Raw genomic sequence first — 72,089 nt, 5'->3', positions numbered from 1 at the left:
GAGAATTGCTACGGTGAGTGAACATAATTGAACATACTCAATTGGAGAAAAAAATGGGGTAAGCTAAATTAAAAAAAAAAACATATACACAGACTTAACAACCAATTTATCCTGTAGAGGGGCCCAAAAGAGTAATACAGTCTCTAAAACCAGAGGAACTGGTCAACTCTTTCATGCAGTAAAACTGATATGAAAACTGCTATTTTTCATTAAGCAGTTTATTTTAAGAGCAAAATATATTATTATTATTATTATTATTATTATTATTATTATTATTATTATTATTATTATTATTATTATTATTATTACTAATTAGTCATTTAGTAGATGCTTCTATCCTTACAGAGACTAGGGGGTGAACTATGCATCACAACTGCTGCTGCAGAGTCACTTACAATAGGACCTGGGCTTTACGTCTCATCTGAAGGACGGGGCACAAAGTTAAATGACTTGCTCAGGGTCACACACAGTGAGACAGTGGCTGAGTATGTATTTAAATTGGGAACCTAATGGTAGCAAGCCCTTTTCTTTAATCATGGGACTGCCTGTGGTTATAATCTAAGTTCTAATCTTCATAACTGATAAATAGTACTGATGTTCAGTAACTGTATTATTCATCCAAGTGAAAAAAAAAAAAAAAAACTATTTAAAGGAATATTTGTGCAGCTTTTAGTTAGCCCTAACTGACAAGGTTAAAATAATGCATCATAATTTTAGCTCATATTTAGCACACGGCTTTGCAAATATACTTTAGCAGAGGATGTGGATGTTCTTTAATTACTTTCACAGTTCAATAAATATACATTACAGCACTATCGAAGAAGAAAGAGGGAGACGATATTTAAAGGGTTTTCTGTGATGATATCAGAAAGCCTGTAGTGATCTGTGTGCCAGGTCGATTTCTTTCCATTGCTATTTCATATCTCATAATAGGCTATCCATAAAAAATGTCATATTTCCTAATACTTTGATTTATAAATGAACATAAAGTATCTATGTATGAATCGGAAAACCCATATTAAATAGTTTCAATACCTGTACAGCAGAGTACAGTACAGAGTGACTAAAACTCTATGCTTTGATTTCATTAACAAAATATCTATTGAATTCTATTGATCAGAGCTATGGACTGTGCATTACTCATTGTTTCAGTCAAAGGGAAATACAACTGGAAATAAAAGGTTATTTCTTACTAAAGTAGTCGCTGGTATGTTCACAAAAAATAATTGCAAAAGTCTTTCAAAATAGTCTTGAAATTATGTGAAAATTAATTAGCATTGTGTAGTCCTTGACAGAGGTTTACTGTGGAACTGGTTTCAGGAAAGAATATGCAGCAGTGCAATTATATAATAGGGACACATTTACTGTAAAAATCAGATTACAGAATTTGCAGAACAATGTTATGTTACACTGCTCAGTTTTACAGAAGTTCACGGTTGTCTTTAATACTTTCACATTTGATAAACTTGTTTTATTTACTAAAAAAAAACAAAAACTCCATGTATTTTTTTCACTTGAAACGGACTGCTTGCTTTTTCAAAAAACTGAAAACCTCAGACATAACAGAGGAAAATCATAGTAATAATGTATAGCATTGTGGCTCCATGATCAAACGTGGCAATGACAAAGCATGGCAAAAGCCAGATGCACAGTTTTAACATAGTTTAACAAACACATTTGTAAGAGTACATCAGGTAGTGTCCACAAGATACTCACTCAGTAAGCAATTAACTGAAGATTTGAGCCCCCAAGAGAGGGTGATTTTTTTTGACAATTTTACATGTGTGGCTTTAGGATTAAAATCATGTGACCAAATCTCTTGAACTAGTTTAATGGCAAGGGAATGGGTGTGTACCATGGGCAAAGGTAGGGCAACTACGGTAGTATCAGCCATTGATAGAATGGTACCACAACACTGCTATATATAGGCATACCAATGGTATTAGAATGGTATGAACCAATGCACACTGATAAGGCATTATCAAGACTGTGCAATGTTTGTTAAAAATCCTGCTAATGCTTGTTATGCAACAGCCAGTTAAGGGTTTGACCGGGACAGATTTGTAAATGAGATGGCATCTTCTCAAAAGGACTAGCCTACTAAAACAATTTACACTATAGATCTACTAAAAGCCATTGTGCAGGTTTTTTGGTTGTTTTAGGGAAATGTTTTGGAAAAATATTTCTCAAACATAATAAATAATCCACAAAGGGCACAGTAAACGTTTACCTGTGAAAAAGAGTATTTTAGGAAAATATAAATTCATTACATAAAACCATCTATTCTTTCTGTTTAACAGTTTATTTTCAGTGTCCAGTTATTTTCTCTTGTTTTCTAATTATGTTCCCTCCCCAAAGTTACTTCCCATCTCAGGGGAATTGAAGGTCTGTGGGCCAGTCACACCTTCACACCCAGGTGCTCAACAGCCGACATCAGATCACGGAGCATCTGGCCCGTAGGGACTACCGTAGAGCAGCAAGGCAAATTTACAGAACTGTGTTTCTCATTGTTCTCCAACAAATAGGACAGACTTATAATTGGTTCCTGTGTGTTCTACCTATACGTGGGATTTCCTCAAGAATGAATAAAATCCACAAGTATGGAAAGGATGTTGTCCTGTCAGAAATTGTCTCAGAGAATTTGCTCAGCTACATCTAGGTAAGTAAAGGAGTTCACCATTTGTTGTTCTGGTTTCATTAACATGCATTTAAAACTATTAATAGAGTTTAGTAACCACTGAATCAAAATTCACACCACTTAAAGTAGCGCTAACCAAGATTTAAAAATACATTTTTCTACCTCCACCAGAAATATCAGACCCCTCTTTATTTCTGTTGAAGATCTTTTGGTTACGCTTCAGAATGTAGATATCTGAAAAACAATGCAGTCATTCAGTATGCTTAAACATCAAAGCTTTTCTCTGAAAACTAACGTTTTCCGAAAACTGAATAAAAAAACTGATTTTCTTAAAACGTCACTTTTCTGTGTTTTCTTGATTAATGATAGAAAATCTAATTAGAATTCAACTGTATACATGGATTGAAGTTTTCAGAAAATGCAGGATATTTTTGCATGCAAAATACTGTAGTAGCCTAAGTACGATTTAAAGACTGGACATTTCAATACAATGCTTCATCGAAGTGTCAGGTCTTAAATTCAAAGATTACTATCCTATACCTCTATTCAGACTCCTCATGTTCTATATTACCAGTTTCTTTTGCAGACATTATTTTAAATTATCACGTCATTGCTGGAAAACATTTGCTGCTATACATTTTGTTAGTTTTTTCGGAATTTAATCAGAAATTTCTAGGCGCTGTTTTCCGAAAACTCACTTTAGGAATATTCCGATACATTTTCTGAAAACTGTGTTTACATGACTTTTGATATCGGAATTAGTTTTCCGAAAAATACCAGAATTGTTATGCTCATGTAAACGCACTGATTTAAATGTTGTTTCTGCTTTCTCGATCCCACTCACTTCATGTTGGTGTCACTGTAAACACTTCGGGCAGAGTGGCTTGCTCACGATGAGTGTCTGGGTTACTGTACACATTGAGTGAGTCCTTAAATATCACCCTCGGCAGCCGTTATCATCCCCTATCTGACTTCTGTTTTTATTCCTACCACACGTGATTCTCAAACTGGTGTCTTCAAGACTGGGGTCCCCAAGACTTCTATTTTGTAATATATCTCCTCTCGCTATACTGTGGATTTGATATATATCGCCGTCCTGGAGTTGACTCCCCATTTTTACAGTCTAACTGTGCATGCCTTAGCTGCAATATACATAAGACACTTAGAATTACTGTTTGTTTTATTTCGTACTGCACAACACAAACATGCATGGCTTCCATCATATACAGGGGTTACAGTTGTGTTCAATGGCTTTCAGCACCCCCACTTTAAAAATTGTTCCAATGCCACTGTTTATACTGGGGAGTGATTGCACAGTATTTCTTATTAGCCTATTTGTTTTACTATGGGTCTATCACTATTCACTATATCGCAGCCCTCGATATATAACAGATTTACATTGGACCCTGACACCCATGATATATCAAGTGGGTGATATATATAAAACACTGCTGCAGTACAGTTTCTCAGTTTCTTTCTAATTTGTGGCTTGCCTTTTCCTCAGTTTTCAGTTTGATTTCCTTATTCGATTTTAGTTTTTTAAAGAACAAAATAACAACTCAAGTGTACTTAAGACAGCATAATTATTACTACTTTGTTGTTCGTCTATTGTAAAAGAAATTGGTGTTTTCTCCTTTGGAAGTAAATGCTTTGAGAAAATATACCTTGGATACTGGCCGGGCAGCCCCTTGTCATATCTATAAACTGTAATAAACCATTGGTTTTCTCCATTTTACGGTCAGCTGCTTTGCATAATGTGTCTACTTTTTTCTCCATAAAGGCTTGTGAATGCCATCAATTCATTCCCTTACTTTTATATTGCTCTCTATAAACTGCTTTTTATGTTTTTTTATTTATAGAAGCATAGTATATTGTTGAGGAATTTTTAAAACAGACCATTCTATGTGCATTGTCTGATAACCCTTAGTACGTTATGTCATTATATGTATATTGATGTACAACCAGTATATCTAATGGACAGATGTCAGTGTTACTATGACACTTTTTTCCATTTAAATGCAGGGTTTTATCACAGGTTAAGAGCTTGAATATTAAAAGTGCTGTGCCTTCTTGATGTACACAAACATTAACAACAATAAATCTGTCCCACTCATAAACCTACCTGTTTGGACAGATGCCATGTCTAGCTTCTCTATAAATGTTAAACATGCTGACATTTTGCAGGCATTTCTGACAAGCTGAAAGAAGACATAGTCCCTAACCTGACAAGAGTGTTCCATGACTTCACTGCCGTGATTCCTGTGGTTATGCAAGCTAACCAGATAAGCCAAGAACTTGGAAAGGTAAAATGAAAGATGAACAACACAGAAAACATAGCATAACAAATGGATAAACAATGTTGGGAAAAATTGCAAACCTGAGTAAAGATCAGTACCAGAAGTTTAAAGAACATAGTTGGCCAGGAATGATCTTTTAATATAAATAGTAAACATTAGCTCCTGTGAAAATATATCATTTGCTTTGTAAAACTGAGGGTTATTTGACATCTCTAAACTTTATTTTCTTCTTGCATGCACAAATGTTATGGGCAATAGTGCTGTACTAGGCAGTGGTAACACAATTTGTAGAATGGTAACATAATCTTAAAATATTTTGACATACTGATGATGTCAAAATGATATGGGCCAACAACATATTGTACTGGTAATCTATTGCAGTACCATCAGTACCAGTGTGTTGCTATAGGGGGCATCACATTAGTAACTCCCATGGAAAGTAAATTTACGACAAAGGATTGGCGTGACAGTTTTGTTCTGATTACCCAGTATTACAGTCCTCAGTGAAACATAACTCAGTGATTGTTGTGTTACAAGATGTTATACAGGCAACACAGAACATATTGCCCTTTGCTAAAAGAGCAACTTTAATGGTTCTTTCTATCTTAAAATGTCTGCCTTTTTCAGATTATTTCCTTTGAGCTGGGAATAAAGCACTTGGCTTTTATGGATGCCAGTGGAGGAGAGCTGGATAAGGAAGTGATTATGAGGGTGAGAAACACCAGTAATCAGGTAATCCTATTAAAAGCAAATCAAACATTGATGAACTACTCTAAATGGTTCCTGAATGATCAACACCCCGTGGATGGATAGCATTGCAGTCAAGGCTGGTTACCAGCAGCAATAGCAAACGCAAGAGTCAGCAGAGGCAGTTATGTGTTGTGGAGCACACTTATTTTACAAAGCAAAAATATGAAACAAAGAAATCACCCGAGAACAAGCTGTCACAGTGATTGGTGCAACCTGCTGCTCTTGCATGCTGAAATGCTGTTTCAAGCTCCGTCTCAATATGCGCTCAAGCTAAATTGGCAGTTAAATGTGAGAGTCTGACCACATTCCCACATGTCTCTTAAGTTCTCCTCCAATTAGGTCAGACTAAAGAGTCCAGCCACCTTTCCACATGGTTAACTTGTCAGTCTGTTGGAGGATTAACTGGACACTGCAGGGAAATCTTTGTCTAAACCCCTGTGGTATTGTTCAAACTATGTAGGGTGATAAATAAAGGGACAATAAATGTCACAGTCTTAATCATGATGAAAATGGTACCCCAGATCCATGAAATGTAATCTGCATATTAAGATATTTGTCATATTGTAACTAGTATACTATTACATCCCTAAAAAGGATTTAAACATGCTGTGAGCTGAGGCATACTGTATGTCATTAGAGATGACAGGAACAACAGCAGTAAGGCTGACTTTGATAGATGTTTTACGCAATACCTACTCCAAGGAAAACACTGTACAATAATTGTTTCAACAATAAGAAAATCACAGTTATCAAACTACAATAATCTATTGTCAACCCTCTTTGTCAGCTGATTAGTGGAGGAGTCAGGAATATATTGATTGTATGAGCCATCAACGTGGGGGAAAATTAAGGTAACTCTCAAAAACGCTCAAAAAATGTGTGATTATTTCATGGGACCAAGGCAACAATGTTGTTAAAATATATATATATATATATATATATATATATATATATATATATATATATATATATATATATATATATATATATATATAAAAAAACACCTGAGAATTCAGCAAGGCATGATTTTCAGCTTTGTTTTTTAGTGCACAGGTGTGGCTTGAGTCCTTGGCCTACTGTATGAGGTATGAAGAGCAAGTCGATGCCAGCGATTCTCAGGGTGATGAAGAGGCGATTGTCAAACTACTGCCTTGTAATGCTGATGCTGGAGTGTAAGCTTGTTTTTTTTTTTTCTTTTTAAACTTCTCAGTGTTTCTTTAGTCAATCATGTTTAAAAAAAACAAACAACAATTACATATTACTATATATATATATATATATATATATATATATATATATATATATATATATATATATATATATATATTTATTGGTTTATATTACTATAAGAATGTGTTTATATATATATATATATATATATAATAAAGAAAACATTCATAGTAGTACTGTAGTATCCTTATTAATCTGTCTGTTTTCTATAAAATACCTTGTAAAAGAGCCTATAAAAGAGATGTTTTTCCACAAGTTCTTTTTAAGAAAAAAGCTACGCTTTTGAGTGAGATTCAAAATAGATGCTGAATTGGAAAAAATTGGTTTGCAAGTTGTTCTCTCAAGTGCTTTCCCCTCAAACTTGGAGGAGGAGTCATGAATATTCTCACAAGCTCACCACCATGAACTAAATTTAAAAGTTAATTTGCTCGCAAATCACTGTGTTGCATGGAAATCACGTAAGACTATTTACACTCTTAATTATTTTGCAGGAAGTATTTCAGGACAGTTTCTGTTTCTAGTTAAAGAGTGAACATGGCTTTCAGACAGCTATGTTTGCAAATGTTAGCAGAGCAACAGAAAAAGAGGAAATATCGTGCAGGCAGAATATACAGACAACGTATAACATTCCTTGACTTGTCTACTGAAGAAGTCCTTAGTCGATTTATACTTTGATTAACCATAATAACATTTTGGTTTATTTCCAACTCAGACATTTAATTTATTTGTGATTTATTTTAAACAATACTAATTAGTAGTGCTTAATTTGTAAAGAAAGAGGTGCCTGAGTGCAAGCAGTGACAATAATACAGTTCCTAAGAAGCGCACATTCCAAATCATAAGAAGTTTATTTGAAAGAATATTGTACTTACTAGTGATATATTTTATAATCACATATTCTACATCATATATACAAAGCGGTAATATGTGCAGAAAAATAAATTAAAGGCAAATTTAGGATATGTGATAAATTTTTTTTTCAATGCTCAGTATGTATGTATGTGTGTGTGCTGTTGTGTAGCGATTGCTTAGGTAAATCACGTTTGTATGGCTATGGATGTCATCATGATGTAGACAGGTGCATCTAGTATTGGGGGTCCACTGAATACCAGAGTAAGAGATTATTGTATATACAATATACATTAAACTGCAGTTCATGATTTGTGTTAGTCTTGCTTCATTTAGAAACTGGGTCTGTGCCACAGCTTTCATCCTTTAGTCTGACATACTGTATATGGTACAGCTATTACATTTAATGACGAAACATCCAGTCAAATATTTTAAAATCCATTATATAAACAAAAAGGTCATCAGGTTTCGACTTTGTTTATTGTGTGTTGTTTTCTAAGGTTAGGCCATTTGGTTGTAGGACATGTCAAAAATGTTTAGTTTAAATCAAATGTAAAAGGCCATGTGTTTGTATAACAAGTCATATACAGAAACAGCGGCACAAAGATATTTTGAGTATTAGGATTTCTAAAATTCTCCATCATCTATACTTTAATTAAACACAGTTTATAATTTATTTAGATTGCTTATAACTTGATACATCTTATTAAAACACATAGCAGTATGGAATGATGGGCCAAAAAAAAAAGTACTGTAAATCCTTTAGTATGCACTGTATGCATGTGGTCACATGACGTGTCAAGTTCCACTAGACTTACAGAAGCTGTGTGAGAGTTGTGCAAAGCTAATCTGCAACAATCCCGGGAAAGCAGAATGATCTCTGTCACTACACACATGATAGTGCAACCAACTCGTCCCTTAATGTAATGGCTGCATTACTGACCAACGTACCTATCAAGACAGTCCCCCTTGTGTTCCAGGAATGTCTGTTGAAAGCTAAAAAAGGCCAGCATTGGAACAGTATTTTTTCTAATAAACAATAAGTTCTCTTCAGCCATTCCCGGGAATGCCAATGCTTGGCTTTACGGCCCGCGGATCCTTCTGCATGTCTGTTTCATGTCTCCTCAGCCTCCTGTGGGAGGAAGCCGCTGTTTTTGATCTAGAGGATCTCCTGGGGAGACAGATGGACTTTCAGATCCAGATCAGTCAGTGTTTGGGAGTGAAATGGATTAAAGAACAAAGCAGGGGTATTCAGATCAGGTGAGGATTTACTTTTATCTGTACACCAATGAGGATATTATAGCTTGGGGTATCTGAGGCAATGGGCCAATTAGTTTAAATATGAAGAACATATTGTTTTGATGTTTGTCATCAGGCATTAACTAACATATGACATAGAGGACTTAAAATCCCTTTAAATCCAGGTTGCTTGAGCAATGTAAAAAAACTAGGACTTAAAAACCTTATCGTATTAAGTGGCAAGCATTAAAGATTAGATTTTTAAGGATTTACTTTTCTTTTTGTTTCAAGTATAAAATAGCAACATCAAACATGAAAGCCAGAGCTTTCTGCACATCAGGGTCAGAAGTCAGATAAATGTCATGATAAAATGTCTTGAAACCCCAGTCTCACTCATTGTATTTTGGGTGGTTTATTCATCATGACTTTCTCCCTGCCAAAGAAATGTTGATATCAGAATTTTTTTAGTCCTATATCTATGGATATATAGTTGCAATAAAACTCTCTGCTGGGCACTGATTCATGACAAAACTGTCTTGCTCTGGCAGCATGAAGAAAATCACTCCTGATAGGTTCTTTATTACTCTGCTACAATCTATAAATTACTGGAAAAGTAAAGACCATGGCAAAAAAGCTGTGATACTCCACCCAGAACTGAGAAATTCAAAGAGATTTAAAAATTAAACAAAATGGTGGTTCAGGCAGGGAACTCACTTTTAATTGTAGAACAAATCATGCCATAGTTTTTCTCCTGCTCCCCAGCCTCCCCTTGCTGTTTGACTTTGTCTAACGGAGAAGGCAGCTGTCCTGCCCACTTGCCCATGGTTTCCCTAAAGTCAGCCTCTGTACTTATGTGTGAGCTCATTTATGGAATGTAGAGTACAGATATCACAGCAGTGTTGTCTAGTCTAAGCTTTAATAAATAATCTTTCGCATGAGACTTCTGAATGAACTGGGCTAAAAAGTGAAATTAAAAAATTGTGTTACATGGAGGTAACAAATGCAAATATCATAAAGAGGGGAACAAAGCTAAAACAGGTCCACCATGAGAAATGTTGTAGCATTGTAAAAGACTAGTCATAACACTATGTAACACAATTTTTGTTCCTGGGTAGTAAGTGTTATTTCCTAATTGCTTATGCCTCAAAAGTATAGACAATGGCTATTATTCCCCACAAACTTTGCTTTTGTGACCAGGCCAGTGATATTTCAAAATATCACTATTTCCAATGGGAAAATGGGCAAATGTGTGTCTTTTCGTTCACATAAAGTCAGAAAAAAACAACATATGAATCCAACTTAACATGTATTTATACTAAAGTAATACAAAGATGACTACAAAAGATTTAGAAGTGAGTAGTTTTTCGAGATTTACAATTATACTGTAAAAAATCTCGAAAAACTACTCACTTTTAAATCTTTTGTAGTCATCTTTGTATTACTTTAGTATAAATACATGTTAATTTTGATTCATATGTTGTTTTTTTCTGACTTTATGTGAATGAAAAGACACACATTTGCCCATTTTCCCATTGGAAATAGTAATATTTTGAAATATCACTGTCCTGGTCACAAAAGCAAAGTTTGTGGGGAATAATAGCCATGTTCTATACTTTTGAGGCATAAGCAATTAGGAAATAACACTCACTACCCAGGAACAAAAAAAAAAAAAAAAAAATTTGTTACACAGTGCAATCAACAACCAGACAATGTGGGGAGGCAATGATAAAGGCAAACAGAATGCTGAGTTATGTGTTGAAAAATTCCAGGGTTAAAAGGTATGAGTTATGAAGACAGGTTGGGAGAACTGACTTAATTTAGAACCAAAAAATGTTTAAGGAAGACTGTCAAGGAGTTAAGGTTAACCTTCGTAAATATTTTAACAGAAGCGCAGCTGGAAATTGAGCAGAGGCAGAATTAGAACAGAGCATTGGAGACAGTTTGTTGCACAGAGAGTGAAGAGTGTATGGAATGTGTTGCCAAGCCACGTTACTGCTGCCGAATCATTCTGATTCTATTAGAACTGACCAGACAAAGTTCTGGGATCAATCAACTGCAAGGAACCAGATGGACTACATGTCCTTTTCTCATCCGTAACTTTTATTATATTATGTAAAAGTAGAAAGTTCATTAATGTACTGTATGTTTCCACTGTTAAAATTGGACACCAGAAATGTCAATTTGTTGGCATAATTCCTAAACATCATAGGTTCCTAGTTTGAGCAACCAGCTCACATTAACTTTTTGTTATTTGTAATCTGCAGATTTCAGATATATGAGCTCCCTGTTGTGTTTTCCACAAATAGCAGTTGGGGAAACATTAATCCGACTTTAGCCTACTCTACTCTATGCATGTCACCATCCAACATGTCACCATGGATTTTCTAAACTACTTGAAAACTCATCCCATTATACTGGAGCTCTTTGGACTCCAAGGTCAGTGTGCTTTTTTAAATATAGTTCTGAGGAGCTTTATAAGCATTGTGTTTTACACTATACACTATTTATACTGCTCAGTGTATTTTTAATGTATACATCATTGCGCTGAAATAACACTAATGTGTTTTGTATAGGCTACACTTTACATTATTAACAACATTATAAATCTGTACAGTATGCCTATACAGTATACAGTACTGTAGTAAAATCAAATGAACACATAGTGCATTTTCTTTTTACTTTAGCCTATAGGCTACTGGTATGGTAACACAAACAAAATCATGATGCTGGTGTACAATGCAAATAAAATATTATTTTAAATTGAAACTAAAAGATTTTAGCATTATTATTATTATTATTATTATTTATTATTATTATATTATTATTAACTTGGCAGCCTAGAAAATTAACACAAAATGGATCATGACGCCACATTGAAAAGTTCTGATACTTACAGGAGGACAGTCAATTCTTGTTAATATTAATTTCAAGGGAACAACAACACATTTTGCATTATACCACTAATTCGTATTAGTAGCCTATAAGCCAAATGTATACTGTCCATTTTTATTTAAGTTAGTCAGCTGTGCAGTGCTAAATTGTGCACCTGCACATTAATAGAATAGGTGTGTTTTCTATTCCTATACAGATGCTCAGAATGAGCTGGAGGGGTTAGCGGCACAGGTGTGCAGTCTATTGCTCCAAACATGTTGGGGGAAACCAGAAATGTCATAGAAATTAATTTTCAAGGCTTGTAAGTACACCCTGATTTTAGGGAAAAATAGGTATTTGGCTGTTCGCCTTAAAAATGCATTGAGCACAACTGAAACGAGAAAAAAGCAGACTGGAAATTGCCAGCAACAATTGTGACTGTTTAAAACATGCTTTCAAAAGTTCTCAACAAACTGATGCTATAGTCGCAATTGCCTGCAGCCTTCATACGTCTCATTATACTATTTGAGACCCCTCATTTGCACTATCGTCACCCCTTTTTGTGAATTTATGCAGGAACACCCATAATTACATAATCATCTAAGGCTGAATCACAGAGAAAAACTGCTGCCACAAAGCATTCCCTAAAAAGTCACAAATAACATTGCTCTTGTCTAGCAAATTTCAACCAAGACTGCAGATTCATTTGCAATGATTTTGCGACAGGTGCCACACTTTAATAAACCTACCCCTATGTGTCTTAACTTTCTTCTATTCTTTTAAGGTAATTTTGATTTCACTTAATTCCTTAGAAATGTGTCACCTCTGCTGTGAATTGTAGGATTGCAGTCATGGGCAAGATCTGATCTTTCATTAAACCTGACAAAGAAAATACATTTCCCAGTTTGAACAGTGATAGTTTTAAAACCAATGATATCAGATACTATAATAAGGTAAATAATGTTCAAATTTCACCTCAGCAGTGTCTTCAGGACAAATGCACTGCTAAAAAGCATGAGATATTGGAAACAACTGACATAACCTGAAGAGCAGGGTTTATATATGGCATCGTACACCCATCCTGATACCAAAGCACATCTAAAACTTCAAGAACAAGAAAGACATGAAAGAATAGTGATTGAAAAAAACACAGCAAACAAGTAAACTGGCACAATTCTAGAGCTGCCAAAATGTCACTGTTGTTTAATATTCCTTTTTACACTGCACTTTTTCAATTTTCTGTTGTTTATGCTGTTTATGTTGACACAGAGGGCTGTCCTGAAATGGAGACATCATATGCTGACATCCCGATTTCTAATAAGGGGACTTTTTTTCTGGACATGTGCTAGCAGGACTCTCAGCAATCATGCACATCGACGGTATATAGTTGTTCTTTGCTTTTTGTTATTAGGTGTTTCAGCACAGTGAAGTATTGCAAAAAGAAGTGAAGGTATCGTCAGTGAAGGGGAAGGAGATGCATTGTTGTCTCCAGTAAAAACCGAATTGTGAAAGACAATTGTTTGGGCTTATCCCTTTTCTGTTAAACACAGATTTGCCATACAGATCATCATTTATTTGATATGGATGAGTCTATACATACCTACTGGAACCAACCGGTTGGCTGAGACTCTGTCACATATATATATATATATATATATATATATATATATATATATATATATATATATATATATATAATATATACCTATATATATATATATATATATACCATGTCTGGATTGTGTCCTTTCTCTTCGTTGTCCTATTATATGAGTAAATAGGACTTTGGATTGGGGCCACCCATTTAATTTCTTAGGATGGGGCATCTCTGTGGCAAGGTGGTGGGGTCTTTGGTGTATGAAAATGTCAGGAAAAAAGTTTTTGTTGTTCCTTCATGTCTTTTGATTTTCAGAACTTTGTGAAAGACTCTTACACTTGGAGTTAGAATGCGACAAGCTGAGAGAAGAAAACCGGGTCTTGAAGACTGAAAATGTTGAATTGAGAGGGGATATGGAAGAGGAAGCTAGACAGGGTGCAATTCCAGGTAGGTTTAGGGTTCAAAACAAGGAATCAGTCAAGAGCAATCCTAGAAGTTGTATGCCTTGAAGTACATTCGTTTATCAACATTTAATGTATTATTTTACAAAGTGTACTGATTAAAATGTTTTCCCATGTATTTGAGTGAAGTTTGCTGTGAAGACTTGTCACTTGTCTTTAAAGCTTACAGTCATGTGTATATTTCTCATAAGGTTGAGGGCATGAACATTTTTCATCTTGATATTTAATAAGCTTCTTAGTCCAAAATGCAGAATAAAATGATGTTAAAATACAGATATAAGAAATGCACAAAAGCAGAGATTGAGTGAGGACTGTATTGGATAGCGATGCACAAAATTATTATTTGATTATTCAGATTGAACTCTCCACTGAAACCAGGTTCTGACCACCAGGTGAGGTTCATTGTTGTTGATTTACCATTCAACATGAAACAGGTGAAGAAACAGCTGCTTGGATTTGTGATGGAAAGTAGCATCACAAATCCAAGCAGCTGTTTTTTCACTTGTTTCATTTTCTGTGAAGGATAGTAATCATCACAACTCCAGTTGGCTTTCTCTTCAGTTGTTTTACTTGGAATGGTAAATTAGCCAAATTAACATTAATTACTTTCACCTGTGGGCATCTTATACAATTAATCAGTTTGTGAATCTCAAGTATTGGATTTACTTCCTCTACCAATACCTCAGTATTGTAAAATTACAGAATATGTTAGCTTCCAGGGCACAGCTTTGAGGACCATATACTTTTTTTTTTTTGCAGTACTTTAGTAAAAAGGAATAACTTTATTGATCTTCACACAAGTAACTCCATATGTTTCTTTGACACAGATAATACCTCTATCTCACAGATATTCTCCAATGACAGACTGAGTGGACGATCAGCCTTTTCAAGTTTTGATGCCGAGTTTGCCAAAGCACTAAAGAGGTTTTATTTTGGAATGAATGGAGTAAAAGGAAAATTAAATCATCTGAAAGACCTTTGGTAATTTCAAAGATTTTCTATTACCTTAGTCCTGATCTTATGTAGTAACGCAGAAGAAAAAAAATGCAATAACAATCTTGTGATGTATTTTTTAAACACACATATCCTGGGAGCCAGAAAAACCTTGACATGCAGTTGTCTACAGAAAATATGTTGACATGCAACATCTGGAGTACAACATGCAGCTGTCTCAGCAGATATCCCCATAAGGCAGAGGAGTAATGTTAAGCATTATATCATATAGGATATACACTACCCTTCTTCTTGTTGGTAGGGACAGATGCATAAATGGTTTTGGTGGAGAATTTGTTTTACTAATACTTCCTTAATAAATATCTTGATATCCCTAATCGGAAAATAGTATACAAGACTTTAATGAGCATGTTGTCTCACAAGTAATCAATTCAAATTTAAAAAGACTGGGAGAGATATTGTTTTGGTCTCCCATTGTTTTCTATGGAGGTAACTTGCATTACAACCTTCTTTAGGGAAAATGTTAAAGTAATTTTACTATTTTAATTGGTTTATTTTACTTTCTGTCCTGAGGATGAATATAACATTCGTTCCTTGCAGTATTTTGTTGATGAAAGAATCAAGCTGATTAAGGAGTTTGGGGGAGACCTTGAGGGCTGTGTTGGGAAAATGAAAAGTGATGTGGAGAAGATAATCCAGAAAAAGAAAAAGATCCACCTCGCCCTTTCAGCAAAATAGATTTTACATGCTAGATCGATCCAGCAAATATTGTAGACCAGGGATCTCCTGGAGAGCTACAGGGTCTGATTTTTGTTTTAACCAAGCTCCCAATTACTAAATTAAACCAATTATCGGTTTACTTAGTTAAGATTAACATGTGTTCCAGATCTTTAGCCATTGATGATGTAAAGACACATGTAACACCTGCAGGACTGGAGCTCTCCAGGACCAGGGTTGGAGACCCCTGCTGAGGATCTTCATTAATAATATGTGTGTATATCAGGGGTGTCCAATCATGGTCATCAAAGGCCATTCCACTCCTCGTTTAACAGGTAAAATGATACAATTAAGTTCTTCAGGGCTGGATGGAGGTTTAATTGGTTCAATTAAACAATTTAGAACAGGGTTGAAACAAACACCAGGACTGGCGGGACCAACTTTGGCCACTCCTGCTCTATATTATCAAATGGCTTGGAAAAATGAAGTGGTGTGATTGGCTTAACAAGATCACGCTGCTATGTTTGTGTAATTATTAAAAAAAAAAAAATAATCTAGCCATTTTATAAGAGAAATAACCCACGATAGGGTGTGCAGTAAGACAATTCTTACCACACTTCCTAGGTGATCGAAGGTACTTGGCCTGCAACCTCGTGCCTCACAACGCAAGGAAGAATTGTCTTACCGCACACCCTGTCATGGGTTATTTCTTACTTGAATAGTGCATGAATTCTGTAAAAACTACTTATAACATTGTTGGATGTAATAAGTATATTGATCTGTAGCAGAATTTGTATAGATTTAACATAACATACTTTTTTAATGCAAAATGATATTAACTGTAATATGCATATATTGAACTGCTGGTGTGATATTAATATATTAGATTTGATTAATATATCAGTTAGCAGAGTGCACATTATTGTATGAAGAAGATATTAGTCAAAATATGTGTCAACTGAACTTTTCTAGTTTTTTAATTGAGAAGCAATTCCTTTACAAGCTCTAAAATTGATGCTGGACTACAGCCATGTATTTCTATGTATTTTTGTCTTTGTTCTGCTTTACACACAATGGAATATAACCACACGTGTCCAAATCTCATTCTTAAATAGATTGTATTGCTTTTGTGATATTGGGACACTGTAGCTTACTGAACAGTTGAGAATGCTTAGGTTATCTAGTTTTCTCAGCCAGTCATATATAGAAATACATAAAGCAAGTACAGCCAACAGAGTTAAAAAACACTTGACTATGAATATATTTAAAATGACACACTGTGTTATGGATTATGCTACATTAGTTTGAAGGAATCACTATATACAATACATTACCTTTTCTTACTTGTTAGCGACTCACATTTCGTAATAAGCTTTTCAGGGCTGACTGAATTCATTGGGTTGACAAGGTAAGTAAACCTGACAGAGCCAGTCGTGTTTTTGTATCCAGCATATTCGTCTGAGCCATTTTTCATAATAATATTAGAAATAATTCCATGCATCATTTTTCATTAAAATGATCCCCCCCCATATTATACACTATTATGCAGTAGTTACAATCAGAGTATTCATTTATAAACCTGATAAAATAAGTGTATCCCCTAAGGTTACAATATTCAGTATCCTGCCCTCAAATACCTGCACTTAGAAGTACATTTAACAGCTTAGTTATTTCTAAATGGAAAGGGGATTCTATTCAACAAATGAAGCACACTAATAAGTGGTGGAGTTAAAGTGTTACTGGTGCTAATAAATGTTACATAGTAAAAAGGAGTTTAGACTTTTATTAACATACATTTTCCTACATTTTTTAAACATGTTTAAAATGTGTCTTGGTTATGTCTTTGTGTGTTTAGAAAAATGTATTTATTAGTTTGATGACACCAATTATTAAACATGTTTTGAGAACAATAACTGTTCCACACTAAATTGGCACCAGTCTTATTGGACTGGATAATTAAATAGTATTGACTTGAAGTTTCAAAGTCCGATCTATTCCATTTGTAAACCTATTTTCTATAAATAGGCTACACATCTTATCAACATTTGTAGCTAAGTTTCAATACCACCACATCCTGCAAAATCCATTTCTAGTTTTGTTTTAATTAATATATTTCTTTTTATTTGTATACATTTTTGTATACTTTGTCTGCAGATTACAGTTAAGTTGCAAAGAACTACACTTAAAATATAATGCAGAGGTTGTGATGTGATACTATATTTTAAACTTTCCTGAGTTTTCTGATTTAAGTTGTTTCGATTTATATGGTTGATAAAGTATTTAGAAACGCAAAACATGCAATAAGGTAATTGGTCATTTTTGTACATGAAAGTCGGATAACAAAGCAGTTACTGTTGAGTAGGAAAATGAAAACATACCAAATTAATCTGCATTAATCTACAAATAGAAAAAGTGCGGCTTTGTCAAAGGTGCTGAAATGGCACCACTGCTTGAAGTTTGTAACCAACATACCGCTGCAACATAAATAATAATTCAAGTTTGAACGATTCTCTCTGGTATGGTTGTGGCATATGTCAGGACTTGATTGCATATATATATATATATATATATATATATATATATATATATATATATATATATACACACACGCACACATTATGTATTTAATAGTTGTTGTAAACGTCTTTGTAGAAGAATGCATACGTTTCTGGAAAGGTTAACTGAGTATATCTGATAATGTAATGTGCAAATTCAGTATATTTACTTATGCTATGTTTATAAACAGTATTCAAATTTGTAATGACACGTACAAAATAGGGCCTGTACTATTAGCACGAAACAAAATAGTAATATATAAAAAAAACAGATAATTTAATGCACTTCACAGAATAAATCATATTGATTGAAATGCGCCTGTCATACAATTGCACTTGTCACTACTGCTAGTCCTCATCTAGCTCAGTTACTTTCTGTATGGTTTACTTTATGCGGCAGTGTGTCTGTGCACACTGCGCAACTGCCTGAAAAGAAAACAAAAATGGCTCTCGATAATGATCTCTTTGCCCAGTGTATACTTTATTTTTTGGCTTTTCTCTTTGGGTTTATCGCCGTAGTTCCGTTATCTGAAAACGGTGATGATTTCCAAAGGAAATGTCTGCTATTCACTCGGGGGATGTGGCAGAACGAGAACATCACAGTGGAGAAACAGAGGTTCATTGTAGAGGAATGGGGGCCAGAATCTGCTTGTTGTTTCAGCACTTTCGTTGGGATAGTGTCCCTCATTGTATCTGCAGTGCAGGCGTGGAGAATACTATTCTACCTCTGCAAGGGTCCCGATGAGTGAGTTTTTACTGGGTTTATGTCACACTTTTCTTTTGTTTTTTCTATCAATGGTGTGTAATTAATATAATTGGCAACACTTGTGTGTCGTTGCATGCACTGTAAAAATCACTATAAAAACGCATTCCCAAGTGTACATATATATATATATATATATACACTATTCCTGCTATTCAATGTCTAGATGTATTTGTTAGATTTCCAAGCTCGTATGTGAAATAATAAGTGTATATTTAATACATTTATAAATAAATAAATACAAAAGTATTTTATTTCCATACTAGATATTTTAAGGAGGACATATAGGAGCACATTTGATTAATTTTACGTGTCTGAGGGGCAAAAAACAACATAATCAAAGTTTATGCAACTCTACTCCACCCAGAATCAACGCCCTGAGTGGGTTGATCAATATCAAATCAGCAAATTGGTAGACATGAACTATACATGCATACGTTTCAGAAATGATTAATGCCTGTAATTTATAAGGACTTGATGAACGGGGAGACATTTTAACTTTGGCTTTCGAAAGAAAGATGTCATCACAATTAGTCACACGTGTTGTACTGTAGAGAAATCAAAACACAACGAGGGCCTTGACAAATTTCAATATGAGTAGTCATTCATAATATTATAACAAAATGTGATGTTTGGTATAAATAAAAATAAGCAATTGTCTTTGAATGATTCAGGGTTTGCTATTCTCTGAATGGGTGCCCAAATAGAAAATTAATGAGTAAGGGATGTGGCGGGCTGTTATCTTTCATTAGCATCGTCATTACTGTAGCTGCATGGGATCAGGTCTGTGGGAAAGGGTGTGGCACTTCTGTTGTGCCCTTGCATTATCTATATCCCTTTTAATACCAAACTGTATATTTAGGGATGTTTAATATACATTCTGTACCAGAGTACATCTTGAATAGATTGAAATTGAATAAGGATCTTATCTTATCAACAAAGTTTATTTAGTTTTGATAAGATTTTAGTCTTGAGTATTCAAGTTATGAATGCTATTTAATTAACCTCAAAAAGTAGGAGCATGTAGACTTTCCTCACAGTGTTAAATTTGCAAGCAGGTTTCAGTGGGGAAGGAGTCAAACTATTTTTGACAAATATAAACAAACTGGTCCAACAAATTACATGTGATATTTTATTATTTTTTATTTTTTTACATGAAATGAAAATGAATATTTTTCCTTACAGCACATTAGTCAAATTATCCTTGGGCAAACCAATTAAACTGCTTCTGTAATTGTAGTAAAGGGCATAAAAGTCTAATTCACTTTTAGGTTCAACCTAAAAATATTTTTTTAATCAGTACACCAAACACCTCCCAAATGCATTTATGGAGGGTTCACATAATCACAATATTAAATATAGACTGAATAAAGGCATGCACGGTAGGATCCACAATGTTTAAAATGATTGCGCTCCACATGCAATCCAAAGGGTCTGTTTTTGGCTAGGGGTTGATAAGATTCACCATGTACAGGCATAAAAATTGTTCACACTGAACGAGAAATATAAAAACCTGAATCTTAGTGGTTATAAAATTACATTCCTCCCACACAACTTTGAAACACATGCAATTTCTAACCTAAAGCCAAAGGAGATGTTCTGGTTCTCTGATTTGCAAAATAGGCATGTTGGTGATCATTGCTCTGACAGATCTACTTGACAGTGCAGTTAATTATGCTGGTCCCTTACTCTTCTGTACAGTGTCGAGTCTTTTACATCTGCCCAGAGAAGAATAATTAGGGCTACTGCTGTTTCTGTACTTTTCAATGAGTCTAACCTCTAATCTTTCTATAATTACAGCTCTTTCTTTTATGCCTTCGTAAATCTGCTGGCGAGTTCCTTTGTGGTTTTTATCGTCTTTGTTGCCAGCACAATTGTCAGCGTGGGATTTAACATGTGGTGTGATGCCATCACTGAAAACGGAAGCATGCCAAACAGGTATGTAGTTTTTCTTTCCTTTTGCTGGTGTCAATCTCATTAAAGATTCAATGCAGTAACTATACTTTGAGATCCCATTACATGTAATTTGTTGGACCCAATACATAGCTGACATGCCCTACCTGCTGCTGTAGGGACATCTACAAAGAACTAGTTAACAAAGCTTACCATCCACAACTTCAAACAGAATGAACACTAAACATGTGGTTGAATGCCATCTTAGAACAGGAAAATCACTCAGATGCTGTATTTTTCATTGTGTTTGAAGGTGTGATGGAGTGAAGAGGCTCCATCAACATGTAGTCCTGCCTCCCGATTTTAGAGGGCTCACCTTGCCGATGGTAGAAGAGCATGTTCTGCATAGTAGGGATGGCAGCGGCAATTTTAGTGATGGGCAAACCAGCACTTCCTGAACTCTTTCAGAGTGGCAGATTTTTACTGAATTAGTTTAGACTGAGGGCTGCCCTGATTTGATACAGCTAAATTGGAGGCAGGTTTATAGGAAAATCACTGGCCTTTATTCTCCATTTTTTTTTTTAAATATATTTGTTTAGACGAAACCTGGACTGTGCTAGAAGTGGGCTAACACCTGGGGTTTGTACCTTGGACATCTGTCTCTGAATACTTTGCCCCCACTCCAGGTTGTCCCTAGGTCACTCTTCCACAGAAGGGTCTATGGATGATAGTTGATAACTCGTTTATAATATTTCCCTCTTTTTTACAGCTGTGAGGAGCTACAGGATACTGATTTGGAACTACATTTGGACAACTCCTCCTTTTATGACCAGTTTGCCATTGCACAGGTTGGTTGGCTGTACTAAACAATTGTATATGCTATCAGATAACAGGGTAGCCTGAAAACTCTTGCTTTTTTATATTCAATGCATAAATCTTGTGTTACTGCTGAAATGCATTCCACTCCAGTTCCACTACCAGCTAGAAAATTAATTACTGGTTTAGTGCAAACATTTACAAAATGGTACTCCTAGTCCCAGTCTCCTTATAATAAAAAAATGGGTTGAAAAACAATATCTTAACAAATTAGTCAAATCTGATTATCTAACTTTTCCTAGAATTTGAACTACTTACTAGCTAAGTCTAAAGAGCTTTCTGATATATTTTCCCATAATGACAACTCACTGCTAAACCTACTAAGCACAATATCTCATGCCTCGTGTCTCATCTGTGTTCAGAGTACTGATCAGCCATTTCATAACCATATTGTATTAGAACTATTTTTGCATTTTTCATACTGTATTTGGAGATCAATAGCCTCAATTTGCTATTAGTAGGCCTACATACACAAGTCCAGTATTACTTTTCAATTATAGTACCCTATTAGTTTGTAATTTAAGTTACCTTTTTTGTGTTTTTATATTCAGTGTGGAAAATTGTCACGACTGTACCTGTAGTGTTCTTTGTTCAAGGTATCCTCAAACACTTTTGAACGTATATCAGACAGCAAATCGTGAGATTTTCATCAGCTGTGATCCAATAATTATTCAGTAGTTCAGGACAAACCTCACAACACAGACATTTGAGTTTAAGGAAAAATGTTATTGATGATTATGTGGTGTATGAAAGAAACACGTTGGCATCAAACCTGCTTGGTTTGAGGGACCACCACCTGGCTGTCTGAGTGAAGCAGTTGACCCCCTTAATAGATTGTACCTAGAGAAGCTATTGGGGTGGAGATGGGGAGGGAGAGTGGGGACTTACAAGGGTATTTATATTTTTTTGATAGGTTACATTGAGGTGACGAAATGTGTAGGGGCCGCCCCTCCTCCCGAACTTTAGTTAACTTCATATTGTTAAGTTTATTGTGTACTGTTAGTTTATGTGCCTGTACAGTATGTCTGTAACACATTAGTTCCTGATTCTGAAATCATACATTCAAAAGCTTAGCAACTTTCTTTTTTTCTAAGTTCCAAGTGCACTCACTGTATCACTTATGTTTTTTTTTTTTCAGTTTGGACTGTGGGCTGCCTGGCTGACATGGCTGGGAATCACTATACTGTCTTTCCTAAAAGTCTACCACAATTACCAACAGGAAGACCTGCTGGACAGCCTGATCCATGAGAAGGAGCTTCTGCTGGGGAGGTCTTCCAGACGAGGATCAGATCTGGATGACAAGAGTGGCATGATCTAATGTCAACCTCTTTGGAGTTCCATGTTATTTACATACTTCCCTTGAATTGCCTGTGGTTCTCCCTGCCATAGTTACTTAAATATTTTAGCACAATTAGGTCTATTCCAGGCTGGTTTTGGGTGTAATCTGAACCTTGTAGGGTATAGCTATAACATTATAATGCCATTGAACCTCAGGAGAACCATTAGCCAACCACATAATTGCCAACAGTGGTAAGAGATTGGGAGAACATTGGTAATGATAAGGTACCATGGTGCCACATTGTTTACCAGTGTGTACTTGTTCATAACATTTGGATGTTTGTCAGTATGGATACTATGTTAACATTACCCCTTAGTACAAAACCATTGTATTGCCATTATTGATCATTTTGTAAGGAAGCGTATTTTTACAGACAGAAAATACTGTCTTATTTGAGCATGAATCTGCAGTGAGAGCAGCTTTCTGTAAAATAGGACTGCTCCATCACACCTTTGTTGCTCCGAGACAAATGTTGCTGAAAGTACCATGTAAAGAACTCAGTTGGATGGAAGTCATTCATCACTAAACAAATTATTTAAAAAACATGTTTTAATGCCTACGCATGGTTTCACAGACGCTGAACAACACTAATCTTGGACTACCCAATTTAACCTTGACTCACTTATCCCTTGACTGACTCCCTTGACATTTTTTGAGGCACAATTGTCATTTCCTTCCACTTCAGGTGGTCTTTAGATACTTGGAGAAGCTCATACTGCGACTTCCCCATATGGGTGCTCTGGTCACATGGCCAAACCACTTCAGCTTCTGTCTCTTTACTGCTGCTAGTAAATGTCATGGGATCTAATCATTGCAGTTACTTCTTTAATAGAGGTGTTTGTTATGTGTGGAATTTGCTATCAGTAAGATTCTTCGGATAGATTTGAAGTCAAAGCCTTCAAATCTTAATTCTCTTGTTGCTGTTAGAGTCCAGGTTTCTCATCCCTACAGGGCTGTTGATAACACAATCATTCTAAGAAGTTTTATCTTAGATGTACTTCAGATGTTCTTGCCTTTCCAGATTTGATCAAGTGTTGCGAGTGCTGCTATTGTGAGGTCAAATCTACTTTAGAGTTCTGTTTCAGATTTACCATCTTTTGTGGTGGTGGCTGCAAGGTATTTCAATGAGTCCACATGTATACTTTGTGTTCAGCATCAGAATTTTCCATTCGATAGGCAGTTGCAGCCTTGTTGATAGGTCTGCTAACTGTGGTCCTATTACTCCAGTCGATATTGTCTGCAAAGCTACAGATCTTTCTACCTTTCTACCTCCAACTGATACTGTCCCTTCAGAGTTTGAGGGCTTCTGACATAATATAATCATGGAAAAGGATGAACAGGCATGGCAACAGGAGACATCCATGTCTTATCTCCTGTTTTGCAGAACCAGATACTCAGCGTGTCACCAGCAAGATCTGCACTCTGCATTGTTGTAGATGGCTCCAGTGGTTGTTGTTATTCTTTTGCTAATGTTAAGCTTCTTCATCACCATCGATAGTGCTTCTTGCCATATTATCACATGCTTTATTGAAGTCTATAAAGTTGTGATGTAGTTCCTGTTGGTGTGCTATGTGTCTTTCAGTCAGTATTCTCAAGTTGAAGATTGCGTCTTCCAGTCCTGAAACCTGCTTGTTCTTCTGCAAGTAATGAGGCTTAGTAGTACTTTCCTTGGGTGACTGATTAGGCCAATAGTGCAGAGGTTTTTGCACTGGTTCCCTTTCTTGGGCATTGGGATCGTGCCTATAGGGACTTCCAGGCAGTGTTGCATATTTTGTGAAGTATGTCAATGGTGACATCTCCCCCATTTTTCAGCAGTTCTGCAGGTATGCTGTCTATTTCTGCTGACTCACCAATTTTCGTACTGCATCTTCAACATTTATGGACAAATCCTTAGGTAAGTTCATAATCATTGCTAATCGGGGTCTGTGAAACCAGAAATAATATAAAAAAGTGGTAGTTTAAATGGGTGCACATAAATGATAGCCAGGGTACGGGAGTGCATTACATTCTCTGTATATCAAAACAATTTGAAACAGATTGCCATTGAACTTAATGCCAGTGAAGGCAATGGAAATGGAAATTTGTAAACAACAAAACTCAATAAAAAGGCATCGTAGTTGGCTAGACCTTACATGCAACACACGCCACCCTTTCTGTGTTGCATGCTTTGCTTGCTAAACATTTTGCATGCTGTGTGCTTTAATGGAAGCAATGTTATATGTACAAATTTGAGAGTGGAGTGTGTTCATGCCTACTTCCATTAGCATTGCAAGCATGCATTGTTAATTAGTTTTGTCTCATGTATTGCATACATTTGAGCAGATTAGTAACCTAATGCTTTGATAGATTATTGCTGTGGATTTCGGCCTGCTTTGCTAATGCTATCACCGTACACCTGTATTTCCAACTAGGTGATGTACTGTAACATTCTTAAAGAAATGTAGATAAGGAGGAGATATATTTAGAGTCTGGGTAGCTGGGTTTATTGGCAATGTCTTATATCTTGGTTGCATTGTCTGTTGTGCAGCAGTCCCCACAAACTTGTATTCGATTATGGCCCAGTTCCTCAATTTCTAAAACTCAATGAATATGAATAAGGAAATGTTTAAAACTATACCAAACACTCCCAGAACGCAAAGCGACAGAGCAAATCAAGTGTGAATCAAAAATTACCTTAAAAAAAAAAAAAAAAAAAAAAAAAAAAAAAAAGCAATTAAAAGGGATTTTGCCAATTATTTTACAAAGAAAAAAATGCATTTGCAATGTTTTTGCATTAATTTCCATCAAAATCACAACCTTTCCAATGATGCACTATGTTGGCTAGGGTGTATCCAGAGACAGAATTGGCCATCGTCACTTCAGACTGGTTGTGTACAATTGTCATCAGCTACTTTTAACGTTTTAAAAGACCTATCCAGCCCATTTAAACTCCATTTCAGCCTGTGGTGGCTCGTGATTTTGATTGGTAACAACATGCTCCAATGACACTGCTGTACTGCAACTTTTCCACCGGTGCCTCACAGACCATAGTTACCATGGCAATCTTGCCTTTCTTTTGCCTACCTATCAACTGACATTTTTCAATTTCAACTCTTCCTCCCTTTGAGGACCTGGTCATGAAGCAACAAACGAGGACCTGGTGGAGAATCTACCATCACATTAACTTCCAGCTTCCCTGCATCAGGCATCCATTCCTGCGACTTCTTCCTGTTCCCAGATTCGTGTTTCCTCATATAGCTCCGCTCCTCCAAATCAACCAACTTCATCAAGGCACTTTATTCAACTTTCAAAGTTATCATTTCATCAACGTGAGCCGCCAGTCTGATACGGAACCATGTCCTACGATTATCAACGTTTCAATCAGTGCCCTCCTACCCCCCCAATTGACAATATACTCAAAATCAATAGGTTTTGCAGAAGCCTCAGAGCAACTCATTCTTCATCCTCTCAGGTTCTGCAGCAGCCTCAGATCTCTGCATTCTTTATCTCTGCCCAATGGCAGCCCCATCTCTGGCTCCACCTAAAACTGCCTTAATCCTCAAAGTTGATATCCAACACCAATATCCACCGCATTCAGCAGATTCCCTACTCGCTGCAGCAGACCACTGCACTCTACTGATGGCAGACCACTGTTCACTATTACAGATCACTGCTTCAGCAGATCTCTGTTGTCTACAGCAGGCCACTGCACACTACTGACAGCATTCCATCATTTACTTCCTCAGACCGCAGCACTGTTCAGCAGATCCCACCCTCTACTGTTATTCGCACCTCACTACAGCAGATCTCCAATCCCTCTTCATATCTGCTCACTACTGCAGCAAAGTTGCTTTAGTTTACTGTTTAAATCTGCAACTGCCCTTCCCCAGAACTTCCAACACTCCAGCTTTCCTCCAATATGCAGATCATGGCAGCGTTTTTGCAATCAAGGCTAACGCTAATCCCTATCTAATCAAAACACGGGGCTGTGGCAAAGTGGTTGGTAAGGGGAACAGGTGTAGCGGTGATGCGGTGCAGGAGTGATGAACAGACAACAGTGATTCAGTGAACAAGTGTTTATTTGTGCTGTTTCCAGGTCTGGTGACCGTCAAATAATAAATCCCCGGCAGTACACAACAATGTGTAAAGCGCGGGGATGGTGAAGAACACAGTACAGTCTCACACACAAACAAAGGCACGGTCACTAGTCCTGGGTGATATTCAAACATGCAGGTGCTCTGTGCAGTGGTGCTCCGGATAGTGCTTTACGTGGTGACAGCTCCGGAGGTGTGCGTTAACTGTCTAGTGGTGCGAAAAAGACAGACAATTATAAACAAACAAAGACAACACACAACACGTAATACGCTCTGAGAGCTCCTCTCTCAGTCCTTCCCTCCTCACGTTACCCAAACGAAGGAAAAGATCAGCGTTACCCTGGCCCCTATATGTAATCCCGCATGATATCTAGGTAAACGGTTGCAGCTGCCTTATTACTTGCAGCTGCCTCTCGTTTACCTTTCAAATCAATACGGTCTTACAACAGAGTTTCGCTTCTTTCCAGGCTGACCCACTTCCCTGACCCGGAAACGAACTGTCAGGCCAGCCCTTCCAGATACTTCTCCTCTCGTTCTTTAGCGCCCTCACAGGTCAGGAGGAAGATTCATCACCAGAACTCATGTTTCCGTCACAGGGGCACTTGACTTCCTCAACAATCTATTAATGTCCGCTCATCCTCTCAAATATTACAACATTAATACATGGAGAGAGACGTGGTATGAGACTGGAAATCTGTCTTGTTTATGAATTAAGGAGTTCCACTATTAGGAGAATAAAGGGAGTTGTGAAACCCAAATCTCTGAATGCCAGTTCACCTTTTCCATTTCAAGCAGATATGATAGTAGCAAACCGCTGATCGATCCCATATTAACTAACACATAAAATGGTGCATCACATCTCTCTGCCCTCATTTCCAGAATATGGGGCACAAAAGGCGCTGAGCTTCCCCAACAGCTGATTCATACGTTCGTCCCGCTCCAGCTGCCAGCTCAGCCCTCAGTTCCAACTCTCCTTCTGCCTCTACTTTTGGTATCCAAATTCCGTCAGCTGGTCCCATCTACTTCCCCAACCCCCATCTAGAATCCCCAGCTTCTCCAGCTGCTATTCGACTGAATCCTACCCTCAGTAACCTCCTTCAATGTGCTCAGCATTACATGCCTGCAGCCCTCACTGTTCTTCAAGAGCTTCCTATTCTACAGTCTGGTCAATGTTTTCAACCTTCTGCGCTCAGAATAGGATAATCATACTCCTTCAATCAAAACCAGATTCTGGCTTTCATTGTCCACGCTAGGGATTCTATCCCTCTCCACCCATTCTCTCCATACCAGCAGTTCCCTGACCCTCCATGGGATTCTTAAGAGCTTTCCCTCTACCTCGCCTTCCCGCCTGTCTATATCAATGGACATTCTCCATTTCTTCTGTTTGGAAAGGCTGCCTCTCCCCCTACAAGGATCTACCTTCGGAGATCATCTGCCTCTCAGCCGCCTTTGATGCTTACTTCATCATTTGGCTACGTACCTCCAAGACGGATCAATTTCAGCTTGGTCAGTTCATTCAGTCATCAAGTATCAAGTCCCCTATCTGCCCTTTCTTTTCAACTTCAAGGCATCTCCCCAGCAGGAAACCCTGAACCCCCCCCCCCCCCCCGCCCAAGACCCCCTGGTCACTGATTCCTCTCACTCCTCGAGACTTAGTTGCCACTGGTTCTCAACCCACCTCTCCACCCTCTGCCTCGAGGGCCAACATCAATCACAGACTGATCAAGAATATGGGGAGCTGGTCCTCTTCTGTGGTGGATTCTTACATTCATTCATCCTCCTCTGATATAGTTGCTGCTCATTTTAAAATTGCTAGTATGCCCAGAGTGGGGGCTTCCTGTCTGCCAGAACCACCAGAGGTTTTCCTCTAATCAGCCTCAAGGGTTTTTTTCCTCTCCACTGAGCAGCAGGTATACACATAGTCACATCCTAATAAATTACTAACCATCCCTCTGTTTGTCCTGTTTGTATTCTGATCTTGTGTCTATGTTATGCGTCGGCATGTGCTGTGTTTGTCTCACGGTGTAGGTGATTTCACTAGGAGCCAGGGGTCCATCCTTTCGGAGGCAAGTGAGTCTCACTTCCCCAACCTCAGGGCTAGGCATCCGCCTTCCTTATCTTCAGGGGGGTTCTTGCCATGTGAGTTAGAGCTCCTGAGCTTATCTTGCCTCACGTCAAGACTCTTCTTTATCCTCAAGATGTTCTTTATCCTGTCTTTCTTTCAGGACGTGGCCGCTCCCAGTGTTCAAGTCCCATACTAAACTCCATGCTTTGTCTTTATTTCAGGTCCCAGGCAGTGTGAAGTCTCTACCAGTCAAGGGTTAACGAGCACCCCTTTACAGGAGTCAGACGCTGGGTACCCCCCTCTCTCTCTCTCTCTCTCTCTCTCTCTCTCTCTCTCTCTCTCTCTCTCTCTCCTTTCATGTCGTGGTCTGCCAGGACTGACTTCCTCCTGAGGGGCGGCTCCCTGAGTCATAACCCTCCTATGTGTTTTCGATCACTGGGTCCTTTGCTCCTGGGTTGTGTCGGCATCGTCTCCCTAAGTCAGCGACCACTTTTGTATCCTGTCTTCTGCTGTTGGGTCCTCTGCCCCAGGTTGTGTCGACATCGTCACCCTCAGTGAGCGATCACTTTCTATCCTAGTTTCCATGACTGGCTCCGCTGGTCTGGTACTAGAGTCAGGGCCTCGCCCCCTCCTCTATCCTGTCCTGTCCTTTCTAGCCAGCACCCTGTCCTACTAACTGCTGCTTTCTATTTCCTCTGCCCTATCCTTACACCCTCCAGGTCACGCCCCGTGAAGTTCTCTAAAAACATGGGGCCAAATATTCAAATACCTTGCATGTGTCGCAAGGGGAGTTGTAGAGATATTTTTCCGCAAGTCTTTTTTAAGAAAAAAGTTGCACTTTTGAGTGAGATTCAAAATAGATGCTGCATTGGAAAAATGGGTTTGCAAGTTGTTCTCTTGCAAGTGCTTTTCCCTCAAATTTGGGGGAGGTGTCATGAATAATTTCACAAGCTCACCACCATGAGCTAAATTCAAAAGTTAATTTGCTCGCAAATCACTATGTTGCATAGAAATCACTTAAGACTGGTTACACTCCTCTTAATTATTTTGCAGGAAGTATTTCAGGACAGTTTCTGTTTCTAGTTAAAGAGTGAACATGGCTTTCAGACAGCTATATTTGCAAATGTTAGCAGAGCAACAGAAAAAGAGGAAATATCGTGCAGGCAGAATGTACAGACAACGTATAACATTCCTCCTACTGATGAAGTCCTTAGTCGATTTATACTTTGATTAACCATAATAACATTTTGGTTTATTTCCAGTTCAGACATTAATTTATTTGTGGTTTATTTTAAACAATACTAATTAGAAGTGCTTAATTTGTAAAGAAAGAGGTACCTAGGTGCAAGCAATGATAATAATACAGTTCCTAAGAAGCGCACATTCCAAATCATAAGAAGTTTATTTGAAAGAATATTGTACTTACTAGTGTTAGATTTTATAATCATGTATTCTACATCATATATGCAAAGCAGTAGTATGTGCAGAAAAAATGAAAAAAAAAAAAAAAAAAAAAAAAAATAAAAATATATAATATATATATATATATATATATATATATATATATACACACACACACACACATATACATATACATACTGAGCATCGAAAAAATGTATCACTTATATTTGGATAAAATTCATTAGATGTGATTGAAAAATGACAGAGTACAGCAGGTGCAGTGACTTTTTATTGTGCTGATTAACAATTGACACCACAATGATTCAATTTAATTTGTCGATCTTGGGCAGGTGTTGTGACTCTTGGCCTCCCAGTTCGTGGCCTGTCATTGACAGAGTGTGTCTGGTTATACCATCTCACCAGGTTTGAAATTGCTGTCTGTGAGCACCCAAGATGGTGAGCCACAGCATGCTGCCCTAGTCTAGCCTCCAACATGCCAATTGCACACAGGTGCTGCTCTCTTGGCATATTGTTGTTGTTTTTTTCTGTGATTTTCTTATTGTTTTTATTCAAGCTTGAAATTCAACAGCTGAAATTACTCCATATCCAGTGTCCAATCAACTATCTCACTTATTAGGTGATTAAGTGCATATGTTTCAGTCATAGTCACTCAAGTGTGTCATGGTCAAGGATGAATGATCGAACAATTAAAAAAAAAAAAAAATCATTTTGTCAATGTCCATTTATATACCATTTGATGCCTGATGTATGCGTATATATATATAGGCCTTGCGGAAAAACATCTCTACAACTCCCCTTGCGACAAAGGCATTTAGTGCAGAGTTGCGTACTGGCCAGTAGGGTTCTTCCTCAGTGCTGTACTAATTTAGTACCAATTACAATGAAAAAAGATGTATCACTAATTCAACATTTAAAATCCATCTAAATTATTTTCAGATGAACATTTATAAGCAAAATACATAACCTGGATATAAAAAAGTGGTGTAAAAATAGATAAATTAATATCAATTAAAGCTATATATATATATATATATATATATATATATATATATATATATATATATACACACACACACACACACACAATTTAAAATTAAAATACAAATAGTAAGAATGAATTTCAACAGAATCTGAAACTCAGAAGCAGACTAGATCTTATATTCTGACATTTTTTCTTCTAAATCATAATTTTATGCAGTTGCAAATCCAGTATTTGTTTATAGCATACAAAGACAAACAAAGCAATTACATTTGGCTGTTTAATAGTATAAAAGCCTCTCAAGCTTATGCAGTTTGGTGGTAGTAGCTTACAAAAGTAATTCCATATATCTCGCCATCCACTATAGGTGCAGTTTTGAAAGAAACGTGTTATAGTAAATACGTTTTTTTTTAATAACAGGTACATGATTTTAAATAACAGATTATTATGTTCGTATAGTTTTTCTTAAGTTATGTCTCAATCCTAACATTCTAGGTGATGCAAAACTTGTGGCCATAGCTGTACACTAGGTTACAGAAATTTATCAGTTTGCTTGCCTGAAAGTGTTTCAGCTTCACCTATGTTATATCACCTTAACTCAGGGTCAAAGCATGTCAGAAGAAACTGGTTGGTTAATGACTGGAAGGAAAGTATTGAAGGAGTAGAGACAATTTCACTCTCCAGGTCTAATGACCAAGGTATGCACACAACACAAGTAACAGATATATTTCATTAACCTAGTGTAGCACTAGATGTAAAATAAAAATGTTTATTTAAAAATCACACCTCTTGAGACGGACTGATAATAGATATTTAGTGCGTGGATGTCTGTAACAGGTAAGATTTATGGAGTTTAATAGAATCAGCACTCAGGTGCTCATTCATGACCTCAGTACACAAGGGTTGGTATCTTTGACACCAGGTTCACAACTTCATCAAATTGGTTGGTGAGCAAATACAGCAGATCAGCCTTCTACCTAAAGTCTTCTCTACTGCAGTCTGCACCCACTGACCTTGAAGTCCTTCTGCTCAGTTGATGAAGACAATCAGTAACTGAATGCTAGAAAACAAGTGAGGATGCCTTTCTCACCGGAAAAAACTAACATAAAACGATAAAAAAAGGAAAACGAAAGAAACCAAAATAATTCAACAAAAATATTTACATTGCCATGATTACCACATTATGCTTCTAGTACCATTTGCACATTGTATTATACAAATGAAAATTAAGAAATGCTGTTTTTTTTTTTGGACCAGATTTCTGAAACAGCAGAAGAATTTCAAAATGTCCTGAAAAATAAATTAAGTTGTTTTAAGCAAACCTTTTGCTTCCCGAAGCCTGGCTTTATGAGAAAAGCCAGAGACAAGTGGCACGGAAAGTCTTACGTTTAATTTGTCACGATCTTGCTGTCATTGCCTTGTGAGCCATAGCCAACAACCCCAGAGGATTTGCTTCATCTGAAGAAAATAGACAATTAACATCGACTCCAATTCTTTGCACACTTTCAAATGTCTCCTCTTGTCAGTGCAGTACAGCATGACTCCCAGCACAGACAGTAAAACGAAGATGCAAGCCAGCAGGGCAAAGTGTGTTCTATTGGTCGATTGGTCATAACCTGAAAGGAAACGAATGCCCATAAATAAGCAAGAATAATACTGTTAACATCAGACTCTTAAACAGTGTTCCCTCTGTACTCCATGTCCAGGAAACAGTTGTGGTTAATGGAAGTAATCGCTATCATTATTATTGATATTTTTAATTATAGTTTGGGAGGAGGGTCAGACACCAATCTCTGCATCACAAATTGAATCATTCAATTTACACATTAGCTAATTAAGATTGTTAGCACTATAAATACCCTCTTCACTTTTTCGATTTCATTGTAAACCACCACCTCCCCATCTGCACCTTTCTTAAAAACAATTTCTATATTTTATCAATGGGGGTCTCCGCCTGGACCATTTGACCAGGCAGCGAGCCCCCAAACCACGTGAGGTTTGATGCCAAATGAAACCGTATTTACAACATAATTCTCTGTAAAACTGCATACTCCGCATTCTCCTAAATAAATAGTTGTACTAAAGCATTTTGTGATTGGTGTTTGTCCCAAACTATTGAATATAGTCTAAATAGCACATCAATTACATTATATATGCATCTGTTAGAAAACACCAAATTGGCCCACTCTGCTTCCATGACATAAAGGGTTGTGTTGGAACAAACAGTTGGGGAGTGATGGCTCATCCTTGTGAGAGCTATATATAAACAGCAACAACATTGTGATTAGTCTGCTAATGGTGGGTGATCAGAAAAGAAAACTCCTAAAAATACATATAGATATAAAACAGTACAATGAAGATGACACTAGCTGAAATGTTTGTCTACTTAACTCATTCTGATTGAGTTTTGTGAAGTTATGAATGAAGAACAACACCGGCATGTACAGCACTGCAGAGTTAACTCTGTGAGGCTGATCACTGTGGACTACACATGCACACAAGACATTATGTAGCCGAAGCAAAACAAACAAACAAAAAAAAGGAACTGAAAAAGATATTTGTAATGGGGTACAAATAACCAACAGACAAAAAGAGTTAAAATGCAGAAATATAAGGTGCTTTCCTTCCAGGAGAATGAGCAACGAATGAAAATCTAAAACACACCAATTGTCAAGGGAGTGCTGGAATTCAAAACACAAAACATAAACTTATTTTTTATGAGATTCACATTGCACATTGTCAGGGTGGGTTTAGTAAAGCGTGTCATATTTTTATTAGATATCTGAAGTGTTGGTTATTACTACTTTCAATTTAACAGATTTACGTTAGTTAGTTTAAGTGTCTGTATAATGCGCTAATCAAAGGGGTAAATAATAGTCTTAAAGAATGGAATCTTTGTGTAGTCCCACAGTGTGGAAATGCATACATGTGACATATCACATTTAAGGCCTTAACAAACTAGTACAGCAGGAAATTGTTATTTCTAGGAATGAGTTTTAAATTTTAGAAATATAATTAATAATGTATGAAAAAAGACATAGATGACACACTGAAACAACACAGTAGACAAATCAATTAACTGTCAATGGTCTCAAATGCCATTTGAAGTGATTTCTAATGATTTTTGCAATTGTTCTGAGTGGGTTTATGTTCTGTTAATGCAATATTTATGTATATATGTTTTTACCTGTCTTTGATCTTGCATAAAGTATCCTAAATGCCATACACTGAATACAACATGCCAAGGTTATGCTAGGATAATGCAAGGATTGCATGTATTACACAAGGAATTTGCAAAATTTTAATTTTGAACACATTGCAATAATCGCTCCTTATCCTTGTATCAGCCTTGCATAGTTCTTCCTTTAAACTTGAATTTGTGGTCTTACTTGCTTTATCCTGGCATGACCCTTGAATTTATATTGGTATGGGAAGGTCACATTATCACAGGATTTGAATGGAATAAGGAAGCCTGTTCAATACATCATTCTGAGTGTATCACTTGATCCTATCATAATCCTTGCAGGTTTTTGTTTTTGGTATGGATTTTAACTCTGCTGGCCCCATTAACTAAATATTAAAGCAGCCAATGTACCCAGAATGAATGCAAACATCATATACATATAAATGCAAAAACATCTATCAAAATAGCATTTGGAGGAAAAAAAAAACAGTTGGGAAATTCATCACTATATTTCACATGTGCCTTTTCTGTAGTATGTTTCTAAGTAGTCAAGCGTTTGAGCTTATGCCTTTCTTAGAGTTTATAAATGAGTGTAATTTTTGTTTTTTTACATTTTGACCACTTTTTTAAAACTTTTAAATTGCATTCCCTGCCTCAAGATGGCTTCCCATGCACCCACATGGACCTCTGAAAACTACATTTCCCATCATCCTCCTGCTCATATATGTAACTGAGATGGATTTACTAATGAGCTGGAGGATGATGGTAAATGTAGCCCTGAGAGGTCCATGCGGGTACATGGGAAGCCATCTTGAGACAGGGAATGCAATTTAACAGTTTAAAAAAGTGGTCAAAATGTAAAAAAAAACCTAAATTAAAACAATACACCCGCCTTACGTAAACAGTTGTAGCAACACATGGGAACATGTAAAACAACAGAATAAAAAGGTCCTTATGTACCCTTTAAGTTGTGGAACTGAACAGTGTCTTCTCAACTCCATGTTATTAAACCACCCACTGTGCTGATGCACAGATTAAAAATGCAGTGCTTTTCTGTGATTCTAAGAGCTACAAACCTGATTCTACAACTAACCCACTCTTGCTCCTTTTAATTCTAAACTGGACGAACTCACCTGCACTTGTCGTTGGTTTCAAGCAACCTCCACCATCAGTAATTTAACGTTCTTGAAGGAAATGCTAAACTTGTATAATTCATCTACCTCAGAGTGTAAACTAAATAGCTGAACCCAAATTTGTTATTTGACTATCTTTTTAATGTATGTGGATCCAAAACTTGTGTGTTCAGTTTTATTCAGAAAGCCTAGTCACTATTCAGAAAGTCCCACTTCAAGTCTTCTTGCCACTATATCAACGTGTGGGCCATACAGGGATGCAACAGATTATCTTACAGAAGTGAATAGTTGAAGCAACCTCTTCAGGCTCTGCTGTAGCAAGGTTTAGGCGAGATTAGGAAACTTGTGTGACCGAGTGATTGTTTCACAAGCTTCCAGCTGAAGCAAAAAGGTGGCCACAAAACCCTGTCTTGAGCTTGCAGGACATTCCTATAACCCTTTTGTTAGCCTCACAAAGCAAAATAGAATGTTCTCTTTGACATAGAGATTATTTGTAATATATTAAAAATACATTTGTATTCTTAACAATGCCACTTGTTAACTTTTGATGCGCATCTTGAGAAGCAGACTGTTTTAGGGCATTTACCTAACTTAAGATGAAATGGTTTGCTTTCTAATGCATGCTAGCATACTTGTACTATACAAGTGAATGTGTACATATAATATTGTATAGTATACTGAAAATGACATAACAGTTAGTGGTGAGATAAATTAGTACTGTAATGCTACTCTACATTCTTAGACTATCAATTCCACTTACCTAGTAAACAATCATAGTAAGGAATGTCTGAAATTAAGATAGATAAAGGAATTTTAACACTTGTAGAAATCCATAGAATGCATTTCATGTGTCTTCAAAATATTAACGCATGCTTAATATTTGAAGACAAACAGACTTATTTTCATGACTGTGCAAAGCTGGTTGTTAGTACATTCTGACAGTGAAATGATAAGTGCATATTCAAGAACTGAAAATACTTTGTAATAAATGACTTCCAGTTATCATGATTAAAAAAAGGTACTGCTATTATTCTGTAGAAGAAAGACCAAATTCTCCCACTCAGAAAACATAAAAAATTACCTGGCAGTTTAGTAAAAGCTAAGTTTTAAAATCTTCCCACAATGTTCTTAGGCAAGTGAGAAAAATCTACTGTATATTGTTGAATGTTGAACATACACACTACAGTATGGTACAGTACTAAGCATAATATACTACAGTGCTCTCTCCTTCAGTACTCTAGCTGGGAGCCATACGGTAGATAAAATAATGTTCTATTTGCATTCCATCTGATAACGAGAATGCAAGTGCAAGCTAAGTGGCATTATGGAGACAATTCCACTTCACGATTAGTTTGGTACTATAAAGGGTACCCTGTTGCGTGGAGCTACTGTATTTTAATTGGAACACAATATTAAAACAAAAGAAAACAAATTAAGTGCAAGGCTAATTTAGTTGATTAATAAGCATCCTCTTAAGAACACCAATTCTACACAACACACACTTTTAACGCTGACAGGCACTGTACAAGCTGTGCTCTGCTTTGTAGGTTAAAATAATGAAACCAAAGGTATTTTCAACATTGAATAAGCTAATTAATTAAGAAATGTGACTGAAGACTACAAGCAACTCTTGTCTAAGACCTCTGGTGAACACACGCATACATACCATGTACAATGATCTCAGGCTCCCTGAACCGGACTCTTCGGTCTGACTTCTTTCTGTGCATGAACTCGTTCTCAGAGCAGCTGAAGCTTGACCTCTTCCTCAGTATAGAAGTAAGACACTTACATGTTGTGACCTGCTAAAGGACAGACAATCAGTTCCTAATTGTATACTGTAAATGTCCAGTTAATAGCTAACATCTAATTATGTATCAGATAAGAAAGAGAACAGCCACTATCTGTCCTATGCAATCTTATACAAACAAAAGTCTCAAACCACATATGCTGTCATCTAACAAATTTTTAGTTTATAATGACATTACTACCCTCCAAAGCAGGCTTTACGTTGTCTATGGTAAGCTGCCCTTGCTTTCACAAGGAACACTTAACTGGGGTCAATGTAAATGATCTAGTGGATATAATAATGTAAGCAGTGTCAGATATGCATTCTTAATATTGAGCTGTACACATAGCTTACCTCAGCAAGAGGACTAATACAATAGTTTCAGTGTCTTTTACTGGGAAATAATTTAATTGGGAATATAGTAATTATTAGTATATTAGATTAGTTTACTGGTCTGCTTTTATAAGTGGTGTTATCTTTGTGTACTAGGCCATTCTGCAGTTCTGAGTTCAGTGATCTTCCCTGTAACTGTCTACAGGTCTGTAGTGTTTGCAATAACATCGTTTAAAAGTTGCCTAAAAGCATCAGAAACAAACCTTCTTATTCAGACTACTACATAACATACACATATACTGTACATACACAGTAGTTTGCATCTTTATTTTTTAAATTTTATTTAGAATGTTCCCTAACCGTGACAATTCCCCACACAACTCAGGAAAACTGTAGGTTCAGTGGGCGTCTTCCGAGCCAATGAGAAAACTGGTGACCTTGCACAGCCAAGACACAAACCTGTGCCCCCCTGACTGTCTGACTTACCCTGCACACCAGTTGAGAGTCTCTGGTACCCCCCAGTAGCTTAAATCTTAGTGTAAGATACCTTCTCTTTACTGTTTGTTGGGGAAAGCAGCAGATCCTTTTTATGCAGTCTCTTCCCATCTGGGCGGACCTCTGTCTTTGCTAAAGGCACACCATTTAAAACTTCACTGAATGAATCGGCAGGTGAGAAAGTCTTCGACAGAGCAGAGGTGTACTGTCCTATTGTATCTGCGGAAGCAAAGGATATCATCAATCTACAGTAAACTTTTATTTTGAAAACTGTAATGAAGATAAAAACCTGTACCCATGACTGTAAGTTATATATATATATATATATATATATATATATATATATATATATATATATATATATATATATATATATATATATATATATATATACAATATGTCTATATATATATGTTATAGTTATGTCTACAGATCAGAAAGATTAGGGTTTACCAGTTACACAGAGGATACTCAATGAAGGCTCATGAGGGTATTGTAGTTATTCCAAGAATGAGGATGGCTGCATTAGCATATTGCATTAGCAATGGGTCATATTTTGAACTTTCAGAGTAAACAGAAAAGAGCAAATGAAGCAAAATGGACTAGGAGCAGACTGAAAAGGGAGTTTGTTTTCAATGGCAACATGCTATCGTGATAATAGCAAAAGTAGGAATGATACCAGAAAACATACTAGGTGATCTCTGACCCTTGTGTTACTGTTTGGACCATAGACTTCAAATGGGACCGTTGGCAGCCTGTTTAATATTGGAACAAGAAATGATTAGACTAGCTTCATGGTCCAAACGTGGCTACAGAAGCATGACTTTTATATCTATCTCCATTCCTGCAACATCTTTTTAAACATTGGAACTGCTAAAGTAGTTAGTCAGCAACAGCTGTATCAGTAATATATACACCTGTTGACCTGTAATAATGTTGAGACCCAACAGAAAGCGATACATTTAGAATCATAAAGACAACAATCAAACCTCTTGACCAGACCAGGTGCCTCTGTTTACCTCTATAAGGACATACAATCCACCTATTTGTCCCCTGATCTTGTTTTTTTTCTTCTTCTCACAAGCCTAAAGATAGAATTTCTTTTACGCTGAGCAGTCCAGAACAGAGGTGGACAGGCTAGTGTTCCATTCTGAACGTGCTTGGTGTCTGGACAGTAGGGTTTGCTGTTGTGGGATGAGAAAAGAGAGTCCCTGACGGTTTCCCGTCCCCCACTGAGGGAGCGTCAGAGCCAATGTGATGCCCCCTTTGGAGTCACCAGCAAAGTTCAGACTCTTTGTACAGCCCAGAAATGAACCGGCGCCGTCCAAGCTGTGTGACTAATGCTGCACTCCCAGCGGCAATGATTTAACTGGAGGAGCCACTCGAGGACCCTGTCCCCTGATCTTACATTTTCTTATTCAATTCTTCGAATAATTCAGCCTTCCCTTGCTAACAGCTGCCTCTGCAGCCAACAGAACATGTACAGTCTTGCTATTATTAACACAAGGTATGAACACCACAGGAAAACATGTAGCTTTTTGCTCTATTTCCGCTAGCAGTTGCTATTCTTAGAATGAGCTGAGAGATCTGGATAGACATTAGACACCTTTGCCGACAGGGTTCCAAGTCAAACATAGCAGCTCACCCCTCTGATAAGCTTCCTGTGCCAGGTCTAATGAGCATAAACAGTGCCTTAACCAGATAGACAACTTAAACTAACTTAACCAAGTGGTTAATACGAGATTCATTATATGTGTGATTCTGTTTCAAAGGTTGTGAGGATCTGGTTCAAACCTGGTTTTAGGTTTGATTTTTAAAGAAACTTCATTGTCAGTGTCTTCAATTAAATCTTAACAATGCAAATATATTTCTTACCTGAATATTCTGTCTTTCCAATTTCTGCATAGACAGAGGCCAGGAGCTCCAGACTCCTTGCAGTAATTGGATGGTCATTGCCAAAAGCCTTCTGTCGAATTTTAGTTGCCTAAGTCATAAAAAAAACAAATGATGATGTTCAGTTAATGACAACTTACCATGTTTTATTCATTCATCAATGTGTGACTGACAACAACAAAAAAACACAATATGTATATATCTACCTGTTCTCTCTGTATACCTATAAGAAGGGCATTGACAGTAGTATAGAACACCTTCACCCTTTCAAAGCTAATAAAGGTAATCAATGTTTTAACTTTGCAGTTTTCCCATGGTTAAACTATGCATTTACCATGCTTTACCAGATCTCTGGACTTTATAATGCTTAACTTTGCTTTACCATTCTTTCACTGTGCTTTATATTATAAAAAAATGTTTACAAGGTAAGGAGGGACAATTATGTTATGAAGAAATTAAGATGAACAGATACCCACCTTTCCATTGTATTCTAAAGCAAGATGAGGTCTGGAAACAGAAATAAAAGATAGTCTTAGTTTCTTCTGGCACAGATCTGAGAAACATTATCCTCATACATGATCCACTTTCTCCTCATTCAAGTGACATTGCACCTTCAATACGTGATTATGTTTACCTCGTCAAAAGATCAGAAAGGGAAAGTTTGCTTTTGTGAACAACAGCAAGATTTCTCCTTCTAATTTCTTCTTTGACTGTAAACTAGTTCATGAGAATTAATCACGAGGTTTGATGCTTTATACAGTCATCCATAGTATTTTGGGTGTGTGTAACAAAGTGCCCGCCCCTGTGTATATTATCTGTTATGTGTTGCGTGTGGTGTGCTTAAATGTTGGTGTATAGACATTGGTACACGGGATATAAACGGGTCTGTGTAACACGAGTGTTTAAAAATGTATATGTGTATTTAGGCACGAGGATTGCACAGCACTTCACGTGCAAGTAAAATGTAGTAATATGTGAGCACGGGGAATTGCACTTTATTAATTCACGTGCTGGGATTCAAGTGAATAATTAATTGGTAATTGAATCCCAGCACAATAGTATATATAGATGCACGTTGTCACATACTGGGGTTGGGTGTTCGGTGAGCGGAGAACGGGATTGGAGACGGAAGAAATAAGTAGTAGTAGTAGTAGTAGTAGTAGTAGTAATAATAATAATAAGAGGAGAAAGTATCCGCTCACCGTGTTTGTCAGTGTCTGTCCGTGCACCGTTTTGTTAAGTTTAGTCTGTTTTCGTTTGTCTATTTATTTTGGCGTAGAGTGCCGTGTCCTGTGTTTTTCGTGTTTGTGTAAACCTTTTATTTTGTATTAAACTGGCGCCAACAGGCGTCTTCATCACTTCATTTCATCCGTCCTGTGTTTTGTGTATTGCATTACCTTTCCTGGTTCTGACACCGCCCACTTCGGCCGTCTGTGTGACAGGGTGATATATCAAACCTCTGTTAAATACCTTCTCTAATAAGCTGTTAACCAGTTACATAAATTGCCTAAATTAATGATTTTTTAAATAGTCAGAATCCTCACTTTTTACAAGAAATGATACGGCCCTTCAGTAAAGGCCACTATTAAAGAGTAAGTAACAGGGTTTCTAAAAAAAAATATAGTGTTACATGTCCCCATGTGTTACTACAACTGTTTAAATAATGTACCTGTAATTTTTCTTTTCATTGTTAACATCCTGACAACTTTTTAAACATAACTTTAAAGTCTGTTTCAAAGCTTGCTTAATCTACTGCACTGGGGTTTGAGATCTGTCCTTTAAATCACTGCAGGATTTTAAAAAAACCAAAAAAAAACCCAAAAAAACACATAACTGCTCTGGCTTATCTGTTCTTTACCACATCATGGATCCAATAACCTTTACAGAACTAAAACACACAGTTCTCCTTGGCAATCACTGGGCACACGTATATTTCGTGATATTCGTGCAAGGTCAGAGCTTAGAACAGGCACGTTTGTTTCCAACACATGCTCTGAACGCATGTGAGCGATGGCTGGAGGCCCATTAACATCCTCAAAGCAGATGGGCACGTAGTGCAGTGTCTAGCTCCTCTCTCATGCAAGTATGACTAATAGTCAAAATAGTGTTTCTACAAAGATTTTACTTAATTCAAAAGGTTCCCAAGTTATATGTTAATTAATGTTAACAATATACACTGTCTTGCCAAATTTACCAAGTACTCCAGCTGGTTTATGATGCTTAGGTGGTGTGACATTTGTTGTCCAGACCACCTGCTTAATATATATCATAATACCCCTCAACAGACTAGCATAACCTCTTCAAAAATAGGCACACTATTTTAATAAGCTTACATACACTGCCAGGCCACTTCTACCTATTATTGGGTAGGGCAACTTTCCATTATCACAACCATGACACAGAGCATCACAGACTGCACAAGGTGCTGGAAGGTGTCTCGGAGCATGATAATCCATTCAATCATTGATATTTCACATAGACAGAGAATAATGAAGATGAATATGCAGTTAAAGTTCATCCCAAACATCCTCAGTTGGACTGAGATCTTGGGATTGTGGTGACCATGTAGGAAGCCATAAGTTTTGCTTTTCAAACCACTGTTGCACAATTCTGTCACGGTGGATGGGGGAATTATCATCTTGATAATTAATCAATGATGACTGCCAAGACAAAGTCCATGATACAGATCATTCAAGACAACATGTGTAGTTACATATGTACATTACAACAATGAAAACAACATAATTGAACAAAGAGTTTTATTAAAACAAGACTTGATGGTAGTGCTTGATTCATGCAAGATTCATTGAGATAAGATTAATAGCATTGCCAGCACTGTGTAACAGGAACCTATGGAACTGATGCTTCCTAAGAGACTTAGTGTGATGAAGAGCCTGAAGCAGACAATATCTGACAGCACAATAAATTACAACTTAGTAGGGTTATTTATTTATATACAGTAGTATTATACTTTAATATAGGCAAAACCAGACTCTCCTGACAATTATACTTAACTTACTTTAAGAACTTTTTGAAACATTTTTATAAAAACAAACAAACAAACAAACAAATAAATAAAGAAATAAAGAAATAAATAAATAGGAATATGTTTACATGTTTCCATAATAATTTGAGAACACCGTCCTCTGTAAATACTTAGATTAGAATGAAATATACACAAGCTGTGCTTAAAAGTCAGAGCAAATTAAGTGACCTACATAACTGGTGTATGTTCCAATGTTTTGACAGCTGTATGTAACAAATCTGACTCAGATACATAGTGGTACCTTTGCTCTCTGTGGAGAGAGGTGTCAGAACACAAAATAAAAGGAATGGAAAAACTGGGGTGCCGTGACCTGGCAGACACTGAGTTTTACTAATGAGCCAACGAGGGGTGTCAGGTGATGCTGCAGTCCTGCTCTGCACTTCACCAAAGCTGCATTGTGCAGTGTTTGTGTGCACATCAAAATAATTGCTTGCATAGCAAGGTCATCCCTCATACCAATGTGTACTTAAAAATATAGAGCAAGCTGTGTTTAGTGCTACAGATGTAACCACTACTGTTCCTGAGCATATCCTTATTAATAAATAACAATCAGAGAATCGAATGTCCTGTTCAGGGTATACCCAGGTATCTGATCTAGTCACATGCTAATGTGTCGACGTGTCGATGAATGATTTAAGTCAGAAAACCTGTTGTATAACCAGGCTAGAAAAGACACAGCTGGTGTCATTTGTATAAATCAGGTTTCACAATTATTATTTAGAAATTGCTTTAGAGAGTCAGTCAATCATGCTCTCCTACTAAATGGTGAATTAAAAGTGCATAACAATTATTGAGGTTAGGCCTTTATATTACAATATGGTAAAAGTTTAATTGATATAATGGGGTTAAATGTATAAGAAACTCAAGTCAAATAGAGAAATGCTGCTGCTAATGCCTTCATCACTGTTCTTTGTTTCCTAAAAGTTTTACCTCAAAATATTGAGTGTTTGAAACAAATAATGCATATAGTGACATGAACATAGGTCGTAAAGCAATAAGCAACCAGACCACTGAAGTAAACAGTCTACATTAGCAAGTCAGATAATTAATTAAATAACTTATTTTGCACGCAGCCAATAACCAAATTATAGAGACTTGCTTTGTTGTAATCAATAAGAGTTGATTAAAGGAACCTTTTCTCAAGCAGCTAAATTGAAAGTTTACATTAACCCACTTTCTATTTAATGCAAGTAGTGCCCTCATTTTAAATGTTGCTAAGGCTAAAAGTCACATTGAATACTCTTACAGTAAATTAATGCTTTGTTTAAAATCTATATCCCACTGTCTGACTGTAGATAATTCTTTAATAACACTCAATAATATAATATGAATAAACCATAAATAAAGTTTTTTAAGTGCAGTAGACCGATACTTATGTGGTCTACCTTCATCAGAAAAGCAGGCTACACTGAGATGTTTTTCAACTACACATATCTGTTTTATAACTGAAGATAAGCAGAATAAATGAAACCGTTAGGCTGACACACTGTCCTTCACTGAAAACCCTAATGAAAGTTAAGGGATACAACTTAACAAATCATAGACAGGCATTTTGTCTAGGGGTTGCTTAAATAAATACAGGCAGCATTTGCAAAAACAAGTTAAAAAAGAAAAAGAAAAACATGCTGGTCTCCAATCAAATTCTGGTTCCTGATACATTAATTAATGTGTTTTAAAACCACAGTTAAAAGATGCATGTGTGTGTCACAGTAGTCCATAGTCTTCAACAGATGAAATAACATATATACAATTTTTTTCACACATAGAAAACAGTTATTTATGTGAAAATAAACATATATGATCAGTGATTATCTTATCCTTTCCTGAGTACTTAAAAACTCAAACAGTCTTACATGTTCCAATATTTTCAGTCATCACACATGCACCAGCTGATAGCACTGCACGTAGTATTAAACATATTTGGCTAATCAGTCTTCCGAGTAATTTCCTTCTTGCAGCTTGCTGACAGTTTTTAATCATTTCACATCAGCAACTGCACAGGCTTAAAAAAGAGTGATAAAACTTAAGCCAGTTGCCATCTGATCTCACTTACAGACCACAAAAAGAGAGTGTGGCACAACATCAGTTTAACCACTGACTTACACGGCAACAAATAACAGCTAAAAAAATATTAAATTACGGCCAAACCCTGCTTTCTCTTTGGGCTGAGGTTTTATTTATGAATACATTTTCAGGAGCGTTTACTTGCTATAAAGAAACAGACTTGACACATGAAGAACTGACCACTACTCAATTTAAAAAAAAAATAACAGGGCCTACCTTTTACTCATGATGCAAACTTGAGCTAGCTTCTCATAGTCCCCGGCTTGACAGGCCTGCTCTGACACATCCTCTTCTGAGAGCCATCCTCCTGTGCCCTGCTGCATTACTTCAGGAGGAGTTGTCAGGGATACTGTAATCAGAATCAGTCATCAAGAAGCAATCCTTTCCGAGGGCCAGGAAACTAGATCCTAAACATGGGCATCTGGCCACCTTAACACAAACGCAGAATACAGGGGGGGGGGGAAAGTTTCCACTAAGAATAGAGACTTCTCAGTTTTACATCCAATGTAGAGCTGAATCCACTGTAGTGTATGTGATCCCTTTCATAACACACTGAATGAGTTATAACCTTGGGGAAAGAACATGCACTGTTGTTTATCAGGTAGAAGTGCTGATTCAGAGGGCCCTGGTTTCTATAGCGCTTTGCGCTTCTCAGTTAGATAATGCAGTCCAAGGATTTTTCCAAAAGGCCCTTAAAAGTCGATTCTGTGAAGACACAATTAGATTTGTCAGCAGCTTTTGTGGACGACAAACAGCAAAGACTGTGGTTATTTGCCAAACTTTTAAACGTGGTGGTGTACAAAAATAACTTTCAACTCCTGAAAAGGGGATTCTATTTATCTACAAAGAAAACCTTCACACTTTGGGTGGTAGTGGAAAAGTGGAAAATAACAATTGCAATAAAGTAGTTATTATAGCAATAAACTAAACAGAAGACTATCTGACACAAAGGAATTACAGTATGTTGTGAAATTGGACTGTGGAAGTCTACACTTTATAATAATAATAATAATAATAATAATAATAATAATAATAATAATAATAATAATAATAATACATTAACAGACCCAGAGTTTGTAATTTGTGCTTTAAATTTATATTTCCAGTATCCGTCTATTAGGGCAAAACCTCAAAAACATAAGAATTAAGAGACACAAATGTTCTATATTTGGGGGAAAAATGACTGACTTGCATGTAACCAATATAGTATCTGAGATCCTGCAGAGTTTTTAAAATATGACTCATCTTTCAGTATTTGAGCGCTGTGAGTCAAAGGCCTTTTGGTAACTAGTCCCAAATCTAAAATAGAAATGATTAGCAAACCCAGAGTCTATTCTGACCATGAATCATTTTCTAAAAGGAGAATCACATCACAACACAAACACTGCTGGACCAGTTTATCCAGGATTTCCTACAGCTTGCAAGCATACATATACACATATTCATGGTATACAGTGATCTCTCGGAATAACGCGGGTCTCGGGGGACACACAATACGAGCGTTAACCGAAGAGGGTTATAAACGGGGGAGGGGTGGGGGGGGCTGTGGGACACATAAAAATACACATCTGACTAAAATACAAAATAAAATAACCCTCTCTATAATGCATATATAGCGAAGCAAAAATGTAACTTTCCGTGAATTAACCATGTATAAAGCAAAATGTAATCAACGTCACATGTTTTACAAAAAAAACATCATTTTTATTATCAATTTTTAAACTATAACTAGCCTGCCTAAACGGCAGTTGGAAGTTCAGTTTGAAGCGACAGACAAGCAAACCAAGCGCGAGGAGAGCTGGTCGGGAAAGGGGAAGAGGCAATGGGCTCTCCCCAGGTTAGGCTGCTGGAGCATCTCGTCTCCCAGAGAAAGCCGCAGCCCCTCTCGCAGCAAAAAAAGTAAATAACAACGTAATAGGCCTAATACTTAGTAATAAAACGAATGCTGAAAAAGATGTGTGTGTTATAAACTACTAGCGTGGCTTTTCTTCAGTTCAGATACTGTATCAAAAGGGAGAGACAGAAGTTAGACTGATAAGTTGTTTACAGTTTGAACAACACTGGTATTGCATTTACTGTGAAATATTACCATGAATCACTAGTATAGGGAATAGGGGGACTTGCTGTTGGTGTTATATCCGAGACATGGTATAACTGAGAGCCTTGTAGAGAGTGAGCAATATATCAATTAGACTAACCAAATATATCTAACTATGCCATTTTTTATTGTATAATAACATTTTGCTTTATTTCCAACTCAGACATTTAATTTATTTGTGGTTTATTTTAAGCAATACTAATTAGTAGTGCTTAATTTGTAAAGAAAGAGGTTTCAGGGTGCAAGCAATGACAATAATACAGTTCCTAAGAAGCACACATTCCAAATCATAAGAAGTTTATTTGAAAGAATATTGTACTTACTAGTTTTAGATTTTATAATCACATATTCTACATCATATATGCAAAGCAGTAGTATGTGCAGAAAGATAAATTAAAGGCAAATGTAGGATTATTTTTATATTTAGATGTATTCTCCTTGTTAACTATTATATCTTCGAATTTCTGTTCAGCTTTCTTTGTAGCTGTATAGGCCTTATTTTGAAGCAAAGGCAAATGGAAGAAATAAAATAAATGTATAAAACTAGAAATATTAAAATTAGTCGCAGGAATAGGCAGCATTTCTTGATAGGTTTATACAGTCTGAAAACGTGCTTTTGCACTTGTTTTAAAACAGTCCCCTGTCTGTCTGTATATATCATTCACCATAGAAATAACAAGCTGCTAAACAATTACAGGAATTCCTTTAATATCTCCAAACAGTAAAATCACTTGTGTAATGGAAGGCATATATTTGCAAATCCCTCTTAGAGTTCACATAAATTATGATAATCCACATTTTAAATGTAGTTCCACATGTGCGATTCAAGTGTTAAGATTTATAACAATAATAGAAAAACACAGACATTATACATACACTTCTCTGATGTACAGTATATGCAATTACAGTTAGCACAATGGACTTGCCTGAGCTCCCCTGACAAGCAGTGAGCTCTGTTAACGCTACTTCATAGAACATCTTCTCCGCTTGAATGAACCGAAGGGCTTTCACATCTGTTTATATTGGTTAAGGATCACCATGGTGTCCATTATACTGAATGGAAAAAAAAATCAAAAAAACAAAGCCAACAAAGCCAACAGTTGTGTTTACAAATAGGCAATCTAAAAATGCACAGCTACATATGTCAAAATAATTTTAACAATCTTAAGGAACTAATGTGCACTACACAATTATGCTTCTTTACTAATCCTCATGAGTATTGTTTGAATATCGTGGTTAGTACGGTGTACATATACAGTACATATACTGTGTGTGTCAGAGTTAATTCTGATCTAAGCCATCGTGTACTGAAAATAGAACAGAATGCCCTTTAAAAAGTAACCCTAAAACTGGACTCAGTCCAGGCCTGATTGCTGGGCTAAAAACAGAAAGGATAATGTGAATAACATAAACATGGATTGTTGAAGTCAAGGCTACACAAAAAGCATTCAAGTATTCATGCTCTGTATGAGGTGATATTGATTTTTTTTAAAGAAATTCAAGAACTAAAAAGACACACATATGCAAAGCAATTGAGTTTCTATGTAGATTAGAGAGGCTGATTTTAATGATGCTAAGGAACTTGGTGGATAGGAGTGTAAAGTCAAGATGAACATGTAATGTTCTGTGCAATCTACGTGTAGGAATGAGTCTGCAAGGTACACTGGTCGACTGGAGAAAAGGGATTTGAGAGTTTCCTATTGTAAAGGGCTCGAAGGAGACCCTTGCTGAATGGAAGAAGGAAATGCTCACATTATTTTCCAGGGTCTCAAAGGTTCCTTTGCTGAGTGGAGTAAAGGGAATACATATTGTAAATGTCTCTTCTACGGAAAGTACTGTTTCTTGCATAAGTTGAAACAGATGTGCATATATTCTTTAGGTGATCTTTAGAGCCAAATGAATAGTTCTATATAAGAGTAAGTAAGAAAATAATCTGATGAGTTGCTCGGGTTTGGAATCAAAGGAATTCCTTCATAACCTGTCTAAGAGCGGCCCCAGTTAAGAGGTAATATGACATCATTGCTATTCAGACTGTAAGATAGGAGGCTACCATTATTTTGTCTAGAGAAAATGTGTTGCGATGATTGTGATGTTTCTATATTTTTAATAACCTGTGAATGTAAACAAATGTAATCATGTATTGGACACCTGTTAAGAATAATCTTATATAAATCAATAAACCATGTAATCGAACAGTCTAGTAGAATCTTCGGATTGATTATAACAAATATTCAAAGATCGAAACTTAGCATTGTAAGATGTAAAGTGCAGTGTGGGATGATTGATTGTTTGGCCCAGGTCTCGCCATCTGGACTGATAGGAGCCACCCTCGTTTGAGGTGCGACCTCCGACTTCGGTCAGAGGTCACCAAGGCTGGGTGATGGAGGACCACCGACCCCCAGAAGGGAGATACAGTTGCAAAGGAGAAATTTAATTTATTTTAATATTACTTTTACATGAACCAGCTCAGTATAGTGGTGAAAGTAGCACACTTATAGCCCTTAGATTACTATAACATAGCTATAATCGCAAGCAATCTCACTGGACTTTAATCAGCACCATCAGTCCTTTATGCTACCAAGACAATACAAGAAAGAAACACAAGGGAACAACAATCAATAGCACAACTGGACCACATTCACAGCATGTGAATCAAAAGCCATTTGAACATTAAATACATTGAAAAATACTAGTTTGCCTCAAAAGTTATGAAGTTTCTTTTTTTTTATTTCCAAAATTAGCCCAAGTGAGTGTTTAATAGTAATGGGTGAAGCAGCCAAATAAACAGAAACAATTCTACTGTAGCAAATAAAGTTAATTTGACATTGTTTTGAACAGAATACTATTATACTGTAGTTTCACTGGCTACTCTTATTGGAAAAACATAATTTACTGATGCACTAAATCAATGCCCTTTTGGTGATAAATGTACAAGAACTATTGAGGTGACACTTTGGGTCTGAATGGGTAGAACAACGATTAGGCCAAACTAACCATACCTGACAGAAATTGTAATGAGTGATGAATCGGAATATTTAGCATACATATACACACCAGCCTTAGCTGCAGGTAAAACGTGGTTAATACATTTACCAAAAGACCTATCTTGATTAAATGCATACACACAGAACACACACAAGAAGTGGTGAATCTTTTTATAACCTAGACTGTTACAAATAATAACACCGTCATGCAGTATGTCATGTCAAACCTGATAGTTGTGAAGTCTAGATTTAAGAAGAGGTCTGGTTATTTTTACCCGTCTGACTATAAAAGCTCTGTGAAATGGTTATAAACAGTGTGCCCTAATTTACTGTTTATAAATGGTGTCCACAGTACTGCTTATAGAAGGGCCTTTCTTGGTAGCTGAAGGACATCCTTGCAGCAGTGAAATATACCATTCCAACCTGGTCTTGTCTGGACATACTCCATAAATCTGATTTTCAATATATTTAAACCATTTAGTACTCTGATTAGAACTAGGAGCTGATAGGCTGATACCTTATTTTCCTCCAATTTGAAATTTCCAATCATGTTTTTTCTCCTCACAGCAGCGAGTCCCCACACAGCACAGCTGTTCAGAGGGGGTGTGAGCGTCCTCCGACCTAACAAGCCTAAAGCTAGAATTGCTTTTACGGAGAGTAATCCAGAGCTCAGCCGTGTTTTTTAACCACTCTGAATGTGCTCGGTGTCTGGCCAGTAGGGTCGCTGTTGCACGGTGAGGAGAAGCAATCCCTGCCAGTTTTCCATCCCCCATATTATAGTAGCACAGTGTGATTCTGCAGAAATGTGTAGAATTGGGTTTTTGCAAGTCTATGAATTTTGGGACCACCTGGAGTTTACTCACAGACCACAAGTGGTCTGCGAAGCAAAGGTTGGGAACCACTGCATTAGGGGCATCCATACAAAAATCACACTTACAGAGGAAGTTGGGGAGAAAATTACAGCTCATCAGAGAGGAACAATTAAATGGTTGTTTTACTAGTTTTAATTAAAAAAAAAAAAAAAAAAAAAACTGTTTTATTGCTTTGTACTAGTAGTAGGGCCCTAAAGCAGCCATTCAAAGATATTTTCCCCATAGCTTGGGAAAAATGACAGGTCATACCATTCACTGCACACTGTACCAGCCTCACAATCCATTAGCCTTGCTACTACTACTGTTCCACATGGTGCAGTGCATGTTCTCTTAATCTCATGTGACTGGATGGCTCACACAACATAGAAATACTTTGGTTTTACGTTGAGTGGAGCTGGCTACTTCTTAAAAATCACTACCTCTATTAGCATTAGAATTTTAGTACACCCAGTTTTAAAGCATCATTCCATTTAAGGTCACACCACATGGATGGCAACTCTGTCATGGACCCTTTTCACTTATTTGTATGTAGTTTTTTTTTTTTTTTTTTTTTAACAAAGTATTAAAATCATGCACTTCCAGCTTTCGATGTTATAAGTAACCAGTATTAATTACATATATTGTGCTCACTGGTTTGCAACTACACTGTAAAAAATGTCTGGAAATGTGATGAATAAATAACAATACAAATGAAGTTAAATGTATATTTTTAACTTTAATGTTACATCACTGTAAATATGATGGTATACGATATATATATATATATATATATATATATATATATATATATATATATATATATATATATATATATATATATATATTTGAATTATAATATCTATTAATGTCTAAAAGAATAAAAATACAATACAGAAAAGAAGCAACAATAAATACCGAAGATAAAAAAAACTAAACAACAACGTAATTTTAAACTACAGCTTCTTGCGAAATTATGGAAGTTAAATTACATTTAACCTAAAGACAGATATTTACAGTTGTTTTATCTGACCAATTTCCTTTAAAAAAAACATGTTCTTACATTTTAAAAGAAGTGTAAAATTCATTATACAAAGTTTGCAGTTAAATACCATTAAAATTGGAATCCCAGAATCCATCGTGTGTCGGATTGTAAATAGTTGTACTTTAGCGGTGTTATTTGTGTTATAATGTGTTAAATGTGCTGTGTGGTTGCACGACTATTTGTAAATTTGAATGTCCTTTGTGTCCCCTCACTCTTTATGTGTTTTCCTCATGCTGTGTGCGGTCACCCCTGTTCTGGGAGTCAGGACCCAGATTGGGCTACCCCCTTTCCCTTCTGTCTGTGTCCCCTTCCTCTGCCGAATTCCGCCGCTGCTGCCGCTGCTGCAGTATGAGTATGAGTATGAGTATGAGTATGAGTATGAATATGAATATGAGTATGAGTATGAATATGAATATGAGTATGCGTATGAGTATGAATATGAGTATGAGTATGAATATGAATATGAGTATGAGTATGAATATGAATATGAGTATGAGTATGAGTATGAGTATGAGTGGGAGTATGAGTATGAATATGAGTATGAGTATGAGTGGGAGTACTGCTGTTGCAGTTCAGTGAAGAGCATTTAAATTGCTAACTTGTGCAGCGCATCTTTTAATTATAAATGATAAAATATTTATTTTTATGGTATTAAATTGTAACATGTATAGTAAACAGATTAAAATCATTTGATGTACTGTCAGACTATAAACTTGTTTCAGTAATTCAAAATACTGTCACACCAGTCATTTCTATGCTATGACCGTATATTGCTTCACAGTCATTTACCGTAATTCAAAATATACAGTGTGACCATATGTATTGCTTTACGGTTACTTGCTGTAAATAAATTTATAAAGTGTGACCATATATTGCATTTAAGTCATTTTCTATAACTCAGTTCATACGGTCACACCAGTTATTTTGAAGGAAATTGACTGGCAACTCTGCTGCCAGTCATTTGAAGAACAGCACCTTTTTTAACACTTCAGGCAAGGGTATGACATTTTGGACAAAAGTGAACACATACAAAATAAATGCTCTATATTCAAATTTTAAAAAGTTCAATTTCAATACTAACAGAGCAACACTGATGTGTTCTTTTTTCATTTTGCGGCACCTTTGATAACCCAGTAGCTTCCTACAGGAAAGATTAACCTAGTAAAATTGGCTTTCCACGGAATTTAATTTGAGTAAATTCTGTGAAATTAAATTATTTGCACAATGGTTAACTTAACACTACATAAATAACTCCAGCCTACATGCAAGACTGTTAGTGCATCCACTCAACACAGCAGACCCATTCACCAGAATTTAGTTATTTAACTATTCAGATAGTAGGGTTGACATTTTGCCAAGTGCTAAAAGAATGAATGTAATTTGAGGCCACAAAGCTGATACTGCATTTTTTAACTCAATATTCATATTTACAAAATGCATTCTATTCTAAGTACTGTATACATAAATTGCAATGTTCTGAAGTTTAAAAACATCAAATATCAGACTGCTGTCTGTAAGACTGGAAATTCATACAATCAATATTTAGCAATCAAACTGAAATATTTCAACAGTGTTGTATGCTGAAACAGATTACAAGTAACCCTGCACTGTCACAGAATGGATCATTTTAATGATAACATATGATTCTGATTCTTTGGTGTCTCTCCTACATTCTTAACTGTCTTATTATTCTTTTGCTCTTCGCACATTTCTGTTGGCTACACGAGAAGGTCACATGAGCAACTTCGTAATGAGCACTGGCCACTGAGACGTAACATGCATTTGAAACTATTGTACTTCCACCTGTAAAATGTGCTCTACTGCTTAAATTACCATCAGCTCACAATCGGAATCTGCATTATTCTCTCTTCTCAAAGGCTGACTTATTTACATTCACCCCAGCCAACCATTCTCCAAAAAGAATTTTGGCATACTTGTATTTTGTAGCTGACTTGACCTTAAAGTATAGTAGATGTTCAGTAGCTAACAAAATAAGTCTAGAAATCTTATGTGAGATATACAGGTGTAAGATAACTGGACAATTACAAAGTCAAAGTTTTAAAAAAGAACAACAAAGAAATCTACAGGAGTCTACTCAGCAATAAGCGGAATTGATTCTGCTTTACATTCTTTCTCTCTCTCTCTCTCTCTCTCTCTCTCTCTCTCTCTCTCTCTCTCTCTCTCTCTCTCTCTCTCTCTTCCCTGCTTTGGCAATCTTTTTAGTATTAAAAACTATGATTGGTTACTTAACAACTGATCTTTAGCTGGGTTTTTGGGTACCCTTGCATACCTATCCCCTTTGGGGATATTAAATGTAACATTTAGACATTTTAAAAAATATTCATAGGAGGTCCGATAAGTTCCCTGTTAAGACTTTGAAAAAACATATATGCATAAAAGTATAGATAGTAAACATGGTACAATTATGTGACCAATATAATAAAACAAAGGTATGTCTTTTTTAAGTACGGCAATAAATGGTGGGATTTTCACAGGCAATGTGTTAAGAGGGGAGAGGGGAAAAAAAAGACAGTCAGGCAGTCAGGCAGAGACTAAAAGCTGTGTACATGTGTCAGGCCTTGCAGACAATTCAGGAAGCATTTGAGTGCAGCAAATGGCTCCCCCTGCTGCTGGAACTGCCTCCCCTGCACATAGAGAGCCTCCCTGTCATCACCCAGCATCCCTGCTCTGCTCATGAAGCCTGCTCTTGAAGCTGGCCTCCATATCTCATCTGCAAACAAGGACCACATAGAAGCAGGCACAGTACTTTTTCTAAAGCAATATTTCATCCATTATATAAAACAATCACTGCCATAATTGTTGATAAATATGTTAGGCGACACAACAATGTGCAATGTAATGAAACAGGATAAGAAAGAGACACATTTCCACTCTGTGTGGTTTGTGATGAAACAGGAAAAAAAAAGAGACACATTTCCATTTGGTGTGCAGTGTGATGAGACAAAGAAAAGAATGCACATGTACACTGGCTTTATTAAATTGGGGAGTAGTTTGTTTCGTAAATCAACAGATTTATTTTCCTTTCCCCAAGACATGGTGTAAAATGCATTGTCAAGTAAATACCTTGATTAATCCATTCCATTGTGTGTTATGGCTTCCATTAATTCCACACAGCCAGATAATGGCTATTTAATATTATACAACAAGAATGGCATCTCCATGACAGACCATGGGAGCAGGCTGACCGTCTGAAGGGGGCAGAGTACCTGGAAACAGCAGTTTAAAATATATACATCTATAGTCTGAACTTGAAAATTAAAAAGCACGAAATACAAGGCCCAAGCACAAGGAGACAAACTATATTGTTGTCTATAAATTTTAAAGTTTTCAGCGAACTAAGATATTTTGTAATAATGTTGCATTTTTCAAACCTCATGACATGAATATTTATTTATTTATTTATTTATTTGTCCCAGAACAATATCAATTTTCCATACATTTATAAGCAGGGTGGAAAAGAAAGAATTTGGGTTTTGCTGAGTGTCATCAAGGTGAGTAAATATAGACCACTTAGAGAGCTAATTAAATATGCATGCAGCTTCCAAAGGGCACCCACTGCTGACACTTCCCATAATGCTTTAAACAAGCTGCTTAAAATTATCTTTTTAATACACAACATAGAGGGGGAAAAACCCAGTCCCAGTCAAATTCTCTTAAATGCCTACCGCATAATTGCATATTTTAGTTGTGAGCAACCTTCACTTCTATAGTACTTCCACATTAAATTTGCATGGATTGATCCGTTAAGGGAGTCTCTGAGTTAATTTTCGCAGCTCTCAGATTTACACATGTTCCAGTTAATTGCATCAAAAAAGCATACAAAAAAGTGTATTATATAAATAAGAGGAAAGCAGAGTCTTTACTAATGGAAAATGAGACTGAATTGATATGGTGATCCAGATCTGTTTGGGATATTATATGTTTATGAATAATGAGAACTATATATTTGATTCAATGACTAACTGGGGGCCCCTTTTCTATAGCTCATCAATTAGTTTAACATGTATTTTATTTGGTATAAATGTTTCTGGTATACAATAACTAGAATAACGTTTATTAAAATATTGTACTCAATTGGCAAAGTATAATATTATTGTATATTAGAAGGAATTGCGGTAGTAGTAATAATAGTAAACATAATAGTTTTAGTAGGAATAATCCTATTTGAATATTCATATGAGAAACCACACCAGCTGTCAACCTCCAACAGAGTTGAAACTCACTGTGAAAAGAAAGCTCTGGTGCAAAGTTGAACTTAAAGAAGTGGTGCACATCACCTCATTTAGAGTCCACTGGTTAATAACGATCTGAGTAGTATTAGTATCACCAATCTGACCCAATCAATGGACCATACAAATCAATACATGAACATCCTCACAAGATAGCGGCATGGAGCTTTGTGGCTCCCTCTAGTGGACTCAAGAGAACTTGCGTTTGATAAAAAGTGTACAAGTGCCTGGTCCTTCCTTTCTCGTATGCTAACTGTTATTATTTTCTCAATCAGTAAGAATCAGAGATTGTACACAAACAAGTTACCTAAAGCAAAAATAATCAACAGTGAAAATGATAGAACTTATTTTTGTTGCAAAATATGACCAACATCTATGATCATGTGATCATAGTTGCAGAAATACTACAGGGATTGAAGGCTACATTTATCAAAATATATATATATATATATATATATATATATATATATATATATATATATATATATATATATATATATATATATATATATATAAGCACTTCACTAGAAAACACTTACACACACCTACAAATCACTGTCAATGCACCATAATATTATCATCTCATTTTTCTTACTTTATGCAGTCCTAGTGAGAGGCATCTACAACATCTGTGGTTATTTATGACTGAAACAAATTTGTAAAATAATTTACTAATTATATGTTACAGAATAACTCTACATTACAAAATGATACCAGCAATGATCGGTTCCACCAAATTACTTGAAATCTCCTTATCAGGGTGTGATTTATCACCTGGTAAACCTGTATTAGTCAACTAATGTTATTGATATTATTGGGTTTATTATAATACATCGGGTATTCTGCTTAGATACATATGAAAAGACCACAAGCATATTAGCTATTATTTTTAACACCAAAATGCAATGTAGTTGTAGTGGAGAAAACACTACAGACCTACAGTAGCCCGGTGGATTTTCATTCTTATAAAAACAAACCCGAATCTAATTCTAAGCAAATCAAAACTGCAAAACCAGCTAAACAAATTATTAATAGAATATGGTGGCAGAAGCCAAACGGACAGATCTCTGTGGAACATTTCCCCTTAAAGTGTGTTAACAGTTATGACTTATTTAGATAATGAGCTGTGATAATTAATAAATTTAAGTGTTTAATTCGACCCTTAATGCTTTCTGAATTCTAGCCTATGGTTTTATTGCTCACTAAAATTAAGCTAATAAATGCAACACTTACTGTAACCTCAAAAATCTGATTATTTTCTTTTCTATGACAAGTAGTGGTAAAGTAGTCCCTGGTTGCATTTTTTTTTTTTTTATTGCACCATTTCCTTTAGTGCTGATTGAATTGGATATGATTCCCCTGACAAGCTCTTATCACTTAAAAGATAAATGCCTTCATAAAAAAACAAGAAAATAACTTTTAAAGACTGCTGATTTTTCATAATGTTCACTCCCAGTGTGACACTAAAAGCAGCATTGCTAAAAAGGCTGGTCTCTGCTGCAACAAATGTGGTTACCGAAAGTAACAGATGCACTCAAACACTGATATGAATGAATTGCAAGAGAATTTGTTCCATCTGCGACTGTATAATTCTATGTATAATATGTTTGAGTAATAGCGTCTTCGTCTGTTATATTCGCTCAATACTTTTTTTTTTTTTATGAATAATTCAACCTACATAATGTGCTTGGCAAAGTAAAACTCATACTTTTTGTAACCAACAAAATTACCGTTGTACATCAGACACTCAACCTTGAAAACTAGATATTTCCATATCGTTGATCTTCAGAATTCAAGTCTGAAATTACATTGCAAAGTATATTTTACAATACTATTGCTGCTTACACATCATTTTGCTATAGGAGTCATACACCAGCATTCTTTTGTTTTCCATACTAGGTTTGAACTTTGACTCAAATAGGCAATATTTCCTACCTTAAGACACTGTTTACAGGAAAACACAGGATGTATTGTAAGCATTACATTTAGAAAATTATAAAGCCTATTAATTCATACATACATGTCACAAACAGATATATATATATATATATATATATATATATATATATATATATTATATATATATATATATATATATATATATATATATATATATATATATATTATATACATATATATATTATCAAAACAGACAGATGAACTTACTTTTCCCTTTGGTCCTACTGGAAGATGGTGTACGCTGAAGCAAATGTATCCTTTGAGTGTTATTTCCCAAAAGAACTGTGCTTCAATGGATGTGTCATGAAGTGCTTTCTCGTTTGACAAAAACAAGTTAGACTTCTCTATTTGACTATCAAATTACCTGCAAATGCAAAAAACACTCAGCATGCTTTTAAAATTTGCGCAGCTCAATTCTGATTCCAAGTCTCTTAGAAGCGTATCTGTGGCTCTTAATAAGTTAGAGAAAACGTTTTGAAAAGTGTGACAGGCCAGCTGTCCCTTTCCCATATTTCTTGTGTCTGTTCGTACTTGTTAAGAGGTCTTTCTACAGATTGAGAGGTAGTGTGTAGCACAGCCACCATTATCAACCATTTTATTTTCTTAAACGACAGTTGTAGATTATGAATATTGTGGGTGATTTGATAAACATCAGTAGAGGGTATACGCCTGTCAAAAGTAAAGGTCGAAGCATTACACCAGTCAGACAGTTTGCACTGTAAGTACTTCCTGTGATGTGGATAATTATGTAACATATTTTATAACCGAAATTCGTCCCCACATTCATTTCAACATAGAAGAAAAAATGCTAATATACTATGGCTCATTCTCTCTATGTTTGACCTCCTCAATTCTGTAAAATTTCAGCCTCATACTAAACAGCTTGTTGGGAGACTTCCTACCTACTGAAGGTTCTCTGAATTTTAGTAGCTAACCCTGACATTCACTACCCTGGTGAAAGGATTTTATTATCTTCCTGTAATCAGCAGTAAAATCAACCCATCTGTTTCTTTTTAGCCATTTGGCTGACCTAAGAAGTTTTCTTGATAAATATTTAAGAGAGACATGATTAACATTTTTACCATTTACAGTACCTTATTAGTTAGTCATCTTCAAGGTCAGTAGGCTGCCTTTGACATTTGGTTGCAAATTCTATTCATATGCAAGGACATGTAGGAGGTGCAAGGACCACACAACAGCCCTATACAGTTATAGTTAATAGTTCATGTTTTATGTGTAAAACCACTAATGAATAAAGCAATTACATGATTATACTTCCCATGGTAATATGGTGGTATTGTAAACTGATTGATATAATTGAGTCCCCCCTGTATTGGCTCTGCAATGGATATAATTTATTGGACTATAATTATGACTGCATTCTCTTTGCCTGTTAATTGGCCTGTGATAAAGTTTAGGTCTGACTGTAAATTTGTATTGCCCACAGAATGTGAGTCACTTGTATTGTATGTGTAAGTTTCTCTTACAGAATGTATTAATGTATGTATTTATTTATTTGTGTATTCTGCATTGAAGAAATTCTTTATGCCCCCATATAATATTCCATATTGTATATATTATACTCCCATGATATGTGTTCCTGTTCATCGTTTCAGTGTTTCTGCACTCCTGGATATTTGAATGCTTATTGAAGTCACCAGCATATTTCACCTTTAGGATTAAGTAAGGTGGCGTTTTTGTAATGAGGTCAGTTAAAAAATGACAACTAGCGTAGCATTAAGAGTTGCAGAGAGGTCATTTCTTCCCCCCTAAAATATTGAGTTGAATTTTTCTCATTGCAAATCTCTAACAAACACATTCTGCAGGGGTGGGGGTGGGGGGTGACCAATGTATCCCCCAAGTGGTCTTGGTCATTTTTATATTGGCCTCATTACAGACATACTGCCTTGCTCAGGCTTGCTCAGAGAGCCCCACAAGTAAAATATGCTGATGATTATATTTGCAGAAACAAAAAAAAATAATGTTCAAGAACATATCAAGGAAAACCAAACAACAAATAGAAAGTAAATAGGATCCAACTTCAATGAGATGTAAGCAGTGAATACCACATGTACCAGTTGTAATGGTACCTTTTTCATACAGGTAATGGAACGTGGTAATGGACTACAGCTAGTGCATTAGGTGGAAATCAGAAAGCACTTCAGCAGTACAAGCCAGACCGTACATGTCACATGAGTGCTCTTTTCATATCATCTTACTTGAAAATGGCATCAGAAAAGCATACAAGAGGGTTCGAGAGATGGATATTCAAAGAACATTTTGAGCTGCATCCTGACCTAAACCAAAAAAATATATCATCTCTGTAAAAAATAATTATTTAACATCTAAAATCTAACATCTAATTATTTAACATCTGATTCGGAAATGTTCCCTACAGGGCAACAGCAATTACACAAAAAAAAAAATAACATCTGGACATATATATAACAGCAAAACACAACACATGAACACAATACTGTATATAACTGTCAGAGGGCTCATCAGATTTTTGTCCTGTTTAGCTCTCGAAAAAGACAATGGCTGAATTATATGATATATATATATATAATATATATATAATATAATATATTATAAATAATATATATATATATAAATATATTGAGATATGTATTATAATTGATTTTGGTCAATTTGCTGCAAAGTGCTCCTAAATGTAAACCAGGGCTATATTTCATTTGAGTTACTCTGAATCACATATTTACTAATAAAACATTTGAAAGTAGACATAATGTAGTTTAATTCCTTACCGGCACGCAGATTGCATTTTATTTAACAGGATTATGCCTAGAATGCATGAGGTCATGTCAATCTAGAATTGAATACGATTTGATTCCCCTGTATTTTAAAACTCAAATGATTGGATTATACTGAAACAAAGCCGTTGCTGTGTCCTTAGCGCAGTCGCCTTCTAGCTATTCCATCATCTGTATCATATCAATAAGGCTATGCGTTCTTATCCTGGAGTGACAGTTTAACTGGACTATGACGTAACCCTTACCAAATGAATGGCTGTGGTCCTTCATAATGCAATGGTACTGGGCTAAGGGACAATGGTTACGCAAGGGCACCTACAGAGACACACAGGTAATTCAATTCAGTAACATGATTGCATACAAGTAGCATAAAAGTATTATTTGGATATGGAAATGTTCACAGTATAGCAGAGTGCTTCTACATTGCTACTCTTAAGAGTAAAATGGTATGGGTTCCCAACTGGGTCTTGTACTGTAGTTAAGGTACTACCACGTGTATGCACTTCAATGCTTGTTCAAATCTTGACAACGTGGCTGGTTGTTTAGGAACATTTAGCCTGCTATGTATTTACTACTAGTTTTGTGAACGGTAACAGCTCAATTTATCATACAGTTTGGAAGCAAGCAAATAAAGCTACAAGCCTGGTACATCATGCTGCTGTATCATTTTACTCGTTCTTTGCGACAGCAAGATCCTCTAAACCACAGTTTCGCTAATTGTCGTTTAGTGAAAAGGCAAACTAACAACTATAGCTTGTTTGCTGCTAATTGGGCCATGGTGCATACTGAAATGAACAGCCATTTGCCGTCCACTGAGGACTTAATCAGCATTACAGAATGCATCTGTGAAAGGCTGATCTGATTGCCCAGTAATTGTGAAGCCATCAAGTGTTTGACAATCAAGTTGCTACTGTTTACATGTCATTTTGTTGTACCGGCCCACATCTTAGTTCATGTAAGAAATCATCGCCTACAAATACACCATTGACATGCTTACATTACAGCCATGACAGCATCACCACTGGTGTCCTTTTGCAGGATATTCGGAAGGACATAATTAAGCAAATGCATAAACCATTCAGGCAAAACAAACACAAGTAAGAAATGGGCTGTTCACTAGCCCCACACATTTAGATTCATGGCAAAATGAAGAATTAGTGGGCATCTGTGGCTTTTGTTTTCCAAAGTTGTTTTCATTAGTACTGGTCACTATTCAAATCTTCCTCTAGGTCACATTTTAGCAGATTGTTGCCTTTTAATTGAATTTTTAAAATAAATAACTTCTCTTGATGAAAGTGTGATCCCCTATAGCACGCTGTAACAGGGGTGTTCTGTTACTGTGTGGGTATCCGCTGAGAAACCCAACAAAAAGATTATTTACAGGGGAAGGCCTCAGCCCTACCACACACACAACCTGCTTAGCTTCTAGTGTTGCTAACAGGTTTTACATGGTTATTAATATTAACCACTTGGCCCAGTGATACAATTATGGGTTGGTTTCTCTACCAAGTATGATTTTCTGACAAGAAATTTGAAGACTGGGACTATTAAAGGATGAGTGCTAAAAGTGTACAGGAAACTTAGCTTGGAACCTGCCTAATTTGATTGTATGATAGAAATTATAAGATTTGAAGATCTCAGGATCCTCAGCTATGCAGGAAAAGACAGTCAATTTACTTATATATATACCACAACAAACAAATGACTGTTCTGTCATTAAAGTTATAATAAATTAAAGAAAGTTCATTAGTTTACAATACTATACCATACCCATATCACATCAATTTAATTTATATAGTATCGTTCATTTGCAAGAATCCCAGGGCGCTTTACAAAAATAAACAGGAAGAGAAAAGAGCTCCAAACTCTTCATTTGTGAAAGACCAAATCAAAGAAACATGTTCTGAACTCAAATTTAAAATTACTGACAGACTCAGGGCTGGCAAAATTTAGAAGCTCTTGGAATTTATTCCAGATTCCTTGCATTTGAGGCAGGAACCAAAAGACTACTATCAAAAGGAACAGCAAGGATCAAAAAGTAAAACTTCAGTTTTGCTTAAATTTAATTTAAGATAATTCTGAGGCATCCAAAGGCAACGATACAGCACAGAGAGTGTTACATCTGTGTTGGCTGGGAATGTAAGCTACATCTGAGTGTCATCAGGGGCAATATATAGGGAAAAAAGAGCCTGGGTCAAAAATGAGGCCCTGAGGCACACCACAGCACACATCCATACAACTGGGAGAGACCCATAGCTACTAACTCATGCCACTGAGTACTAGTACTAGGATGCACAGAGGTGTGGGTTTCTGCAAGTCTTGGGTCAATAAGGGTAACAGAGGGCATCTGAACTATGATAGACACAATTTTGCTTGTAAAAAGTCAAGGAACTGCTCACATAGAGCTTCCAAAAGAGCACAACAGTGGCTATCAGCTGGTTCAGGAGTTAAAATACTATGTTATCTATGAAAAACAGTCCTAGTCCACGTGAGCACTAGCAAGGGTTGCACAATAATGAGCTCAGTGTTGTTTCCAGGTGATATAGTGAACATTGGGTTCAGATGTCCTCCAACCTAGTTTCAGTGTGCACACTTCCACTTTCATAGTTCTCAGTTGAATCGTATACCATGTCAATCTGCCGGGGGGGGTAAAAATTTGATTCGATATTTTATGAATGAGTGTATAAAAGCTATTTGTACCTCATGGTAATGCATCCCCAAATAAGACATGAGGTAGATTTTAATGTAAAGCCTTTTCCTTGTAAATGTAATTGTAAGAGTCAGCTGGAGGGATCCTGCAGAGAATAACCCTGACATGAGCCTATTGACTGACACTTTCTCTATTGCCTCCACATAATGCTGAATTGGCTTTGATAATTGATGTCAACCCTTTTGTACTAAGCTTAGTTTCTCATGTTTGTTCTAAAGCAGTGGTGCTGAATCCCAATTATACAGAGTGTGGGACTGTCGTGTTTAATCTGCACTTAACAACATCCCGATTCATTGGAGAAGTGCGAGTGGAACCCCTCTTTCTCAGGCTACCATTGCCAGCCAACAAATTAACAAGTTGCACCTGCAACCCAAATCAGTGTCACACCATCATCTTTCAAACTAAATTTTGAATGATGTCAATTGGGACAGTCTGGACTTGTGTAGTTGACTAAAAGAAACTACATCAAACATTTCAACAAAATAGATATTTCCATGTCTTCATTGCCAGTTTATAATTTAGTTTTTGAAATAATAAAAGATTTGTGTAGCGTGTGAGAGAACTGTTTTAAGAATAAATGTTCCCCTTCATGATTTATAAAATTAATGTCTATAAATGCTGAAATGGGCTTACAATAAATACAGATGCTTTATAATTGTGCCGCTTGTTGGATAAAAGTTACACAAGGACAACTACAACGGTGCTATACAGTAAGATTTCCATTCCTATAATCGTGATTTTTTGAATAACACAACACAGCAATCCATTGCAGTTCCAAGGTACCATATCAGTACCTGTGTGGTACTTTATTATGAGGACCATTGTATAATATACACTGTATTGCTCTTCAGTTGTAGATGGGATACATGTAGGATATTAAAGGAATAATGCACAACAGGGCGTGTGTTGTGCTGTAATAACATCACGCCTCGGATGGTTGGGCATGTGTCCAACACCCGAGAAGTGATATCCCAGCATATCACACAAAATTCTGATTTGCAACCGTGCTTGCCAGCTGTGTCATCTGCGTCTGCAGGGCTAACACATCTATACTGGGAGAGTGCCTGCGCTTCTTGGGCTCTTGGTCTTATGCTCGGGGGAGCAAGACACAGACCGAACCCTGTGGCTTGCAGACAGCTCATGCGAGGGGCTCCTCGAGAGTGTCAGCAAAGGTCGCAGAGAGACAGAGGAGGTGAAATGACTTTCAGTATGGTCTGCCCTCTCAGCCCTTTTTTTAAATCTAGCACACACAGTACAAAAGGTGGGATCTGCCAGCGCTCGTCGGGCATGATCAGCACCCAGGCATTGGGCGCAGATATTGTGGCCGTCCTCTGGAGGGAGGCTGGCCCCACATCTCACACAATTGTGGAACGACATGGTGAGCAAACTGTGTACAGATGGATAAATGTGCGGGTTGCTCTTCATGGAAGTGCTATGCACCTGTACCGAGCACAGGGTAAGACACTGGTGCTATGCACGAGGGGAAGCACAGGAGTGTTATGTGTTCCGGGGTAATTCAACGGGGCACTGAGCATGGAGCACGGATGGATGTACGGGCTACTATGCACTGGTACCAGATGAAGCATGGAGCACCAAGCAGTGCAATGCACGGGGGTGCGGCGTGTACCGCATGTACTGGGGCAACGCACGGGAGTATGGGGTACTATTCATGGGCGTGCTATGTACCACCGAAAAAGGCCCAAAATGCTGTGCACCGGGTTAATGTGCTATATGCTGCACAGCCGGAGCTACGAGGCACAGCACATTGCAGCTGGTTCGAAGACAGGAACAGTATTTATTTATGTATTTATTTTAAATAAAAAACAAAAACAAAAACACAACTCAGTTTGACACAACGCGCGAACGCAGACCAGAAACCGAGACACAAAAAAGTATTTGTTGAGGACAAAATAAAAAAATGGACGAGGCAGGAAACAGCAGCCACCTACACCAGACAACCGTGTGATATATCTTACTAGAAGAAAACAAGAAACTACCATTTCAACCAAAGGTATTTTACTTTTAACCAAAAATCAGTCTTGAAGAGAAAAAGATTCTCACGATAACAGAGAGCGTGCTTACATGTCTGCTCAGGTTGGAGTGAGGAATCAAATGGCAAAGGTTGCTGTGTGACGTAGCGTTTTGTTCCAGAATGCAACAGACACGTAGTCACACCGGACCTATCAGGCAGCTTTTTAACTATGTGCTTAGGGTCATGTGACACAAGGGCCATTTTCCAACTCGTAATGGTTGACATTTCAAGATTGAAAGGGAATACTTAGAGAGTACTGAAGTTATAACAACAAGTAACCAAAGCCAAATAACCAACAAGCCCCAAAGTGGTTGAGTAGTTTTTTACAGCTATCCTTATGAATGAAATACACACAGCGCTCCATGTAGGTTCATAGAGCATACTGTCTATTAAACAAATACAATGTATGTAAAATAAAACATAGTTTCAACCAAAATTATCAGCAGAATTTGTGGAATTACTTTATTTATATCACACTCTCAATCTGTTTGAAAACACAGAGCAATCTGATATAAACTCTATTTTTAAATGACTGTGATCGGGTAAAAAAAAAGTATAAAAAAATTGTATTATAGCTGTACTAGGAAATGTTAATTTAAAACATAACCTGAGATGATTCAAGCCTGCCAGCAAAAACTGATCGTCCAGAAAAGAGTGCTCTAAAGTTACCCACCTGCTGTGAAAGCCAATACAAGATGCATGTCTAGCAATGATCTTTATCACAGCGGAAGTCACTTCATAAATATTCTATGTAATGATGTACACATAAAAAACGGGGCTACAACAAACAATGGCAGCAGCAGTGCATGAAACATTTTCAATATTTTTCTTTTACGACCTATAGCACAGAACAGTGATTATTAGGGTGTTCAAGATGAGCAAACCATTTGGTATAGGAGCAGGAGTGACCAGTAGTAGGAGATGACAGAAAGATGAATTAAGGTCTCTACAATAGGAGTCTGCATGGGAATTGAACAACATTCCCTGAAGTACAAACAAGCTTTTAGACAACAGCTCATTTCTGGCATGAGCAGGAGAAAGTAAATAATAGGTCTACATTCATGACATTGACAGGGTTTGCAGCTTCTTTGCCTCTTCTTTTATACAATGCACGAAACATCCAGAATTGCACATAAATTCCAGCCATACCTTCCTTCAAATATAGCATGATATGGTGTCAGCTCCTATGGGGGATTGCATTATCTTGTAGTGTGAGACTTAAATTCCTAATGGAGCTGCTGTCCTGCATTAAACATTAATTCCCAGTTCTGCTGTTGCTGATGGCATATCATGTTAGAAGGAGGAGGTAAATGATTTCATGAAGAAGACTCTCTACACCCCTCAATTAGCCCAGTCCCAGAAGATGCAGCTTCATTTAAGTTCCCAGAATAGCAGATTTGACTTTAATTTTCTATTATATATTTCCTCTTTTGCTTTCCGTTAACATGTCTGTGTCTTCTTTGTTTTTGTTGTCTGTATATAGAGTTTAACTTGCCGTGTGTATTTGTATTAAATTTCAGCTTTTTGTTTTTTTCTTTCGGTAGTTTTCGGTAGTTTTACAAGCAAGAACAACAATGCATGAATGTTAAATGAAAGTTAGATTAAAAGTGCATGATTATTTATTAATCTAAATCTACAACACTGATATTTTTCTCATTCAAATTTATCTGAGGATTATGTTATAAAGTGAACTTATTAACACAACAATTGGCTTTGTTTCTAATACAGAGGGCTACTTCCTACAATATTGACGCAGTTATAAACAAAACAACAAAAAATGATTGAAAAAAACTATATTCAAATATTACCCTTGATTTGCTTTGCACAAATTAAAAAAAAAAAAAAAAAAAAAAAAACTTAAAAACATCAAGACTCTCCTTCAATCTTCCTGAAGCAGCCAAGGGGATTACCCTACATTACGAAAGATAATTTGCAAAATGTTTTATTACAAACAATGTTTGGCTGCATTTGCTGTTTGTGTCTTTCAAATACAATAAATCGGCAAAATGAAATTTGTGGTATTTGCTGCTTGCTTGGAATGTCATGCTTCTGTACAAATGAAAAGCATTTCTTAATACACGTAGAGCAGCTGGGCAAGCTGTGTGTTGAGATTTGGCACAGCTATCAACTCTCCCTCCCCCAGTGGGGGCTTTTCTTATTCGATACAACACGTACAACGGAATCTGTGCTACAACACTGCAGAGTTACCATTACAATCAACATCATATAAACTAAAAATGTGTTTTAGGCTTTGAAATGGCTTTAGAATTCAGTTTGTTATCGAGGTCACAAATCCCATTTATTGGTATCAGATGTAAACAAATCTGCTGAATGACAATTTGATCCCAGACCTGGCCTCTATGTTGTGACGTGTAGTGAAACAATATTAGTATTGACTGACATATTGTTTTTTTTGTGTCATGTGGCTCCTCAAATGCAGTTTACTAAATTATTAGACGAGGACAATGCACAGTAATGGATATGGTGTTTGTTGTGTGAAATATTAATGGTGTACAGTAACTGCTATGATTTAGGAACCATTAAATGCTTAGAGGTTGTGTTATTAGAATTACCAAACAGTTTTTGTCAGAGGCTTTTTGTAAGGGCTTTATGTATTATTTACACAGTCCCGTGGTATGGATGAGAATTGTGTGGTGAGAATTTGTGTCAGATGAGCCCTGCTGTCTTCAGGGGTTATCTAGAAATTACCAAGTTAAGAAAAAGCATAAAGTCTAACATTTTGACTACATTTAGATGCATATAGGAAATCAGGAATCTGTAACAACTGTGGAGTTTATGACTGTGTGTTGTAAGTTTCAGAAACAGCTCTGTCAAATCCTGATCGCTTATTATATATACAGTGTGTGTATAACAAAATATCTTTTTAGAATGATGACTTCTGAAGCACGTTTAATACATTTATAAAGGTTATACTTACTGTTCTAAAAATGTTCTTAAGTAGACCTCTGTAAAATAAACCTCATGCAGGTTGGCAGTGATATTTCACAAGTTTTCAACTTTCCAATTAAAAAAAAAAAAATCAAGGAAACAGGAACTCACATGGGCAGACAGTTGCAGTTAAAAGTTTACATACCCCAATGGAAATGTATAATTTCTAGACATTTCTCAAAAACAAAGAATTTTAAGAAAAATCTTTTGAAGCAAAATGTTAGCTTTTGTAGATGAGGAAAAAAAGTTACAAGAAACAGATGTTTACAATTATTTATTTCAGCATTTTTTTTTTTTGCAAAAATGCTAATTCAAAAGTATTCATACCCTTTGATGCTATGATAGTATTGTCTACAAGGTGCTAGGAATGTCAGTATGTTAATTGCAGAACCTAATTCTAGAAATGCTGTATTGTAGGTAAACATTCTTAGAGTATAAAAGGGATAGGCATATAATGATTGCTGTCATTACTAATAAGTCAATATGGGGAAGTAAAGAGCTATCTGAAGATCTTAGGCAGAAACTGATTTATTGTCTTAAAGCTGGAGAAGGATGCAATAAGATTTCCAAGCATTTGAGTATGCCAATTTCAACTATTGTTTCTATTATCAAAAAGTAGAAGACTCATGGTACTGTCACAACACTCCCTTTGTCTGGAGGAAAGAAGGTTCTTTCACCAAGAACAATTAAAAGAATTGTGAAGAAGGTTAATAACAATCCGAGATTGACTGCCAAAGATATTCAAAGTGAACTGGCTGCAAGTGGGACTGGGGTTTCCTTTTCAATCATAGGTCGAGTATTGCATGGTGAAGGTCTCAATGGTTGCAGACCAAGGAAAAAGCTTACTCTTAGGAAACCATCACAAGGACAGTATTTGAATGATGGATATGAGTTCTGTTCAGAGGTTTTGTGGAGTGATGAAACTCAAACCAAGCTATTTGGTCATGTTGATAGTTGTTACGTTTGGAGAAAGTCTGGTGAGGCATACAAAGAAAATAACACCATACCTTCTGTCAAGCATGTGGGTGCTGAATTTCCTCTAATGGCAGAGAAAATTTAGTTCCATGGTAAAATTTAGTTACATGGTAAAATGGATTAAATATCATACCAAACGATATTGGGCAATCATCTGAAACCCTCTGCTACAAAAATTGTCTTAAAGCGCAACTGGGCGCTCACAATGCTAGAGGTCTTGTTAAGATGATGCAACAAATATTTACATTTGTATATAGCGGCTCTCTTTATTAACATATTTTCTCTTAGTACAACGGCAAAATGTATACTTTGCGAATTGTTGCAACAGAAATGCAAATTGCAGTATGTTTGCCCTGCGACTGCCCATTTTAGTACATCTACCCCTCACTGTTTTAATGATCCTAACATGCAGAGGAAGTGGTAGCCTCTAAAAATTTGATTTTGGACTGTATTGGGAATGTAATATGTAAACAAAGAATGTAAGTAACTTGCAAACAAAGTCACTAAAATAATTTAGAACAAAATGATCAACAATTATTGTCTTCAAACTGAACTCTAATACGTTTAGTGTTATGCCAAAGTCCATCGGTATGTTTTGAATGCAGAGTAACCAGACCTACGAAACGATCTGCAGCACAAACTAAACTGTAGCAAAGCTAAAATGTTGTATCTAAGCAGGAAATGTCACGACGGAATGCAACTGATAAAACTGCCAAACTGACCTCTGACTTCTCAAGTGGAAACAGTGATTTTCAGACTTACAAGACATGTTGGGCAGCTGTCTAAAAGTTAAATTGATTTCAGCTTTTTATTTTTTATGTATGTGCTGCACATTATTTGAAGGACTGGTAGCTGTCAGTAATGGACATAAGGCAGAAAGAGGCTGTAGTTGAATGAAATAATGAAATAAGACATAATACATTATTGTGGATCTAAAGCAGTAACAGAAGATGTTCTGACATGGAATCAGAATTAAATAATCAAGATAATTTATGAACTGCGGAGGACAGTTTGTGGCTGCAATAAAAAAATGCAATTAAACATTAATGTTTTGAGAGATATTTATCATTCTCGGACAGTGATAATGATAAAAGATTACAATGTTTTGGAACTAGCAGACTGAAGATGACTGGGAAATGTTTTGTGGTAATTATATTTTCCATGACACTAATACAATTACTTTTTGAAGAATATATTTATTTAGTCAACATTAAATTTTGAAAGGAATATGCAACATAGAATATTTGTTCAAAGAGAAGTACTTTCAGACTACAGGCACTGCATAAGATAAGGTACATGCCTATATTTTCTGTAATCACTTCTGATTACACTACTGCACCTGATGAACACTGTCAGTTATTGTAAAGCTGGGAAATGAAGAACATTATATTCCATCAGGTTATTCTGTCAATTTTTCACACAATATACCAATGGATATAAAGCTTTTTCACAGAAAGGGTGGTGATCCATTGAAACAGGCTGCCGGACAGAGTTGTTAAAGCAAATAGACTGGATGCTGTCATGAACAATATTGCATAACTCTGTCTGTGATCACAATAAGACCTTTAGCTATTAGATTAAAAAGAAAACTGGCTTTTCACATAATGTATACACATAGAATATGGTTAATTTGTGTTGTATTTTAACATTTAGCTTCAAACATAAATTGCTTTTTTTTTTACCTATTCCTCTACTGTTTATGGTATTTGCAATCACCCTGAATGGTTTTGAGTTATAATCATTTTGCTCTAAATTAGCCACATCTACTGTACATCTGTAGAGATGAAAGGGTGCATTACTTGAATAGGATGAGGAAGCCTGTTCAGTCTCAACACTTCAAACAAACTCAAAGCAGATCAAAGCCAGGTTATGGCAGATTAAGAGAAACAAATGTAATAATATGGGAATGACATAAAGAGTAAGGGAAATAAAATCAAGCATTAAAATGAAAATGTACTTACTG

The 72,089-nt window shown here is 36.4% G+C and overlaps 2 protein-coding genes across 2 annotated transcripts; one reads left to right on the top strand and one right to left on the bottom strand.

Annotated features, from left to right (window-relative positions):
* The first annotated feature begins 18,601 nt into the window (after positions 1-18,601).
* LOC121329490 (transmembrane protein 179-like) lies at positions 18,602-23,008 on the top strand. The gene is made up of 4 exons (XM_041275066.1): positions 18,602-18,903; positions 20,722-20,859; positions 21,584-21,662; positions 22,829-23,008. Exons 1-4 carry the CDS (start codon positions 18,602-18,604, stop codon positions 23,006-23,008), a joined length of 699 nt encoding a protein of 232 aa, XP_041131000.1.
* Positions 23,009-31,672: 8,664 nt separating this feature from the next.
* Positions 31,673-58,960, bottom strand: LOC121329586. Its single transcript, XM_041275240.1, has 8 exons — positions 58,894-58,960; positions 45,719-45,851; positions 40,869-40,899; positions 40,375-40,483; positions 38,552-38,718; positions 37,552-37,687; positions 36,646-36,672; positions 31,673-33,184 (listed from the first exon to the last, which is right to left on the bottom strand). Exons 2-8 carry the CDS (start codon positions 45,823-45,825, stop codon positions 32,979-32,981), a joined length of 783 nt encoding a protein of 260 aa, XP_041131174.1. The 5' UTR covers positions 45,826-45,851; positions 58,894-58,960; the 3' UTR covers positions 31,673-32,978.
* Between the last annotated feature and the right edge of the window lie 13,129 nt (positions 58,961-72,089).

This window comes from Polyodon spathula, chromosome 17, assembly GCF_017654505.1.
Source record: "Polyodon spathula isolate WHYD16114869_AA chromosome 17, ASM1765450v1, whole genome shotgun sequence".
Classification (NCBI taxonomy): Eukaryota; Metazoa; Chordata; class Actinopteri; order Acipenseriformes; family Polyodontidae; genus Polyodon; species Polyodon spathula.
The sequence above is the reverse complement of the archived record's forward strand: the minus strand, read 5'-3'. Positions and strand labels throughout refer to the sequence as shown.

Coding starts and splice junctions, on each gene's coding strand:
- LOC121329490 (XM_041275066.1), top strand. CDS start 18,602: ATGGCTCTCGATAATGATCTCTTTGCCCAGTGTATACTTTATTTTTTG. Junction 18,904..20,721: donor CTCTGCAAGGGTCCCGATGA/GTGAGTTTTTAC, acceptor CTATAATTACAG/CTCTTTCTTTTATGCCTTCG. Junction 21,663..22,828: donor ACCAGTTTGCCATTGCACAG/GTTGGTTGGCTG, acceptor TTTTTTTTTCAG/TTTGGACTGTGGGCTGCCTG.
- LOC121329586 (XM_041275240.1), bottom strand. CDS start 45,825: ATGCAGCAGGGCACAGGAGGATGGCTCTCAGAAGAGGATGTGTCAGAG. Junction 38,719..40,374: donor TGGAAAGACAGAATATTCAG/GTAAGAAATATA, acceptor TTGCTTCCGCAG/ATACAATAGGACAGTACACC. Junction 36,673..37,551: donor GCCTGAGATCATTGTACATG/GTATGTATGCGT, acceptor TCTTAATTTCAG/ACATTCCTTACTATGATTGT.